Source organism: Pogona vitticeps, chromosome 3, assembly GCF_051106095.1.
Source record: "Pogona vitticeps strain Pit_001003342236 chromosome 3, PviZW2.1, whole genome shotgun sequence".
Taxonomy (NCBI): Eukaryota; Metazoa; Chordata; class Lepidosauria; order Squamata; family Agamidae; genus Pogona; species Pogona vitticeps.
Window position 1 is genome coordinate 6,066,725 of NC_135785.1, and position 72,089 is coordinate 6,138,813.

The 72,089-nt window shown below is 44.5% G+C and overlaps 1 protein-coding gene across 1 annotated transcript; it reads right to left on the reverse strand.

Moving 5' to 3' along the window:
• Window positions 1-4,689: 4,689 nt before the first annotated feature.
• Window positions 4,690-27,263, reverse strand: LOC110088873 (cytochrome P450 2J2-like). The gene is made up of 9 exons (XM_020811487.3): window positions 27,031-27,263; window positions 19,083-19,245; window positions 16,765-16,914; window positions 15,778-15,938; window positions 14,604-14,780; window positions 13,268-13,409; window positions 12,482-12,669; window positions 7,773-7,914; window positions 4,690-5,244 (listed from the first exon to the last, which is right to left on the reverse strand). Exons 1-9 carry the CDS (start codon window positions 27,199-27,201, stop codon window positions 5,054-5,056), a joined length of 1,485 nt encoding a protein of 494 aa, XP_020667146.3. The 5' UTR covers window positions 27,202-27,263; the 3' UTR covers window positions 4,690-5,053.
• Between the last annotated feature and the right edge of the window lie 44,826 nt (window positions 27,264-72,089).

A 72,089-nucleotide genomic window follows, 5' to 3' on the forward strand; every position in this document is an offset into this window, starting at 1 on the left:
ATCTATTTCATAGGTAGAACTAAAGATCCCGAAATGCCACGAAAACAGCTGTTCCAGTTTGATAACTGTCATTTGGGTACTGAATTGTTTACAGCTGTGATGGCAAAAATAAAGAGCATGCAGATCAGTGCCAACTGATCCTTTAAAAGAGTGGTCCCCAACCTTGGGCCTCCAGATGTTCTTGGACTTCAACTCCCAGAAATCCTGGCCAGCAGATGTGGTGAAGGCTTCTGGGAGTTGTAGTCCAAGAAACTCTGGAGGTCCAAGGTTGGGGACCACCGCTTTAAAAGACATTCCAAACCACTCATTTTGTGATCCAATCTTATTACCAGAACTGGAGACTAGAGGGTGCCAGAGACCATGCTACATATGTATTCTTCACCAAGAAGTACTCATAGTATGTTCTCTGGCTCCCTCTAGTGGCCGGTTCTGTTAATACATGTGAAATTAGTTTTTTCTGGATTTTTTCTTTTAATATTTTTAATGTTTTCAAACCATGGATAAACTGTGGGCACTAATTCCACAGATATGGGGATCCTACTGTACATAAAGATGATGCTGTTAAAAGATGATGCTGTTAAGGTGCTACATTCAATATGCCAGCAAGTTTGGAAAACTCAACAGTGGCCAGAGGACTGGAAAAGATCAGTCTACATACCAATCCCAAAGAAGGGCAGTGCCAAAGAATGCTTCAACTACCATACAATTGCACTCATTTCACATGCTAGCAAGGTTATGCTCAAAATCCTCGAAGGCAGGCTTCAGCAGTATGTGGACCGAGAACTCCCAGAAGTACAAGCTGGATTCCGAAGGGGCAGAGGAACTAGAGACCAAATTGCTAATATGCGCTGGATTATGGAGAAAGCCAGAGAGTTCCAGAAAAATATCTACTTCTGCTTCGTTGACTATGCAAAAGCCTTTGACTGTGTGGACCACAGCAAACTATGGCAAGTCCTGAAAGAAATGGGCGTGCCTGACCACCTTCTCCATCTCTCGAGAAACCTATATGTGGGACAGGAAGCAACAGTTAGAACTGGATATGGAACAATTGATTGGTTCAGAATTGGGAAAGGAGTACGACAAGGCTGTATATTGTCCCCCGGCTTATTTAACTTACGTGCAGAATACATCATGCGGAAGGCTGGACTGGAGGAATCCCGAGCCAGAATTAAGATTGCCAGAAGAAATATCAACAACCTCCGATATGCAGATGATACCACTCTGATGGCAGAAAGTGAGGAGGAATTAAAGAACCTTGTAATGAGGGTGAAAGAGGAGAGTGCAAAAAACTGTCTGAAATACAACATTAAAAAAAAAACTAAGATCTTGGCCACTGGTCCCATCACCTCCTGGGAAATAGAAGGGGAAGATATGGAGGCAGTGACAGATTTTACTTTCTTGGGCTCCATAATCACTGCAGATGGAGACAGCAGCCACGAAATTAAAAGATGCCTACTTCTTGGGAGGAAAGCAATGACAAACCTTGACAGCATCTTAAAAAGCAGAGACATCACCTTGCCAACAAAAGTCCGAATAGTCAAAGCTATGGTTTGTCCTGTAGTGATGTATGGAAGTGAGAGCATAAAGAAAGCCGACCGCCGAAGAATTGATGCCTTTGAATTGTGGTGACTCTTGAGAGTCTCCTGGACTGTAAGGAGAACAAACCTATCAATTCTAAAGGAAATCAAACCTGAGTGCTCACTGGAAGGACAGATCTTGAAGCTGAGGCTCCAATACTTTGGCCATCTCATGAGAAGAGAAGACTCCTTGGAAAAGACCTTGATGTTAGGAAAGTGTGACGGCAAGAGGAGAAGGGGACGACAGAGGATAAGATGGCTGGACAGGGTCATCAAAGCAACCAGCATGAATTTGACACAACTCTGGGAGGCAGTAGAAGATAGGAGGGCCTGGCGTGCTCTGGCCCATGGGGTCACGAAGAGTTGGACACGACTAAACAACTAAACAACGACTGTACATAGCATGGTATATGTCTCCCTGTAGTGGCCAGTTCTAGTAACTTCCTCTTTAGAAATACAGTGGGGTCTTGACTTGAGAACTTAATCCGTATTGGAAGGCGGTTCTCAAGTAAAAACGTTCTCAGGTCAAATCTGCATTTCCCATAGGAATACATTGAAAACCATTTGATCCGTATCTGCTCTTTTCCGTCCATAGAAACTAATGGGAAGCTGCTATTCCGCCTTCGACCACTAGAGGGGGATATTTTGTTTCTTTTTTTCTTAGGTCAAGAAAGGTTCAGGGAAGGCAGGGAAAATACAGTCCAGGCAGTCCAGGACCAGGCAGTCCGAAGACTGTCTCCCAATCCACTCTCTAAACGCTGGGAGGAGTGAGGAAGCAGACAGTCACCCTTTTCACTGGCCAACAGTTAACTGAAAGTTCAAATTTTGCACTTTCCCTGCCTCCCACGTGGTTTTTTTTAGTTCTTAACTCAAATCTAAGTACTTAAGTCAAGTCAATATTTTCCTATGAGAGCGGTTCTTAAGTCAAAATGTTCTTAACTCAAGCCGTTCTTAAGTCAAGACCCCACTGTATATATTTCTAGGATTTTTCTTTTAATGTTTTTAATACTTTCAGACTGTGGACAAGTAAATCAGCACATACTGATCTTGTGAATACAAGCGTCCTACTGTAAATCATAACCAAACCAAGGAGGAAAAACCTAAGGATGCTGGTACTTATCTTTTTTAAAATCTCTTGTATTGTTCTGTGGAACCTGATACGTACTGTAATAAAGATTACACTGGAAAAACATAATGACCCTTTAAGAAAAGGATCGGTGCAGCATTTTCAGGTGTTAAGTTTTGGGCTACCAACAGTAATGAGAAAGTTCTTTTGAAAGAAAGAGATTGAGCTGGGTTCTTTAGATTAAAAACCTCAAATCCTTTCAATTGTTGAAATCCAACGATTATATTTTGAAGCCACTCCTTGGTTGTTCCTTGGTTTCACATTTAATTTAATATGGGATTTTTCTTCAGAGGCAATCTGTGAAGCTCTTGATTAAAAGGGATACCGGGTAACATCTGTTCCTCTTCTACAGAAGAGAGCAGTTTTCCACTCTGCTTGATTCTTCAGTGCTTGATTTTGAATTTTACACATTCTGGGTTTTGATTTGTTCAGAGACATTTTAAATTTGTTTAAAGGAATGTATCATATAATTTAATTGCATTTCAATGAGGTTTGATTTTTAGCCTGGGATTTTGAACTTTACCTCCTTGGAGAGAGGTGAAGACCACCACCGGCTTGCATGTCCATCCTGCTTCATTAAAACAGCCACCGGAGATCTGGCTGAGTGGGCAAAGAGAGTGGACAAGGCCTTCTTTGAGAAAGCAAGATCCCAATCTGCCTGAAAGAGGTTGTTGGATGACCCTTGTTGAAAAAGTCCACCTCGAACCCCACCATGCTGGATAACTACCATCCAATCTTTGATATTCCAGTACTGTATTTTTTCGGTTTATAAGACACCCCCATGTATAAGCCTCCCCCCAATTTTGACCTTTTTGAGCCCAAGTGCCCAAATCTGCAGGCACCCTCCAGGCTGGGACGTCCTCTGGAGGGCACCCAGGGGACGCCTTTTTCCCCCTCCCCAAATATAGGCAGGGCCTTTGCCTGGGCTTCCTGTGCTGTACTGTGCTGTGCTCTAACCCGCTTGCTCGCTCACTCGCTCTCCTGCGGCACCAGAGTCAATGGGCAGCAGCGATTTTGTGCCGAGGGGCGGCCAGTTGCAGCTTCTCCTTTGCCTCCTCCTGCTGCTGCTGTTGCCGCTTGATCACCACCTCCAGCGCCACTCGTGAGCTCCCTTCGGGTGGGGGACAAGGTGGCGAGGTGATCTCGAGGTAAGTCCTGGCTGCGAGCGGCGCCATGTTCTGCACTGGGCTGGCATGGGCAGCAGTATCAGCATGGCTCACGTGCCCACAGAGAGGGCTGTACGTGCCAGCTGTGGCACATAGGTTTGGCTTACTTCTGTGTATAAGACAACCCTCAATTTTTACTGTAACTATTTTAGAAAAAAGTAGTGTCTTATACATGGAAAAATACAGTACATCAGACAAAAAACCCCACACACAAAATGAAAGAATAAGAAACAAAAGCTTTGTGCCACCTTAAAGACTAATTAATCACTATAGTTCAATGGGCGCTTTCATGGATCAAGTCCTCTTTCTCAGACATTACACTGAGACCGTATGACCATAATATTTATACATGGCTCCATGACCAGGTGAAGATACAGATCATGGACATAGTGACAATGGACAAAATGCTATTGCATAATTTTGTGCCTGGTGCAACTTGGATTGCACACCAGAAACATTTAATTTAGGGTGTGACTACACTGACATATGATGCAGGAAATGCTATGAGATTATGATGTTCTGATTTGCATTTTTTTCATATTGACCCCATGAAATAAAAACCAATTTTAATCAGACTAGACTTTCCCCACCAATCAGTAATTTTCCCTCCACTGCTGGGGCTTCTACTTTCTTTGACAGTGGATCCATTTGCATCATTTCAGGAAGTCTGATAACTTCAACCAATGCAGAAAACAGAACATCAGATGAACAGAGGAAGAAAGACTGAGGAAACATACAATACATTGACAAACACACGATTGCAAGTAATTTATATATGTATATATATTTATAGTGCTCTCACAAGACCAGATAGGTGGGATATAAATAAAATAAATAATAATAATAATAGGGACGTGGTGGCACTATGGGGTAAACTACAGAAGCTTCTGTGTTGCAAGGTCAAAGACCAGCCATCGTAAGATTGAATCCACGTGATGGAGTGAGCTCCTGCCAACCTAGCATTTCAAAAGCATGTAAAAATGTGAGTAGATAAATAGGTACCACCACGGTGGGAAGGTCATGGCGTTCTGTGTCTAGTCACGCTGGCCACGTGACCACGGAAACTGTCTACGGACAAACGCTGGCTCTACGGCTTGGAAACGGGGATGAGCACCACGCCCTAGAGTCGGACATGAATGGACTAAATGTCAAGGGGAACCTTTACCTTATATATATTTATATATTTATGATAATTGGTTGCGGGGAACAGCACAGAGTTTATAAGGGTGGGGATGCATGGCTACACCTACTACAGGTTCTTGATTGAGTTTTTTAACTCCTTCCGGCAGCTGAAATCTGAAAGCCCTCACCAAGTTGGTAAAGAATAGGAAGAGCTCCATCTTCGCCATCTGCTCTCCCAAACAGATCCGGGCCCCTGCAGAGGAAATGAAGATTGTGGTTGTTCTTGTCTTAGCATTGCTGGGTCAAGCCTATAAAATTAGGAGTCAAGTCCTAAAAATTTGCAGGTGAAATGACATATTTGCAGAATCTAGGTTTTTTTGTTTTTTGAATTTCAGGTAACCAATTAGCAAATGCTGGCAGCTGTTTTAAATTGGTAATCCAAGATTTTGGAAGGACTCCAGTTGCTGAAATTAGCCTGGGAGGAGGATGGCCTGATCCTGCTTCCATATTCTTTTCACTTCTTATCTTAATCTTTGCTACTTAGCAATGTATGTATTTTCTGCGCTTTTGAGTCTGCTTGTTGATGCAACTCCAACTTCTATAAGCTAAGTCTTTCTTTGTTGCTTATCCAGAAGTATAATATCCACTTTATTAAACATCAACTAATTTATCCATGATCATTTGTTTGCCCCAGTACAGTATTGTGGGTTCATCTTCCAGAACTGAAGACAAATGTGTAGCCTGCATAATTAACTTGTAAACCACCCAGAGTGCTTGAAGCGCTATGGGGCGGAATATAATCAACACGCTTTGTTTTTTGTTTTTTTTTTTTGCAACTGGAAATTATAATATGGGCGGGGGGAAGAGAAGTGATATTTTAAATATTTTTAAATGACCCTGTAACAGCTGAGTTACTCACACTGCAACCAAAAATATTCACACCTCCTAGGCAGAAAAATTTGCACTTCCCTGTGCATCATGTAGCCAGAATTTAAAAAATTGATTTCAAGTATGCTAAAGCCCATTCAAAAACAGGTTGTTGTTGTGTTTTATTTTACATGTAGCCACATCTTTGGTTACTACACATCTGAAAGGGACCCTGTGTATCATCAAGTCCAGCCCCTGTCAAGGAGGCGACGTGGGGGAATCGATCTCCCAGCCTCTGGATCTGCAGCCAAAGACCAAAACCCCCGAGCTATCCATCAGTTCTAATGATGAAGCCAGGCCATTATATTTATCCTTCCTAAAGGTAACATCCCATGCTCACCTCCAGAGTTCATCCCATCATCATCACTGACTGTCCCTCAGCGTCAGCCCTCAGAGTAGAACATTTACAGGCCTGAGAAGAACAAATGTTCTACTGTGCAGCCATGATGTTCAGGTGTGTCAAAATGCTGAGTCACTGTGACTCAGGAGGGCTGGCTCAAAGATGATGCAACATCTGTGCTGATTGGACACAGCCAGAGGCATAAGTGTATATATGTGGACAGCGCAGAGAAGATGTATTCCTGCTCTTCTGATGAATTCATGGTGTCATGCTGTCGCTCTATATATCTGTAAATATCCTGTAAATATACGTCTGGTGGTGGAAGAAGCTGATTGTGTCTGTGTGAGTCACAAGGACCTTGAAGTTATTCTGCTGAAACTTTTCTGCGTGTTCACGCACTAACAATTTTTTAAAAAAATGCTTTTATTTCTTTTTAATCAGGTTTCGGTATCTAGCCACAGAGCCAGAGATTGGGAGTTCAATTCCCCCATTCCTTAACAGGGGTTGGACTAGATGATCCCATAGGGTCCCTTCCAGCTCTGCCATTCTAAGATTCTAAGAACAAACCGTACACACTTAAAACACACTTATGTATGTAATGAAGAGATAACAACATAGGGCAAGGCAGCTGAAGTAATAAAATAAAGATTAAAAAAACTCAGTACTGAATGAATTATGCAGAGTTTGCCGGATGTTTACATGAGGGCTCGGTGAAGCTGGCACATCAGATGGCCATATATAAATTGATTGAATGAATGAATGAATGAATGTTAATATTTACATAGGTGATAAGCAGATTATCATATTTCATGAAAAGGAGCTGTGGAATTGTCTGCATAAGGGAATGCAAACTCTTTTAGTTTACTCATCAGCTGCTTGGCAAACGTCAGCGTACAAAGTTGGGCAAGAGAAAGGAGACAAAGCTTCCCACTAAGGGCTAATTCCCATTCTAGTGATTGATGGGAATAATTGCCAGAGAGGTAACAAATTTGACTTTGCATAAAGAAATCTTTATTACAAGCCCAGTGCGGAGCATAAAGTAATCTGGGTTCGCCCCACCTCCTCTGAGTGCTGCCTCTGAGTGGATGCCTGATGGAAGAGGCAGGGGTTCGAACACCGAACGCCCATTCGGCCCAGAAAGAAACCGACACAAACTGCTGAATCGCTAGTTCGGGCCCACCTCTATTTGTTCTTACACCAATTTTGCTGAAAATCATTTCCCAAAAGGTACGTATTTTGCTACATGACCACTGCATGTGAAAATAGGAACCATTTCCCCTGCTCCCCTCTTCACCTTTTAGAACCAATGGTATGATTTGATTTAAGCAGACCTGAATCAGGTACTGCTTAACTTTGGCAAACCCTGATTTAGACAGTGATTAAAGTAAGATTGAAGGGTGTTCTAGTTCTACAATATTAGTAGCATCATAAGTTGTTCTCCTCTCTTCCAATTGAGTCTTGTTTTTCCTTGAAACAAGCCACTGAATTTGATGACACATATATTCTACCTTTACCTGCTCCAAAGGGTAAAAATTCTTCTCTCGCTACAAAATTTCCCTCCATGTCCAAAAAGTGGCTTGGGTTGAATTCTCCAGGTTCTTCCCACCTCTTGGGATCAAGGAGCGCAGAGTTCAGGTCTGTAACAATAAGGGTTTTCTGAAAAGAGGAAAAACGTGACTCAGAATGTGTCTGGACCAGAATGTTTCTTTGTCTCAGCAATGGTAGCATTTCTGTCTTTTTCTTGAGGAGACCTGGCCACACCATCGGGTAGAGTGGTTAAGGAAGTGTATCAGACCATCGAACTGAAGTGCATCGGTTCTGCATAAGCCGCACATAGAAGTCAACAAAGACCGTGCTGTCTACACAGGAGGATGATACAATTAGCTTTGTGGAACACAGTACTGTGGTGCCTTGCTTAATGATTGCCCCGCATTGTGACAAATCTGCTTTACGATGATCTTTTTGCGATCGCAATTGCGATAGCAAAACGATGGTCTAAATGGGGGGAATTTTGCTTAGCGATGATCGGTTCCCTGCTTCGGGAACCGATTTTCACTTTACGACGATCAAAAACAGCTGATCGTCGAGTTTTCAAAATGGCCACTGGGTACTTAAAATGGCTCCCTGCTGTGCTTAGGGACGGATTCCTCGCTATACAGGCAGCGAAAATGGCCGCTGTATGGAGGATCTTCACTGGACGGTGAGTTTTTACTCCATTGGAACGCATTGAACAGATTTCAATGCGTTTCAATGGGGTTTTAATTTCTCTTTACAATGTTTTCGCTTAACGGCGATTTTCGTGGAATGGATTATCATCGTTAAGCGAAGCACCACTGTACATTTTAGAGCTGCATGATACAGAAATATGCATGGTAGAAAACGGGGAGAATCGTCTCTTCCTCTCTCCTCATATTCGAATGCAGGACCATCCAGTGGAGCCAAATGGCAGGAAGTTACAGATGTGAAAAAGGAAGCCTGGATCTATTCGTATCACTTGTTCTAGCCAAGAGGGGTGGCTGAGGAGCCTAACACCAAGGGAGGCCCGGAAGGAAAAAAAAACGGGCCTTCTCAGCAGTGGCTCCCCGTCTTTGGAATAATCTCCCCACCAAAATCTGCTTGGCCCCTTCACTAGATATTTTCAAAAAACAACTCAAAACCTCACTATTTAGGTAGGCCTTCCCTCCGGGCACCACTTGATTCATCTTTTATTTCCGTCTTGAATGATTGTTCACCGTTGTGAAATTGTTGTTATATGTTAACTGTTTTTATTCTATTTGATGTGAGCCACCCAGAGTAGACATTGTCTAGATGGGCGGGATGCAAGTTCAATAAATAAATAAATAAATAAAAATAAGAAGCACTTCCATCTTCACAAAATCCATCGACTGTGCAATTCACTAGCATGAGATGCTAAGGTGGGCATCAACTTGGCTGACAGAGCAAAGACACATTTATGGAGGGTGAAACACTCAATGTTTGTTAGTCATGATGGACAGTATGATAATGAAATTGGTGAACGCTCCGGTACTGGAGGCATTCAAGAGAAAATGATAAAATGATCAAGCCAGTGAATCGTAAAGAAAATATCCTTAAAATGGTTTATAGATGGCACTTTACCCCTGTAAGATTGGCAAAAATGTCAGAAGGGATCAGCAATGTTTGTTGGAAATGTAAAAAAAAATCCAGGTACTTATTACCATATGTGGTGGTCATGGGAAACAGCAAAAAAAATTTGGATACAGGTTTGGGAAATGGCAAAAGAGATTTTTCAAAAAAAAAAAAGTTTTAAACCTGAAATGTTATTATTGAATATAATGCCAGAAATTACTGACAAGAAAATAAAATATAGTCTACTGTATATATTCACAGCAGCTAGGTTACTCTGGGCTCTAAAATGGAAGAATGTAGAAACACCAATGATGGATGAGTTGTTAAAGAAGCTATTGGACATTGCAGAACTAGACACGCTTTCAGAGGCATTACAGGACCACCCAAGAGATTTTGTGAAGCAAAGCTGTAAGTTGATATATAATTGGGCCCAGAAAAAGACAGGAACTTAGGAGGGAAATTAGTCAATAATGAAGCAGTGCTCACTGGAATCCGTTGAAGATACACTGATGACCAGATTACAGTGAAATCTCTGATCCACAGAGGAAGTGGGGATGTTTAATTGTGTGGGCTTTTTTTGTAAGTTATTTGTTAGATTTTTAAATGTCTTTAAATTTTGTATGTTTAGATATGAATGAAATGTTAAAAAAGAGAGAGAAATTGGACAACTATTTGTCAGAGATTTGCTTTGATTTAGATTCCTGCATTGAGCATTATAGGGGGCTATTATAGCATTATAGGCCCCTTCCATTATTCTATGATCATATAATGGCTGGCTAGCAGCTTGATGCCTGGCCATTATCTTCCATTATGCTCTTCCATTAACATTCATGTTTTGGTGCCATTTTCATCTCTTGACGTGTAAAATGACTGATTCAACGCTTATACTGGAGTTAGTCACTGGTCAAAAGAAATCAACCGGTCAAAAACATTGAAGAAAGTCTGAGTAAGCAGAATACTGAAAGGTTGACTGCATTTGAACAAAGAAGCAGTTGAGACCATGAGGTCCTTCCTTCACTCCCATCACCCTCACAAAACTTTTAGTAGGAAGGTGAGAGAGGTTCTTGTCAGTTGCTGCTCCCGTATCTATCTATTTTTAACCGCTTAGCAGCCACTAAGAGGTTAGAAATAACATGCCACCTCCTGTTGTCTTTCTAGGACAAGGAAGGAACTCTGTACAAGCTTTCCTACAGCATCTGACTGGCCACTGAGGAAAGGACTTTTAATCATCATCATCTTAGAATTGCGGAGCTGGAAGGGACCCTAAGGATCATCAAGTTAGCATCTGGCAAGGAGGCCCAGGGGGGGGAATCGAACCTCCAACCTCTGGATCCACAGCCAAAGATCCAAACCACTGAGTTATCCAGCAATTCTTTTAGATAGATTGGTTCTGTGCTTTCTTTTTTTTATTAGTGCATTTTAAAATTGCCTTTTTAATTCAATGATTATCTAATGCTATAGTTTAATGTAGCTTTAAAAGGCTACATTAATGTAGCTTTTTCTTAGTTATTTGTTAGATTTTTTAAATGTCTTTACGTTTTAACTGTTTTGTACCTTTTAGAAAATCTATATTTTCCTGCATCTGTTTTAGTGGTGTTGTCAGCCAAATTGGGTCCCAGGTGAGGGACAAATATTTATTGGTTGGTTGGTTGGTTGGTTGGTTGGTTGGTTGGTTGGTTGGTTGGTTGGTTGGTTGGTTGGTTGGTTGGTTGGTTGGTTGGTTGGTTGGTTGGTTGGTTGGTTGGTTGGTTGGTTGGTTGGTTGGTTGGTTGGTTGGTTGGTTTCTATCCCGCTCCCATTAGTGCCAAGGCATTATTCTGGGTGATTACAACAAATGTAATACAAAACAAAAAATATAGATAGAAGTATTAAAAGCAACTTACAAATGACCCTTAAAAACAGATGGCACAGACCAATCGCATACAAAAGAGAGCAGATGAAGAAAGAAAGGGGGAAAAACAGGAGATCAACTAAGGTTGCTGTAGAAAGCCTCCATGAAAAGCTGCATCTTTAGTTCCCTCCTAAATATCAACAGGGAGGGGGCTAGGCAGAACTCCTCTGGAAGCTGGTTCCCTAAAGTTGGAGCCACCGCAAAGAAGGCCTCTTGTAGAGGATTTATGGGCCTCCCTTGGGGTGGCCACCCAGAGGAGCCTCAACGGAGATCATCTTGTGGGTCAGGCAGCTGGCATTAAGGAAAGACACTCCGAAAAGGAAGGAAGGAAGGAAGGAAGGAAGGAAGGAAGGAAGGAAGGAAGGAAGGAAGGAAGGAAGGAAGGAAGGAAGGAAGGAAGGAAGGAAGGAAGGAAGGAAGGAAGGAAGGAAGGAAGGAGCTGATGATGGATGAGAAGAAGGAAGGAAGGAAGGAAGGAAGGAAGGAAGGAAGGAAGGAAGGAAGGAAGGAAGGAAGGAAGGAAGGAAGGAAGGAAGGAAGGAAGGAAGGAAGGAAGGAAGGAAGGAAGGAAGGAAGGAGCTGATGATGGATGAGAAGAAGGAAGGAAGGAAGGAAGGAAGGAAGGAAGGAAGGAAGGAAGGAAGGAAGGAAGGAAGGAAGGAAGGAAGGAAGGAAGGAAGGAAGGAAGGAAGGAAGGAAGGAAGGAAGGAAGGAAGGAAGGAAGAGAGGGCATCCTGGATTAAGCTTCTATCTATCTATCTATCTATCTATCTATCTATCTATCTATCTATCTATCTATCTATCTATCTATCTATCTATCTATCTATCTATCTATCTATCTATCTATCTATCTATCTATCTATCTATCTATCTATCTATCTATCTATCTATCTATCTATCTATCTATCTATCTATCTATCTATCAACTATGCAAGAATAGATAAAATGTGTATAAATAGCTTCCCTTTAATGGACAGATAAAGGGTAGCTATTGATACACAAGTTATCTATTCTTTATAGTTTTTAAAACCTTATATGTTCAGCCTTTTATGCCATCCATCATTCCCATTTGTCCTGATAGGCTCCCCTGATTTGGGGAGCAGGGTTTGGGTTTTCGTGCCCTTCCACATTTTGCTCCTTGCAGGACGTTCTTGTGCAGAGGCATCTCCTAAAGTGCTATTTGCGCTTGGATCAACCCCCTGCAACGGCGCCCCTCTTCTGTACCTTTGGGATGTGAAAACCAAACAGGTTCATAGCCTTCGTGTTCCGCCTGGGAATCCCCACGGGTAAAATGTACTTCGCACGCTGGACCTCATGAATCACCGCATTGGTGTACGGCAGTTTCTTCCGATCGTGGTAGCAGATGGAGTGAGAAAGACCAAAAACGTCTTCTATCTCCCTGTAGACTTTCTCTAAACAAAAGAGGGAAAAATGTATATCTATTCTGTAAAGTGATTGCCTTGAATTTCTTTCCCACTTTTGAAACGTGAGTTAGGGTTTGAAATTAAATCCTGAGGCCTGCAGGCATTTTTAAATATTTATGGGTTTTTAAAATATAATCATAGAGGTTGCGATCAGGTTGTGTAGGTATCCTTCAGTCTTGAGAGACCCCAGCTGCGATCCAAGGATATCTGCAAGCGGGATCTGAAGGCCTTAGGAATGGACCTCCACAGATGGGAAACCTTGACCTCTGAGCATTCACCCTGGAGGCAGGCGGTGCATCACGGCCTCTCCCAATTTGAAGAGACCCTTGTCCAGCAGGCCGAGGCAAAGAGGCAGTCCCAAAACCAGCCCAATCAAGGAGCCAGACAAGGGACAGATTGTATTTGTCTTCAGTGTGGAAGGGATGGTCACTCTCGAATTGGCCTTCTCAGCCACACTAGACGCTGTTCCAAGTCCTCCATTCAGAGCACGTTACCATAGTCTCTTGAGACTGAAGGATGCCTACAGGTTTTCATCCCTGTGGGACACAATAGGAGATTGTGCTCCTGCTGCACAGGTATCTCTCACCTTGGATATCTGGATAAGCTACCATGAGGAGCAGCGCCCACTGCAGAGTGCTTGACGTGGTCTCTGTCCCTGCGACAAGGAGGTCAAGAATACATTGGGCCAAGTTCTCGTCACTGAAAGTAGAGGTAGGGTCACCTTTACTCTTAGGATGGAAGCACAAAAATGAAAGGCTTTCTTACAACCAATCCAAGTTGAAAACCAAACTTCTACGTCTAATGAGCTTTCTGGGAGGGGAGCAGGAGAACCACGGAAACTAGAAAACGGGCACCAAAGGGAGACGTGTGAAATGATGTGCCCGTCACTCTCAAAAAAGCGCTGCACAAAAAGACCTCATAAGAATGATCTTCTAAGTCAATTTCTTCCTGAATCAATACGGGACGACAAGGGCTATAACGAACCATTTTGTAGCCTGAAGCTTTGTTACCCTGTCGGTTAATCTCAGGTCACATGAGGTCAGGGTATATGGGGATGGAAAAAGAGGGAGGCAAAGCTTAATTCTGAGTGTACAACTACCATCTTGGTCCCATATTGAGGCTACCTGTTCTGTATTTCCATCTGAAGAGGGCAGGAGCTAGAGGTGGCCGGAGCAGAGGTGTGCCCTTCTATTAGCAAATGTTGGTCTCCTCTAAATTTCAGTCCCGTTGGTCAGATGGTTCTGGGTGAGAATAATGGTCAATTAAATGGGACTTAGACCTACATGAGTCTGGACAACAGCTTAAAACAGCCACAGGCACCAATCCAGTTGTTCCTTATTTCCCCTTTGACTCCTAATGCAGTTGCATTAAATGCAGTTTCTGGGAATCAGTCTACAAATAAGTGCTAAAAGGGTGCTGAGATACCCAGTGGGTAAGACTCAGGGGTTTGAATCTCAGCCATGGAAACTGACTGGGGGAAAAGAACTGGTAAAACCACCCCTCAGATATCTACTTACCTTGAAAGCTCTGTTAGGGTTGCTATATGTCTGTTCCAACTTGAGAGTCCATAATAATTACAATCCGTCTATTCTAACAACCCTGTGTAATGGTTTCAGGAAAGAGCAAGATAGTCCAAATACAGGAAGAGAGAAGCAGTACTCTTTACTGCCCCTGGGCTTCTGGGATAGAAATTGATAGAAGCTGGGTATACCATGAAGGCTGGCCGTCCTCAGCCTGATGCCAAATTTGCACTTGCCGGATGTGAAGTGCAAATGTAGCATCACACTTTGCACAGCAAAGTGAACCCTATGCATTTTACATATTTCCCTCCTTCTGGGTGAATCCTGCACAGGAAAGGCGAAGTTCTATGCAGGAATTGTGATCCTCCCGCACAGAGTCACATCCCTCCGCAGCACACTTACTTTCTCGATCTGAATTAAATAGAAATCAATGAAATCTTGTGGTTCGTGTAAGTTCTGGTTCTCTTTGTGCTTCTGTATTTCTTCAACGACATAGAGCACTCCCTTGTTCATGCATGAAAACGCCTTCTTGTGCGGCCCTGGCAGGTGTTTCATGAGCCATGGGAACAAGTTATAGATCTACGGGTAGGACAAAAGAAAATCCCGTCAGGGTTGTGATAACGCATTCTGTCAGCTGATGTCTTTGAATTAGCCAACCTGGTGGTCTGAATTATTTTGGGGCTCCGACTAAAGAAGTGGTGGGTGTTTTGATTTTCAAAATTCTTCCTGGATGCCAAGCAAAAAGAGAAGACAGGAATGTATTTCACCCACTTCAAACAGTTTCACCAGGTGTAGCCTTTTGTAGAGAAGCCAGACCTGGACTTCATTATTTAAAAGCTAGAGGATAGATATGTGTTAGAGAGCGACTGTATTGACAATTCCAGTAAGAGATGCTCTGGGACAGGAATGGTCAGATTCACATTGTTTTCTATTGACTCCATGCTGTAAACAGGTGAACCAGCCTAGATTTTCCCCTCCGCCACTGGAGCATCTACTTCTTTGAAATGAAATGCAGTTGCATTGGTTCAGATGTGTTGGCCACTTGAATCAATGTAAAGGCTTTTGTAACTGTACTCTTTGAAGCCTCTCCAGCCAAGCTACAGCAGTAGTGAAAGAGGCCGGGCGGTAGGGAACTGACTGCTATTTAAATCTTCTCCTCCCCAAACCTGGTGATTAAGTGTGCTTGTTTTCTTCTTCCCTTCCCAGCCCATTTCTTTCTCTCTTTCTTTTTCTTTTAAAGACTTGGAAGCCTAGCACTAGGACACCAAGATGACCAAAGAGGAAATAAAGAGAGAAAGGAATTGGCAGAGAGAAAGGAAGAAGTTTTCAATCAGCCTTGTTTCTATCTGTTAAGGTAGCTCTGCTCTGGTCGTCCCCATTTACAGAAGGCACGATTCAAGCACAGCCACCTTAACAAGTTTGGAACACCCTTGACTAATAGGATTCCTCTTAGCTTCCAAAACGAGATGAAATCATTGTGCTCAGAATAGCATGCTAGGATGGATGATTCTATGACTGCTCATTGCCGTTTCGTCCTCTGAACTATGGGATAAGGAAGAAGAAGAAGACAACTCACTGCATGAAACAAGGAGACGGCAAATTTTTCAAAGTAATCGCTGGCTGCTATCAGTTCCTGGAACATTTTGTCTTCTGGAGGAAGTCGGTATCCAAAAGACGCCACGCTGATCACACTTGCCACTGCATTAGTGATCAAGAGGGGAGGTTCAAATTGCTGCCCTGGAAATGAAATAATGCCCAGGAAGTGTTAATGCTCTTTGGTCTTACCAGTTAATGCCAAGGATTCAGGTTCACGAGGCATTTCAGGAGGTGTTTGGAACTGGTGATCATAGATTAGAATATAGAGGAAAGTAGAAATGCATGTGGACCATAAAGAAAGCTGACCGCCGAAGAATTGATGCCTTTGAATTGTGGTGCTGGAGGAGGCTCTTGAGAGTCCCCTGGACTGCAAGGAGAACAAACCTATCCATTCTGAAGGAAATCAACCCTGAGTGCTCACTGGAAGGACAGATCATGAAGCTGAGGCTCCAGTACTCGATGACGAGAAATCATGAGTTTCTATTCCAATGGGGATGAGGATAAGAGGTACAGATTTCAGCAGAAGGCGATTCATGCAAAAAAATAATAATCTCCCACTGTCATAGAATCATAGAATCGTCATAGGGTTGGAAGGGACCTTGGAGGTCTTCTAGTCCAACCCCCTGCCCAAGGCAGGAGATCTCCGACCATCCCAGACCTCACACCATCCTGGACTGGTGGCTGTCCCATCTTTTCTTGAAAACCTCCAGCGATGGGGTGCCCACCACCTCGGGAGGCAAGCTGTTCCACTGCTTCATGGTTCTCACCCATCAGGAAATTCCTCCTTATTTCCCGGTTGGATCTCCCTCTGACAGGTGTCCACCTATGGATTCTTGTCCTACCCTTGGGCACAATGGAGGATCAATCGATGCCCTCTTCCCTGGAGCAGCCCTTCAGATCTTGGGAGATGGCTATCATGTCTCCCTCAGTCTTCTCTTCCTTAAGTCCAACCTACCTAGTTACTTACCCTTGGTCTGTGCAAAGAGCTCCACTAGTCGGCGAGCTTCCTCTTGTATTTGGTGCTCCATGCCTTTCTTTCCCATCCCCAGATTCCTCATAGTAGCCATACCAAACCGTCGGTGTTGCTTCCAGGAGAGACCGTTTGCAAATGCAAGACCTGAGGACATCAGGAATCAACAACAAATCAGGATTTCATCACCTCACTCACCTACCCATACAAAGCTACTAGAATATGGGGAGATTTTTCCCACCCCCATCAACTCCCTCGATGCCTTCTCTTCTCTTCACTTTGATCCAGCAAGCTGGGTCTAGATAGCAGCAAAAATAATCAAATAAACCATTCCCAACACTACCGGGGATAGGAGGGAGGAAAAAAGAGGGTTGGAAAATCCTCAAATAAATTGGGTGAGGGGAAAGGATCGACAAAATTATCCCAAAGAGGAAAGAGGCACACTGGGTAAAGACAAAGACAAAGAAATTAGGGGGGGGGGGAATCCCTCAAAACTCAAGGGAAAACAAGACAAGAATCTAAGATGGATGGGGGGGGGGGGGAGAGTCCATGAATTCCATCCAGCACAAGTGAATCTGTATTTCCTCATCTGCCAGGAGCACCTCTGTCTTGTCTAAATTATTTTTTTCAATATGTTTGCCCTCATCCAGTCCATCACTGACAACAGGAACTGGATAGAGCAGGAATCACTTTCTTAAAGTTGGATAGAAAGGAGAGACTGAGTTATGTGTCATTTGGCACCCAAGCTCCAAAATTCTGGACAAGGTATCAAAAACAGAAGAAGTTTGACCAGAGGTAGATGAGATAAAGCACCCCACTCCAGTGACTAGAAGTCCCCCAATGGACAATCTCTCCTGGCTGCTTCATGGGTAACAAAACAAAACTCTGAAAGGGACACCACAGGCTAACAATCAAGGTATGAAACACGAATTCCCAAATTTCTTTTGGATGCTCTCTCATACTGAATCAGAGCGTCAATATACCTAACCTCACATTGCCTATTGTGATGGGCAGCTGCTCCTCAGGGTTTTAGACAGGATTCTTTTCCTCCCCTAGCCCTGACTGTCCATCCCTCGGACCATCCGGTGGCCTTCCATTGATGTACTAAGCCGCTCTGACTCCAATAAGCTTCCAAAATTAAACAAGGACAATTGTGTTTAGGGTAGCAGACAATTAACACTTCTTCTCCACTACAACAGCTGAGGAGCAGTTGACTTGTTCCTGCTAGCACATCCCCATCTGTCTCTGGAGGGGAAAAAACAACAACAAGGAAACTTTGCTGAGACTTGTTATGACTCCAGCTAGCTACACCCTGTGTGGCTTCAGGGCTGGGAATTAGATGGAAGCCAAACCGGCTCCCGTCTAGACATGTTGGATGGGTAGGACGTGATTTCAGGTGCTGAATTCACAGCTCTGAAATGTTGATTTTTCCAAGCTTTTTCCAAATTCCCAGAATTCTTTCGTTGTTGTACTTATGGGCCATCAAGTCATCCCCGACTTATGCCGACCCTATGAATGAGCCAACTCCAGAATGTCTTGTCCTCAACTGCCCTGCTCAGCTCTTGTAGGCTCAAGCTTGTGGCTTCCGTTAGGGAGTCCGTCCATCTCGTATTTGGCCTTCCTCTTTTCCTGCTGAGTACCTCCTCAGGGCACATGCCTTCCATAAAGACCTTTATCAGACTAAAACTGATTCCCATTACTCTTTTATTGTTCTGGGTTTGTGTAGGAACCAAAGTTACCAATCTTGTGGCTACCTCTGCAGTGCAATGGCTCCTTTCCTTCTGCAGGAGAAGTCTCCAGATCACTGATCTATCCACAGAATTCCTATACACTGGTGCCTCGCTTTACGATTGCCCCGCATTATGACGGATCTGCGTTATGATGATCTTTCTGTGATCGCAATTGCGATCGCAAAACGATAGTGTAAATGGGAGATTTTCGCTTTGCGATGATCGGTTCCCTCCTTCGGGAACCGATTCTTCACAAAACGATGTTTTTCTAACAGCTGATCGGCGGTTTCAAAATGGCTGCCGGGTAATTAAAATGGCTCCCCTCTGTGTTTAGGGACGGATTCCTCGTTATACAGGTAGAGAAAATGGCTGCCTTATGGAGGATCTTCACTGGACGGTGAGTTTTAAGCCCATTGGAATGCATTGAAAGGTTTTCAATGCGTTTCAATGGGCTTTTTATTTCCGATTTACGATGTTTTCGCTTAACAGCGATTTTCCTGGAATGGATTATCACCGTTAAGCGAGGCACCACTGTATTCTTTCTTTCTTACCAGGAAACAACTCATCAACTTCTCGATAACTTACCTTTTCTATTAAGTGCATCGATGAGGAATCGGGTTAATGCGCGGTCCGCTAATTCTTCGGAATGGTTGATGAGGGCATCTCTCACCGCTTGGAATCCAGACAGGATGACGACTGGATGGTGCGTCACCCATATAGTGAAAATCTTCCCGTATTGCTTAGCACACTGCCATTGGATCAAAACAGGGGGGAAAAACCACGTTCAAACCAAGCAGATCATTTCATGTGAATAATTTCAACACACTTCTGTTTTCCTCAACTCTTCAAGTTCAATCCTGGGTCCTGTGATCTTCAACATACTTCTATATGACCTGGATCAGGGGATGCTAATCAGATTTGCAGATGACACAAAACTGGGCAGAATTGCTAATACCCTGGGAGACAGAAACACAGTTCAAAATGGTCTGGTTGGCTGGAGCACTGGGTTGAAAACAAGAGAATGAAATTAAAGAGGGATAAGTGCAAAGTCCTGCACCTCAGAAAAGAAACTCATTGCACAGTTACAAGATGGGGGATACCTGGCTCAGCAATAATACGAGCGAGAAGGATCTTGGAATCATCTTGGATCACTAGCTGAATATGAGCTCGCACTGTGATGTGGCTACAAAAAAGGCCAATGCTTTTTTAGGATTCAGTAATAGAATTATAGTCTCCAAATCCTGTGAGCTACTACTTCTCCTCTATTTGACACTAGTTAACTAGCAGATACCTCACCTTGCCAACAAAGGTCCGCATAGTCAAAGCTATGGTTTTTCCAGTAGTGATGTATGGAAGTGAGAGCTGGACCATAAAGAAGGCTGACCGCCAAAGAATTGATGCTTTTGAATTATGGTGCCGGAGGAGACTCTTGAGAGACCCCTGGACTGCAGGGAGAACAAACCTATCCATTCGGAAGGAAATCAACCCTGAATGCTCACTGGAAGGACAGATCCTGAAGCTGAGGCTCCCATACTTTGGCCATCTCATGAGAAGAGAAGACTCCCTGGAAAAGACCCTGATGTTGGGAAAGTGTGAGGGCAAGAGGAGAAGGGGATGACAGAGGACGAGATGGTTGGACAGGGTCATCGAAGCGACCGACATGAATTTGACCCAACTCCGGGAGGCAGTGGAAGACAGGAGGGCCTGGCGTGCTCTGGTCCATGGGGTCACGAAGAGTCGGACACGACTAAACTACTAAACAAACAGGCCACATCTTGAGTACTGTGTCCAGTTCTGGACACTGAACCACCTCAGTTCATGGTTTTTTTTTTTCACAGTTTGTCATTCGGTTCATACCCATCTCTACCAGCCAGATCCAAAGGGATTGCCTCTTGTCATTCTTGGGGTTCCTGACAATCAGGGTAGGGGGCATGAGGATCTTTACTTTGTGTGTTATTCCTTTCCTGTCTCATTAAGGGATTTAATCCTTTTCCTTTCCTTCTTCTCTTGAGTCTTCATTGCCTCCAAACCAAAAAAGGAGATCTCTTCTCCTGTGCCAAGACAACAGAGCATGCGATGGGAAACAGAGGGCATCTATCAACACAGACAGATCCTTATTCTGGTTATCTGATGGACCAAGAGGCAAGGCTGAGCTTACCTATAAAAATGGAAGTCATACAGCAATTCAAGAGAAATGAATTGTCTCCCTCTGCATAACAGGTGTTGCGATTCCGACACAAGGAGTCAGCAGATGTGAATCGCGCACTCCCCCAGATGTCCTGGGAGAGTTCACAAGGCAGGGCTTTGTGTCTGCATATTCTGGCACAAGGAAATGAACGTGGAACCGGAGGGCCTTGAGGTTCTGGAGGAGTGGAGATGGGACCTGATAGGAAGAATCAAACTAGGAGTTGAGAGCAGAAAGTAAAGCTTGGGAATGGAGAGCACACTCAGGAAGGGGCAGAACAACGGGCTAATGAGAAAGGATGGGGTTTATTTGCAATCCAAGATGGGATTTGTGGAATTCCTCATAGGTGGCTTCCATGCATCAGGAGATGAGCCAGGATGACTTGGGGCACAAGCTAGCAGGGCCAGCGAAGAACGAAGCCAAGCATAATGGGAGAATCTGGCCCTGCAGATGAGCATCACTGGCACAAAATTGAAATCAGAAGACAAGAGAAAATTGTCTGTACAATCATCAGAAAGCATGCAACAGCTGGGTGGTAATACCTACAAGCTTTCAGGCATCAGCAGATTTGACCAGATCTCTCATCAGTTGAGACTGTCTTGACATGAAGAGACATCTCAAACAAAATACTCCAAAGTAGTCCCACCTCTAGTTGAGGCAGCGGCCAAGAGGTCTTCCCCGCCTACAAACAAGATCCTTATATTGCATAGAATGTCTCTAGTTCTCTTTCCCTTCGAGAAATAAAGTGTATGGTCACACAGCAAGCACAGCAGGATGGGCTGATTGCTAAGGAAGAGGCCTGTAACCCATCCAGGGCTTCAGGCTCTTAACTAAAGCAACAGTCCTTCAAGGTTTAGGCCCTTGACAGAATTCATGTGCTTGCAGAGATTCACACAGTGTGACGTAAAGACAGACAACTTTGTGTTGAAGCCTAAATGGTTTTTTTGAAGATCTTAAAATTGCAGAGCTAGAAGGGATCCTATAGATCATTGAGTCTAAGCCTTCTGCTAAGGAGGCCCAGTGGAGATTCGAACTCCGGGCTGAACAGCTTTGTCTTTTGGATTGAGTCTGTATAAAAATGTGAACCAATAAGGTTCTCCTCCACTACTCAGATGTAACCTAGCCGTGAAAATCTCAGGCACTTAAGAAAAGCATCTCAGCAATGGGCTGTCATAAAACCCTCAGCATCCCCCATGAAGCATCTGGAGCACCATGTCCACCAACGGTGTGGCAAGCAGATAAACGAGGTGCCTGCAGAGCAAAGTGTAGTTTTTCCATCCTCTTCGTTGTAGCCACCTGTGCTTATGCAAAAAGTGCTTCAGCCACATGTGAGATGGGTGTGACTGATAATAGCACCATGGGTGAGCAGAAACCACATGCCTTTTGACTCAGCCTTTGAGTAACTGCTTGGGAGTAACTAGGGCAATAACATTTGGAGTGGGTAAGTGGAGTCTCAGGTCAAAGAAACTGGGAGGGCCAGGCATCAGTTTCTGTGATCTTAAAGAATGGGGGGGGGGGAATACATTTTACAATGTTTTGTTGAAGATCTTGTCATCCTTTGAAATCCTGCTGTCCTGCTAAAGAAGATATGATGTATTCTCGAAGGCCCAGCCACAAGGACCAGGGATCATTGCACAAAAGAGACCAGCTAAAGTCACCCATCAACCACAGTGACAGATAATCTCTCCCACTTATCACAACAATACATCCACAACAAAAACACGCTGGTCACCCTATCTCCTGAAAAGGACAAGAGCTGTTCCCACAGCTATAAATACTCAGCTATCCAACAGACAGCAAGATGCCGGCCACAGAGACTGGCGCAATGTCAGGAAGAACAACATTCAAAGGGCCAAAGAGCCCGAAAAACCCACAACAACCACAAGCTATGATGTCTTTTTTTATTATTTTAAAAAAGTTTTAATTGTTTATTTATTTATCAAATCCACGCGACGGAGGGAGCTCCCGTCGCTTGTCCCAGCTCCTGCCAACCTAGCAGTTCGAAAACATGTAAAAATGTGATTTGATAGATAGATACCACCTCAGTGGGAAGGTCACGGTGTTCCATGTCTAGTCGCCCTGGCCACATGACCATGGATACTGTCATCGGACAAACGCTGGCTCTGCAGCTTGGAAATGGGGATGAGCACCATGTCCTAGAGTTGGACACGACTGAACTAAATGTCAAGGGGAACCTTTACCTTTTTATAACAGTGCTTCACAATATTCTTTGAGGAATCACATTTACACGATGGGGGATACTTGGCTCAGTAATACTACGGGCGATTGTAGGTCAAACACTGAATATGAACCAACAGTGCCATGGGGCTGCAAAAAAAGCAAATGCATTAAGAGAAGTATCATTTCCAAATCCCATGAAAGATGATTTCCTCGCTATCCAGCACTTGTTAGGCCTTATCTTGAGTACTATATCCAGTTCTGGAGGCTACACTTGAAGAAGGATGTTAACAAACTGGGGGAAAGGAACAAGGATGATCAGGGGACTGGAAACCAATGAGTAAAGACTGAAAGAGCAGGGCCTGTTTAGTAGACTGAGCGAAAATATGACATCACTCTTCAAATATTTGAAAGGCTGTCATACAGAGGAGGGTCAGGATCTGTTCTTGGTCACCCCAGAGTGCAGGATGTGTAATAATGGGCTCAAGTTACAGGAAGCCAGATTTAGGTTGAATATCAGGAAAAACTTCTTAACTGTTAGAGCAGTACGACCATGGAACCCATGACCTCGGGAGGTGGTGAGCGCTGCAGCGCTAGAGGCATTCAACAGAAAACTGGGCAACCATCTATCAGATCTGCTTGGAGTTAGATTCCTGCATTGATCAGGGGGTTGGACTAGATGGCCTTCGAGGCCCCTTCCAACTCAATTATTCTATGATTCTATGATCCACTTGCTTTTAAGGCAGATGGAAAACTAAAGCAGGAAAGTTGCTAAAGAAGAAGCTGGAGAATAAGAGCTAAATAAATATTAAGGGAAGATGAGATGATTACAGAAAATGTGATGGATTGATTATCTGTTGATTGATGGTTGCTCCTGCTGTATCACAGAAATGTAGGGCAGAGAGAAGTTGGAGAAGTTGTGGCAAACAGTGGTGATGAATCTGCAGCTGTCAATACAATCTGAAAACAAATCAGATCAGTCCCAGGCTGGGTCCATCCAAGAGTTTATAAAGGTTACAGTGGGGTCTTGACTTGAGAACTTAATCCGTATTGGAAGGCGGTTCTCAAGTCAAAAAGTTCTCAGGTCAAATCTGCATTTCCCATAGGAATGCACTGAAAACCATTTGATCCGTATCTGCTCTTTTCCGTCCATAGAAACTAATGGGAAGCTGCTATTCCGTCTTCGACCACTAGAGGGGGATATTTTGTTTCTTTTTTTCTTAGGTCAAGAAAGGTTCAGGGAAGGCAGGGAAAAGACAGTCCAGGCAGTCCAGGACCAGGCAGTCCGAAGACTGTCTCCCAATCCACTCTCTAAACGCTGGGAGGAGTGAGGAAGCAGACAGGCACCCTTTTCACTGGCCAACAGTTAACTGAAAGTTCAAATTTTGAACTTTCCCTGCCTCCCACGTGGGGTTTTTTCAGTTCTTAACTCAAATCTAAGTATGTAAGTCAAGTCAATATTTTCCTATGAGAGTGGTTCTTAAGTCAAAATGTTCTTAACTCAAGCCGTTCTTAAGTCAAGACCCCACTGTATTAACATGTGATTGCTCATTTTTCCAACCAACAATATAGGTCATACCCCTATGATCAGAAGTAACAGGAAGGTGAACAATGTCAAATTTCTACAAACAGGCACAGAAAACTATAGTCCAATTGGCATAATGCCTATTCCAAATAAATCAGGAAACTTTCCTAAAATGAATCTGTCCCAGGGCTCAAAAAACTTGATTGTACATATATTCCGATGAGATTGAGCTGGTACTGCATTGATGGACAAGGATGGGGCTCTTGAGTAGAGATGGGCATGAAGCACTGGTTCAGCAGTTCGTGATGGTTCGTTTATTGGCCAAACAATGACAACTTGGTCATCCAAGTCTAGCTAAAAGAATTTTCACCTGAAATTAAAAATTCTACAACAGTTGCTAGACAACACAGTGCAAGGAGTTAATAAACAAACTGCTTATGTTGTCCCACAAAGTTTGGAAATCTTTCTTTGTTTTGGACTATCACTTCCCAAATCCCCTGCTTAATTTTGGGGGAGGGGAGTGAGGAATGTTGGGAATTGTATTCTCGAGGCACAAAAAAGACCGGCTAATGACACCCATCAATCACAGTAACAGATAATCTCTCCCCCCCCATCAAACAAAAAACACCCTATCTCCTGAAAAAAGTCAAAAGCTGTTCCCACAGCTATAAATACTCAACTATCCAACAAACAGCAACAGAGCACGGACAGAGTTCCTACTCCTGTCCTCTGAAGATGCCGGCCCCAGAGACTGGCGAAACATCAGGAAGAACAACCTTCAGAACACAGCCAAAGAACCTGAAAAACCCACAACAACCATCAATGTTGGGAATTGTTGTCCTGAAAATTGAGGCTGACAAGCACTGCATTAGACATGCCACAGTAATGACAAAAACGAACAGCAGGGAAGAGCAGTCATCTAGTAGACCGAGGAAGGCATGCTTTGGTCATAGTATAAATATGTGCCAGTTCTTGCGTTTTTTTCCCTCCCAATGTTAGTTTCTTCCCACCATCTCATTCTGCAATAACCATGTTTACACAATATCCCTGTGAACGGGGGTGACCGCTGCCCCATCATGAAAAAGAAGGACGTGAAGGGCAAAAAAGGAGGGCCTTCCTATTTGAACTAATGTATGCAAATACCATTGCCATTAGACATTATCATTTTAATTGAAGTGGAAATACACAACCGCTTGCCGTGTTCCGCAAGATTACAATGAGGTAACTGCCTTGGGACACAGCAGTGAGGTGAAGATGGCACATAAACAAGGCGCCGTGTTTAGTAACTTTCTGAAAGGCCCAGTACCTACTGTTTTCTGCCGCTTGCTCAAAAATAAATAAATAGAGAAGTCATTGTAGTTTCCTTGAGAGATCTAGCCAGGCATCAATTTGTGTCTGGCCTTGAGACCTTCCAAAGTTCTTGTTGATGTGCGCTGTCAAGCCATTGCCAACTTAAGGTGGCCTTATTGTTGATTGACCCCCCAAATGGCCCTGACATTAACTACCCTGTTCAGGTCTTGCAAACTAACAGCCATGGCATCTTTATGGAGTCAATTCAGTTCATGTTCAATCCTCCTCTCTTCCTGGCGCCAACAACTTTTCCTAAGTAGCGCCAAGGAACTGCCCTAGGGAATTTAATTTGCTTTGTAATGGAATGCCTCATACATCCACACATGCTTCTTTTTGTTTTAGAGTACATGGCTAAATTGGAGGAGTCTGGATTGGAATAAATAGGGTTGCTTAAGTTCATGTAGAGGTGCAGTATGCCATTTGCTGCGATCCTTGCATTTGCATGCCATGCACACCTTAAGAAAGGCTATTTGGTCCTCCTGCCTTTAAAGGAAAAGAACAAAAAGAACAAAACAAAATAGGGAGGAAGCTTTCTATTTTTTTAAAAAAAATGTTTTTAATTTCCCATTATCATTAAGTAGCTAAGCTTTCTGCTTAAACCACTTAATGATATTGGGAAATTGAAAGTGAATAGGAAATTGAAAGCAGCAAGCCATCCACTTTGGTTCGATCCTAGCAATTGCACATGTTGGAGCCAAACCAAAACAGAGCAATCCTACCCACATCTACACGATAGTATTCCCTGCCAGGGAGCTAAAAAGTACTATCCTCTAATAGTCACACCTTACATTAGCAGATTACTCAGTGAAGATATAATAATGGACAACTATTTAAAAAACCATCATAGTTGCTCCTAGAATGGGTTATTTTTAGTTCCATGTTAAGGAAATTCCCAGTAGAAGCCTCTCTATCTCTGTCTATGTCAAACATCAGGAGTGTCACACACACACACACACACACACACACACACACACACAGTTTCTGATAGACTAATACCTTTTATATAGAATAAAATCACCATATGCTGTATCCAATCTAATTTTATCACAGGCATGTCAAAGATTCAGGGAAATTGGGTAGCATTAGACCAATTGTATCACTAAACGTTTCTCCTAAGCGAAATTCCAAAACCCTGTATATCTGCTAAGCAACATCCATGCGCCTGTATTCCACACATCCGTGTTACGAACGGTTTTACCGAAACCGTTTTATCAACCATTAAAAAGGAAGAAGATCCAATCCAAAAATTTTATTCCTTAAGTTTCCAATACAGCTGGTTATTGACCGCAAGGTACCTTCAAAAGACTATCTGGAGAAAGTGCAACGCCAGTCTGCCACAGGCTTCCAACAAGAGGAAGTGGGAATGGTCCAGGTGGATACTGCTTGTACTTCCAGAGCAACATCACGTAGTGAAGGGTCAGAAGCCCCATCGGCAGAATAGTCAACAATCCCCAGACCCCAAGCATTTCTCTCGCTTTTTGTTCTTCTGCCTTGGTATTTAACTAGTACTCCTTGGGTTGGTTCAAAAGCTTTCTCCTTTCTCTGAGACAAAGCCGCTTATCTCTTGTCCTTCCTCTCACTGCTTTTTATGTGCTGCATATTAAACATGAAAACCAGGGGGGTCCTCTTTCATCATACTTAATTATGCATGGACATCTGGCTGAGTAATGACTCAAACTGCCATTATCAAGATGGTTGGATCGGATCTATATCTGATCTATAGATCTCTCTCTTGATGGAAGGTAGTTTGGGCCCATCAGTACCTCAACTAATTACACTTGGGGGGGAGGAGGGAGGTTTTTTTGGGGGGGAGAGATGTCATGGTAAGGCCGTGTCATCGAAGACCTCCAAGTCCATGCCAGAACAATGGCGGTGGGGACGCAAGGCTCCAAAAAGCACATGATCGAATGAGCGGCATCTCCTATCTGTAAAAAGTCACGGTGAGAACGATGCCAACATGCCACCCAGATGCTGAGGGAGCCTCCCCACTAATGCCTCTGTTGACCTCCACGCTACCCTGGATGTGCTGATTTCTGATTCTGGAAGCTAAGCAGGGTTGGGCCGTGCTAGGACATGAATGGGAGACCACCAGGGAATAGCCAACATCTCTAGGCAGGGTTTTGAAATGATGCGGAACCAGACAGAGATGGGTGGTCCTTAAAGGTATAGAAACGCTGGTTTTCCTCAGGTCACCTGTGAGAACGTCTACCACAGAGAAAGTGCCTTCTTGCTGGTAGGGTTTAATTCAGTGGTTGGTAACTGCGTACCCACCCAAACTTCAATGAATACGGCCTACAACCCTCAGCAGCTCTTTTGTAATTATGTGCTGCCAAGTGCCCTTGACTTATGGAGACCCAACGAATCAGAAATCTCCAAAATGTCCTGTCCTCAGTCTCCCTGCTCAACTCTTGTAGACTCAAGCCTGTGGTTTCTGTTAGGGAGTCAGTTCATCTCATATTGGTCTTCTTCATTTCCTGTTGCCTTCCACCTTTCCCAGCATTATTGTCTTCTCCAGGGAATCTTGACTTCTCATGATGTGCCCCAGTTTCAACATTCTTGCCTCCCGAGATAGTTCAGACTTGATTTGATTTAGGACCTGGAGTATTGTGTACTGTTCTGGGGGCCACACCTCAAAAAGGACATGGTGGAACTGGAAAAGGTGCAGAAGAGAGTGACTCAAATGATGACTGGGCTGGGGCACATTCCCTGATGAGGAAAGGCGACAGCGTTTGGGGCTCTTGAGTCTAGAGAAAAGACGCCAGAGGGGGGACCTGACAGAGACATATAAAATGATGCAGGGAATGGATCATGTGGAGAGAGGGAAGCTCTTTTCCCTCTCACACAAGACCGTAACCAGGGGACATCCACTCCCATGGAGGGTTGGGAGAGTGAGAACAGAAAAAAGAAAATATTTCTCAACCCAGCGTGTTGTTAGTCTGTGGAACTCCTTGCCCCTGGGGATGGCCTCTGAAAAGGGGATTGGAGAGATTCCGGGAGGAAAAGTCCATTGCAGGTGACAAGCCATGATGGGGATGTACAATCTCCAGGCTTAAAAGGAAGGGACCTCCAAAGGCCAGATGCAGGGGAGGGGGATCAGGAGACAGGGGTCTTTTGGGCTCTCAGAGGCATCTGGTGAAGCCACAGTGAGATCCAGGAAGCTGGACGAGATGGGCCCTCGGCCTGATCCAGCACAGGGCTCTTCTGAGGTTCTTATGAGCTTTTCGCCCTGTCCTTCAAACTTGTATAAAATAAAATAAAGAGCCAAATCTCAACGTTCAAAGAGGATGTCTGAAGTGAGCAGTGGGAGAACAGGGAGAGCAAACACAGAGAAGGGAAACCAGCCGAATAAATCCTCATTAAACCCAACTCAAATCCCCTGCTGCTCTGGCCAAATGCTCTTTCAAAATGGTTCAGTGACATTAGCCGGTGAAATCACCGTCAGAGCTCACGGTCCATTTACGTATGTCAAAATGTCAAACAGTTGTGTTCCATGTTGTCCCTTAATTTGCAGCAGACATTCTACCAGATCCTGTGAGCCTCTCCGAGTAAAAGAGTCCAGTGGTGGCGGTGGTGGAATTCAGCTCGCAAAGCATTAGTGATCCGGTGCTCAAGAGGGCAACCAAAGACCTTACCATCTAAAACTAAATTGTGTTTTGGAGTTTATGGACAACCGACAGGCTACCCCTTCTCTCTCTAGCTAGGCCTCTCAGTCAGCTTCCTGCTTATGACTAACCATCGTTTGCTGTGACATCCTTATTTGTACACAATAGGCAGTTGGTTGTTGTGGGTTTTTCGAGCTCTTTGGCCGTGTTGTGAAGGTTGTTCTTCCTAACGTTTCCCCAGTCTCTGTGGCCGGCATCTTCAGAGGACAGGAGTAGAACAGAGCATGGACAGAGTTCTGACTCCAGTCCTCTGAAGATGCCGGCCACAGAGACTGGCAAAATGTTAGGAAGAACAACCTTCAGAACACGACCAAAGAGCCCGAAAAACCCGCAACAACCATTAGATCCCGGCCATGAAAGCCTTCACAAATACAAAATAGGCAGTGTTTGCTTTCCAGATGTGAGAATCAGGCACTGGTGTTTAATTCGGGTTTGGAACCTGCTCGTACACTCTGTTTTCTCTGCTGGAGGCCAACTATGAAGTACTACAGTGGGGTCTTGACTTGAGAACTTAATCCGTATTGGAAGGCGGTTCTCAAGTCAAAACGTTCTCAAGTCAAATCTGCATTTCCCATAGGAATGCATTGAAAACCATTTGATCCGTATCTGCTCTTTTCCGTCCATAGAAACTAATGGGAAGCTGCTATTCCGCCTTCGACCACTAGAGGGGGATATTTTGTTTCTTTTTTTTTCTTAGGTCAAGAAAGGTTCAGGGAAGGCAGAGAAAATACAGTCCAGGCAGTACCAGGCAGTCCGAAGACTGTCTCCCAATCCACTCTCTAAACGCTGGGAGGAGTGAGGAAGCAGACAGGCACCCTTTTCACTGGCCAACAGTTAACTGAAAGTTCACATTGTGCACTTTCCCTGCCTCCCACGTGGTGTTTTTTTTCAGTTCTTAACTCAAATCTAAGTACGTAAGTCAAGTCAATATTTTCCTATGAGAGCGGTTCTTAAGTCAAAATGTTCTTAACTCAAGCCGTTCTTAAGTCAAGACCCCACTGTATTAACATGTGATTGCTCATTTTTCCAACCAACAATATAGGTCATACCCCTATGATCAGAAGTAACAGGAAGGTGAACAATGTCAAATTTCTACAAACAGGCACAGAAAACTATAGTCCAATTGGTATAATGCCTATTCCAAATAAATCAGGAAACTTTCCTAAAATGAATCTGTCCCAGGGCTCAAAAAACTTGATTGTACATATATTCCGATGAGATTGAGCTGGTACTGCATTGATGATGGACAAGGATGGGGCTCTTGAGTAGAGATGGGCATGAAGCACTGGTTCAGCAGTTCGTGATGGTTCGTTTATTGGCCAAACAATGACAACTTGGTCATCCAAGTCTAGCTAAAAGAATTTTCACCAGAAATTAAAAATTCTACAACAGTTGCTAGACAACACAGTGCAAGGAGTTAATAAACAAACTGCTTATGTTGTCCCACAAAGCTTGGAAATCTTTCTTTATTTAGGACCATCACTTCCCAAATCCCCTGCTTAATTTTGGGGGAGGGGAGTGAGGAATGTTGGGAATTGTATTCTCGAGGCACAAAAAAGACCGGCTATTGACACCCATCAATCACACTAACAGATAATCTCTCCCCCCTGATCAAACAAAAAACACCCTATCTCCTGAAAAAAGTCAAAAGCTGTTCCCACAGCTAAAAATACTCAACTATCCAACAAACAGCAACAGAGCAGGGACAGTGTTCCTACTCCTGTCCTCTGAAGATGCTGGCCACAGAGACTGGCGAAACGTCAGGAAGAACAACCTTCAGAACACGGCCAAAAAAACTGAAAAACCCACAACAACCATCAATGTTGGGAATTGTTGTCCTGAAAACTGAGGCTGACAAGCCCTGCATTAGACATGCCACTAACTAATGGGAAGCTGCTATTCCGCCTTCGACCACTAGAGGGGGATATTTTGTTTCTTTTTTTCTTAGGTCAAGAAAGGTTCAGGGAAGGCAGGGAAAATACAGTCCAGGCAGTACCAGGCAGTCTGAAGACTCCCAATCCACTCTCTAAACGCTGGGAGGAGTGAGGAAGCAGACAGGCACCCTTTTCACTGGCCAACAGTTAACTGAAAGTTCACATTTTGCACTTTCCCTGCCTCCCACGTGGTGTTTTTTTTCAGTTCTTAACTCAAATCTAAGTAGGTAAGTCAAGTCAATATTTTCCTATGAGAGTGGTTCTTAAGTCAAAATGTTCTTAACTCAAGCCGTTCTTAAGTCAAGACCCCACTGTATTCGTAGAGCAAGGAACAGATGGACAAGTCATCTGGAGAAGCGTATGGATGGTCAACTCTGGGCTTGCGTTAAACAAAGCCCTATCAGGAGAGGTCAAGATGAGAATTTAAAAAATCTCAGATCTGTGCACTGTTGAGCAACATGTGGGGAGGGGGAGCTGGTGAGGGCTGCAAAGAAGGCTCCTTCGCAGTGGCCGGGTGACAGCTGTTTCCAAATCAGGCCTGGCTTTTTCCCAGGGTGTAATGCATGTCTCAGCATTTACCTGCCAGGCTTCTCTATGTCTTTGCTTCATATTCTGCCCCTCTGCCAGTGTGGGTTTTGACTAAATGTTCCCACAGGGCTTGGCACCAGGGACGCTCATCTCCTGCATCCACACTCTATGACGCCGACGCCGACGTTTTCTATCACACGATTTGCCCGGCAGGACAGCTTGCGAATGCGGTGGTTCCAAACTTTGGTTGACCCCGGCGTTCTTGGACTGCAATTCCCAGATGCCTTCTGGGCAGCACAGCGAGCGGCGAAAGCTTCTGGGAATTGCAGTCCAAGAACATCTGGGTCACCCAAGGCTGGAAACCACTGTGCTAGATTATTTCTCCATGTTATTTAGGGGGACAGTCTGCCTATGTGGATTTCTTGTTTATGGCATGGAAAAATGCCTGGCAGCCGTAATTACAGAACTAGAACGTCTCCTTGTTCGTCTGTCCAGGAGAGAGGCACTTGTCCCCTGGGCCCAATGAAAGATGCATAAGGTGGTGGATGATTCTCGGCTGTGAATCATCAAGCTGAGGTGGTGGATGATTTTCAGAACGTGCAAGCTTGTATTTTTGGATTACAAAAAATTTCCAGAATTCCCCCGGCAGCCCATCACAACTAATTACCGCTAAGGAACTAGAACTTTCTCGGGCAACAGGCATTTCTTCCCCCAAGGAGATCCTCTCCTCTCAACACAGGGAGGGTTGAAGTAGATGGAGAAAGGAGACATTTCAAATCAGTTTTAGGAATAAACTCCCTTTGGTCCTTCCTTGGCTTCCTCAAAAAGATTGCTCTCTTTCTACGCTTGCATTGTGCAATGAACATGATGCAATATCAGCCCAATCTTCTGATTTCTTGGCTGCAGTCTCCGTGTGGATTGATGATTGAACCAAGGGATGCAAACACTCGAACTATTTCCCTCTCTTCATGGTCTGTGCTAAAGTTGGGTATTTCTTCTGTAGTCATGATTTTAAACTTTTAAATGTTCAACTGCATTCCTGCTTCGGAACCTCCTTCTTTCACTTTCACTAAAAGCCATTTCAAGTCATGGCTGCTTTCTGCCAGCTAGAGGGTGTCCTCTGCAGGTCTTAAATTATTGATTCCACCAATTTTCACCTCCTCCTTCATCTGAATCTAATCTTGATAGATGTTCTGTGTACAGATTGAACACATAAGGGGATAAAATGAACCCTAGTCTGACAAGTTTGCCTATAGGAAGCCCTTCTGTCTCTCCATGGTCTGTCCTAACAGTAGCTTCTGGTCCAAAATACAGGCTACACATCAGGGACCACTAAGTACTCAGGCACACCTATTTCTTTCAGAACAAACCATAGTTTCTCATGTTCTATGAGGTCAAAGCCTGCATAGCCTATATAGCATGGACTCTAGTGTAATAGTATGGTTGTCGTTGTGTGCCATCAAGTCAGAACTGACCTACAGCGACCCTAGTAGGCCTCTCAAGGTAGGTGAGATATTTAAGAAGTTGTTCCACCAGCTCCATGCCCCCAGTGATTTTCCATGGCTAGAGATTCGAACCCAGACCTCCTCGGTCCTAGTCCATCAGTCAGTACACCGTACCATGCTAGCTATCTTACATAATAGAATAGCCCCCAGAAAAGGAGGGACAAGGCAACAGCATGGATACCTTCTGTACAGGAATGTGCGCCTTTGTGGACTCCACCAGACTTTCCATCCTGTGTCCCTGCATGGCCTTGACAGGCTGGAATGAATACTTGGATTGTAATTCAGTTTGAAGGGACGTGGTGGTGCTATGGGCTAAACCGCAGAAGCCTCTGTGCTGCAGGGTCAGAAGACCAAGCAGTCGTAAGATCGAATCCACGCGACGGAGTGAGCTCCCGTCGCTTGTCCCAGCTCCCGCCAACCTAGCGGTTCGAAAGCATGCAAATACAAGTAAATAAACGGGGATGAGCACTGCCCCCTAGAGTCGAACATGACTGGACAAAAATTGTCAAGGGGAACCTTTACCTTTACCTAATTCAGTTTGACAGTTAAGCTGTTTTAGGGCAAAAGGGAGGCACCAACTCAGCTAAACGTTTACTTATTCTTAGATCACTGGATCTAAAAGGTGTTGGCTCTGAAAGGTATTAGAACTGACATGCAGTGATATAATAGAGCGAGGGTTCACAGGGTTGAAGTCCCAGGAGCAGCAATGATTATGACATCATCCGCCACCCCACTCCACCCCCTTAGGCATCCCTGTTTCTTGTCAACTTACCTGCAACCCCAACAAGAGTTTGAGAAATAATGTTTCCCCCCACCAGGAACTGTATACAGTAGGACCCAATCATCCACAGGATCAGTATCCGCTGATTCACTTATCTGCTGCCTGTAACTGCTAAATCTCACACACACACACACACACACACACACACACACACACACACACACACACACACACACACACACACACACATTTATGTGTATTTCCAAAATGTGTTTGCCAGAACTGGCCGCTGGAGATGTAGTCATGCAATGTTTAGCATTCGACACTTGGTAATGGTGTGGCTAAAAAAATCTTGTAAATAAATAAATAAATATTTGAAGGAGCATCTCTCAATACATATAAACCTGCCTGATCTACTGGGAAAGTCCTCCTCCGTGTCCCACCACTGGGAACAGCTCTTTTTATGGAGATATGGGGGCAGGCTCTCTTTGCAGTAGCACCCCCCCACCCACTGTGGAATAATAATAATATCAGTAATAATCTTAAAATATCACTGCCCTCTGTTGGATACACAATTGATATCATTTTGGCACCAGGTCAAAACATATTTATGAAAGCATTCCGGGGTTGAGGATCATGGTCTGTGTAGGCTTTAATGCATTGGTTTTAATTAATGTTTTAATTTAGTGTTTTAAACTACTGTATCTGATTTTAAACTGTGATTTGCAAAGTACAGGACTCAGAATGAAACCGGATACTGTAGTATTAGAAACCTTGTGAGGTTATTGCCACCTAGTGGCCTAACTAGGAAGTGCCACAAAGCATTTTAGTCTTATTTTGCTATTGAAAAGACATCATTGTGTGTGAAGCAATAAAAAAAAAAAGATCCAGTCTTCTTTATCCTTCATGCACCTGAAAAAAAATTTTTTTATTGATTGATTTCCTTTTTTTTCTCTCCACAGGGAGGCCCAAGGTGGCTTACAAAACACTTAAAAACCAGACAGAAGGCAATATGCTGTGATATTAAATATACAATAATATTAAAGAACCACTAACTTTAAAACATTTTAAGAAAACAGCAGCAAAAAAAAAATCCCACACCCACATTCATGAACACCTTCTTTCTACACAGCCGGTTCAGTTTTAAAAAGCCAACCTAAAGAGAAGCTTCTTTGCTTTCCAACAGAGGAACAGCAGGGAAGAGACTAAGGACCTAATCACATGCAGCATTTCAATCCTTTCTCCCCCTTTCTTTTTTGTATTGATCTCTTTGTATTTGTTGTCGTGTGCGATACATACGGCTGGGCCCATTTAACATGGCTGTTAAGTTCAGTCGGTAGATCTCTTCCTATTTGTACTGGTTCTGTAGGCTACACATTCCATCTCATATAAATTGATTCATTTCCCATCCTGTTCCAGGGTCCTTGCTGCCTTGAAAAATAAAATTTTTAAAAAACTTAATAATTAAAAAAAACCTTTGTAAGTGATATATTTCTACTTTCCTGTCACTTCCAACTCTTTGTTGATGTGCTGCTGCTGATATATGTCATCTGCAGCCCTTCCTTCCTTCATCAGCTTCCTTGCTTCATTCCTTCCTTCCTTAGCTTCCTTCCTTCCATCCATCATCAGCCTGCTTGCTTGCTTGCTTGCTTGCTTGCTTGCTTGCTTGCTTGCCTGCTTGCTTGCTTGCTTGCTTGCTTGCTTCCTTCCTTCCTTCCTTCCTTCCTTCCTTCCTTCCTTCCTTCCTTCCTTCCTTCCTTCCTTCCTTCCTTCCTTCCTTCCTTCCTTCCTTCCATCATCAGCTTGCTTGCTTGCTTCCATCATCACCTTCCTTCCTTCCTCCCTCCCTCCCTCCCTCCCTTCCTTCCTTCCTTCCTTCCTTCCTTCCTTCCTTCCTTCCTTCCTTCCTTCCTTCCTTCCTTCCTTCCTTCCTTCCTTCCTTCCTTCCTTCCTTCCTTCCTTCCTTCCTTCCTTCCTTCCATCATCAGCTTGCTTGCTTGCTTGCTTGCTTGCTTCCATCATCAGCTTGCTTGCTTCCTTCCTTCCTTCCTTCCATCATCAGCTTGCTTGCTTGCTTGCTTGCTTGCTTCCTTCCTTCCTTCCTTCCTTCCTTCCATCATCAGCTCACTTCCTTCCTTCCTTCCTTCCTTCCTTCCTTCCTTCCTTCCTTCCTTCCTTCCTTCCTTCCTTCCTTCCTTCCTTCCTTCCTTCCTTCCTTCCTTCCATTATCAGCTTGCTTTCTTCCTTCCTTCCTTCCTTCCATCATCAGCTTGCTTGCTTACTTGCTTGCTTGCTTGCTTCCTTCCCTCCTTCCTTCCATTATCAGCTTGCTTGCTTGCTTGCTTGCTTGCTTGCTTGCTTGCTTGCTTGCTTGCTTGCTTGCTTGCTTGCTTGCTTGCTTGCTTGCTTGCTTCCTTCCTTGCTTCCTTCCTTCCTTCCTTCCTTCCTTCCTTCCTTCCATCATCAGCTTGCTTGCTTGCTTGCTTGCTTGCTTGCTTCCATCATCAGCTTGCTTGCTTGCTTCCTTCCTTCCTTCCATCATCAGCTTGCTTGCTTGCTTGCTTCCTTCCTTCCTTCCTTCCTTCCTTCCTTCCATCATCAGCTCACTTCCTTCCTTCCTTCCTTCCTTCCTTCCTTCCTTCCTTCCTTCCTTCCTTCCTTCCTTCCTTCCTTCCTTCCTTCCTTCCTTCCTTCCTTCCTTCCTTCCTTCCTTCCTTCCTTCCTTCCTTCCTTCCTTCCTTCCTTCCTTCCTTCCTTCCTTCCATCATCGGCTTGCTTGCTTGCTTCCTTCCTTCCTTCTTTCCATTATCAGCTTGCTTGCTTACTTACTTGCTTGCTTGCTTGCTTGCTTGCTTCCATCATCAGCTTACTTGCTTACTTGCTTGCTTGCTTGCTTACTTGCTTCCTTCATTCCTTCCTTCCTTTCTTCCTTCCATCATCAGCTTGCTTCCTGCCTTCCTTCCTTCCATTATCAGCTTGCTTTCTTCCTTCCTTCCTTCCTTCCTTCCTTCCTTCCTTCCATCATCAGCTTGCTTGCTTACTTGCTTGCTTGCTTGCTTCCTTCCCTCCTTCCTTCCATTATCAGCTTGCTTGCTTGCTTGCTTGCTTGCTTGCTTGCTTGCTTGCTTGCTTGCTTGCTTGCTTGCTTGCTTGCTTGCTTCATTCCTTCCTTCCTTTCTTCCTTCCATCATCAGCTTCCTTCCTTCCTTCCTTCCTTCCTTCCTTCCTTCCTTCCTTCCTTCCTTCCTTCCTTCCTTCCTTCCTTCCTTCCTTCCTTCCTTCCTTCCTTCCATTATCAGCTTGCTTTCTTCCTTCCTTCCTTCCTTCCATCATCAGCTTGCTTGCTTACTTGCTTGCTTGCTTGCTTCCTTCCCTCCTTCCTTCCATTATCAGCTTGCTTGCTTGCTTGCTTGCTTGCTTGCTTGCTTGCTTGCTTGCTTGCTTGCTTGCTTGCTTCCTTCCGTCCTTCCTTCCTTCCTTCCTTCCTTCCTTCCTTCCTTCCTTCCTTCCTTCCTTCCTTTATTTATTTATTTATTTATTTATTTATTTATTTATTTATTTATTTATTTATTTATTTATTTCATTTCATTTCATTTCATTTCATTTCATTTCTATCCCACCTATCTGGTCATGTTCGACCACTCTAGGCGGCTTACAATTTGACAACAATAAATTTTATAAAAACATTACGAATAAACAAAAATAAAGATCAAAAAATATAAGAAGAAAAAAGATCGTCAGGGATTAGCTGTTGGGAAAGCCTGCCTATACATAAGTGTTTTTAGTTGTTTCTTAAAAATGCCCAGCAAGGGAGCCGCGCGAACCTCAGGAGATAAGTTGTTCCATAGGCGAGGAGCCACTGCCGAGAAGGCCCATTTTCTGGTCTTCTCATTCCGGGCCTCTCTCGGCGTCAGGCTCCTCAGCCTCACCTCCTGGCTCGCACGGGTGACACGGGTAGATCTTGGTGGGAGAAGGCGTTCCGCCAGGTATCGAGGTCCTAAACCGTTTAGGGCTTTATAAGTAAGCGTCAATACTTTGAAGTCGATGCGGAATCGGATGGGCAGCCAATGCAATGCGGCCAGAGTGGGGGAGATGTGTTGGTATCTTCTCACTTCACTAAGTAGTCTGGCCACAGCATTCTGCACCACCTGTAGTTTCCGCAGCAGCCTCAAAGGTAACCCTTCCTTCCTTCCTTCCTTCATCAGCTTGCTTGCTTGCTTGCTTGCTTGCTTGCTTGCTTGCTTGCTTGCTTGCTTGCTTGCTTGCTTCCTTCCTTCCTTCCTTCCTTCCTTCCTTCCTTCCTTCCTTCCTTCCTTCCATCCATCATCAGCTTGCTTGCTTGCTTCCTTCCATCATCAGCTTCATCCTTCCTTCCTTCCTTTTTTATACTGGGTGTCTGGAGAGGAAAGGGAAGGCTGTCTCTTTCTGAGCAATGCAATTCGTGTTGTTGCTGCTGCTGCTGTTGATGCAAGAACTTTCTGCAGATAGTAATCTATTTATTGCTAAGCATTTTATTTTTTAAAAAGTTTTTTTTTACAAAGGGCGTAAGCCTGGGTATCATACAGCGGCCATGGTGCCCAAGGATCCGACCCATCGGCACAATAAATAAATCAACAGCTGCATTCACACAGGATGAGGCAACAAGGATTGAACTGATACAAGGATCAGATCATTTTTTTAAAAACCATGTCAGCGAGGTGGGGAAAAAAACAATTGGATCGCCAAATAAATCTATGTTACATATGCATGTGAATAGAAATTCATAAAATGATTTAAATAATGGCAAAATCGATATAATTTGGGTTCTTTTGGCACATGTGATTACCTAGAAGGCTGTGGAGTTGCACAGCCTAGGAGAAGCCATCCGAATGGCCCTTTCTCAGACCTTCAATAGATTGGTTGGTTGGTTGGTTGGTTGGTTGGTTGGTTGGTTGGCTGGCTGGCTGGCTGGCTGGCTGGCTGGCTGGCTGGCTGGCTGGAAATATTTTTACCCCACCTTTCTCCTTTAAAAAAGACCCAAATATGTCTGTGGGGGTGGTAGGGCAGAGAGAAAGACCTATTCCAAAGATCTAACAACATGTGGAGGCCCATTCTAAAGATAAGTAATATATTTTGAACCTATGGTACTTTCAGAACCCTTTATTCCATTCTGTACAATATCACCGGCCAAAAGGACAAGTTGATAACTCATGAAGACACAAACAACCCAGCACTAGCTGGTTGGGCTAAGGGTGGTCCTTCAGGGTCCACTTGGATTACAGCTCCCATCGCTCCCTACCACTGACTATGCTGGGCAAGGTAAATGGGAACTGTAGTTGAACAAGGTATGGGGAGTTGCATCTTGCCCACATAATGTCAACATAATAAATGTGTTAACAGTTTCTGTGTTTATTCATTCCAGAGGAGTAACCATACCAGCTGAGTAACATAGGGAAAAGGTAAATAAATAATAATTGCGTGCTGCCAAGTCAGTTCTGAGTTATGAACTTTCTGGGGTTTCCTGACTAAAAGTACTCAGAAATGGTTTACCATTCCCTTCTTCTGGAGGGTGACCTAGGACTGTGGATCTTGCCCACGACTACTCAAGCTGGCTCTTCTCCCCAGAGGGGCTGTCAAGACTTGACCTCCTGACTCCACAGCCAAGGGTGACAGCTGATCGCTCTAGGGAAACGCACTGAAGACTAAAGACAGTTTGCAGTTCACGTTTTTGTAGGTTCCCTTGAAGAGCTATGGGAAGTGTTAATCTCAACAAAGACATTTATTAGTAAAGTGAGTAAGTAAATGAAGAGGAAGTGGGAGGAGAGAGATAGCAAGTTTGAAAAATGCATTCCCATGCAACACACAAAAGGAAAATGCAATCCAATCAGAATTGGTGCGGATGATGAACCTGCTGATGATGTGGTCTAGTTCCATGAACTGGATTTTCTCAGCCCTTCCTTCTTTAGGAGTCTGTGGGTGAAATCCTCCTGCATGGTGCAAAGTTTTAATCTGTTCTGTTGTTGTGGGTTTTTCGGGCTCTTTGGCCGTGTTCTGAGGATTGTTCTTCCTAACATTTCACCAGTCTCTGTGGCTGGCATCTTCAGAGTAGCATTCTGTGCTCTGGTGCAGTTTGTTTGGGAGTTGAGTATCTATGGCTGTGGGATCAGCTTTTGTCCTTTTCGGGCGAGAGGGTGATTATGGTGATCAGAATGTTTTTGTTGTGGGTGTATTGTGATAAGGAGAGAGATTATCTGTCATTGTGATTGATAGGTGTCATTAGATGGTCTTTTGTGTGTAGTGATCACTGGTCCTTGTGGCTGGGTAGAGTTCATTCCTCATAAGGAAGCCCCTACATGCACCATCGAGAACTGCAGTGGGGCTCTTTATTTACCCACGAGGAACAGATCCAAACTTACAACGCTCCTGGTGTTATGTAATAGGATTTCAGCCTATATTTGGTGCAATAATTAAAGATGCAAATATGAAAATAATCTTAGCTCTTTATCAACAACACGTCCTCTTGCCTCAACCCCACCCTTCAGAATCAAGGAGACACAAATAGGCTCTGGGCATCTTCAAGATACAGAATTAAGGTGAATCTCTGGTAAAACATCTTAATTGTTAGAGCAGTACAACAATGGAACCAACTGTTAGAACTATACAGCAATGGAACCTACAATGCAAGATCTTGACTTTGGAAGGTGGTGAGCCCTCCAAAGCTGGAGGTCTTCAAGACAGAATTGGACAACCACCTATCAGATCTGCTTTGATTTGGATTCCCACATTGTGCAAGGGGTTGGACTCGATGGATCCTTCCAACTCTGTGATTCTGTTGATTCTATAATTCTATGATTCAGATATCTGGACAGATGTCGTAAGCAATGAGAACTGGCAGCAGTTTGTTGTGCCTGAGACAGGAAGCAAAGCAACACTACTGATGGCCCAGGGCTGGCACAAACACAGGAGTAAAGAGTAAAGAAGGGCAAGGCTCATGGCAGAAGGCGGATGGGGAAGGCTTTGCCACGACCAAGGAGGATGCAGCCGTGCTGATGTTGGCACGCCAGCTTTAAGAGGGCAACAATGATGACATCATTGGGATGTCCTCCTCAAGAGGACAGTAGTAACAGCAGTAACAGCAGTAAAAAAAGTAACTTGGGCAGGGCAATGTGGCTTTGCCCCATGGCATCAAATGCAGAGACACCAGATGGATGGGCTTATTGGCCCAGTCTATTGCCATAGGAAAAGATATCTTAGAGCAAGGATCCAGACGAAGAATTTTTCAACAGGCCAACAGAGAGTGATGACCGATGATCAATAGACTCAGTCTCAATGAGGCAGCAGTCTACCTGAATCATAGAAACATAGAAAAGTGAGGTTGGAAGGGGCCTACAAGGATATCAAGTCCAACCAACCCCCTGCTCAGTGCAGGAATACAATCAAAGCATGTCTACCAGGTGATTATCCAAGTTTTTCTTGAATGCCTCCAGTGTTGGAGCACTCACCAACTCCCGAGGTCACTGGTTCCACTGTCGTACTGCTCTAACAGTTAGGAAATTTATCCGGATATTCAACCAAAATCTGGCTTCCTGTTAACCTGAACCCATTGTTGCGTGTCCTGCAGTCTGGGATGACTGAGGACAGATCTTGCCCCTCCTCTGTAGGACAGCCTTTCAAATATTTGAAAAGGGCTGTCCTATGTCCCCTCAGCCTTCTTTTCTCAAGGCTAAACATGCCCAGTTCTTTCAGCCTTTCCTCATAAGACTTCGTTTCCAACCCCCCTGATCCTCCTTGTTGCCCTCCTCTGAACTTGTTCCCATTTATTAGCATCGTTCTTGAAGTGTGGTGTCCAGAATAGGGCACAAGACTCAAGGTGAGGCCTAACCATTGCAGAATAGACAGGGACTAGCACCTTGCGGGATTTGGAAGCTATACTTCTCTTAAAGCAGCCTAAAATAGTATTTGCCTCTTTTTTTGTAGCCACATCACACTGGTAAAGGGCTGGAAACTGGGTCTCTGGCCTAGATCTGATAAATGGATGGATGACCTAACTTGTTCATAGATAGACAGGACCTGCCCTTTCGGAAGGAAGTCTACTCAGAGCTTGGTAGACAGAGAGCAGACATCCAGATGGAGGGCTGGTGAACCCAAATTGTCGGTAGAAGACACTTCCCCTTCGACCTGCTTGGTAAACCAACCCTCTAGCCCAGATATGAAGGAGCACGGGATGGCGTTCAGACGGAAAGCTGGTCTACCCAGATCATGGGTCGCTCAAGGCTCCCTGGTTGGGAAAGAACTCAGCTTACTAAACCATGTGTGGGCATGCAGATTGTTACACAGCTCTGATTGCGCTGTTAATCCTCTGTGGCAAAGGGCATATGCTCTGTGCTATAATTACTTGTATTAGAGGCCTATCCCAGCGACAATAAAATCTGTGTTTTGCTGCCCCCCCCCCAAAAAAGAGAAGGACATAAGTGTACACACAAGGCACATGCATGTGTGGATTACTCTGCAGGGGAGCGGGTTTCTCTGCTGCCTTGCTAGAGGTCCATGTTTTTTGGGGAAGATTCCAATGAATCGATTCTGCTGATATGAACTTTGTGGTTCTTTGCTTTTTGACTAACCCCCCCCCAATCAGCCAAGCCCAGCCTTCCTTCCCTCCCTTTTCAGCCCCCACCATCTTCCTCCCCTTCTCCCCCTCCCTTAGCCAACGTCTTCTCCTCACCCACCTCCCAATCCTTCCTGTTTCCTGTTCCCCTTGATCACCTGCCGCTCCCCTCACCCCTTTGCCCCTCTTCCCCTCTCCACCCCTCCCTTTCCATTTCCACCCCTTTCAGGATTTCATAGGATGTTATATATCATCCTTCCCAAACCACAGTCAAATCACAGCCCCTATCCATGATTTTGGGCCATTGCATATATAAAATTCATGGAAACCCCTGCTTGGAACCCATGTTTTGTGATTTGGGGGCTACCTTCATATTTATTTATTTATTTATTTATTTATTTATTTGTTTATTTGTTTGTTTGTTTGTTTGTTTGTTTGTTTGTTTGTTTGTTTGTTTGTTTGTTTGTTTGTTTATTTATTTATTTATTTATTTATTTATTTATTTATTTATTTATTTATTTATTTATTTATTTATTTATTTATTGGATTTCTATCACGCCCATCTAGACCAAAGGTCTACTCTATAACAACTATGGGGATTCATACCTGAGGTGGCATGTTTCTTTGGTTTGGGGCGATGCTACATATAAGCATCATAGGGATCTTTTGAGTGAGTTCCTCCAGGAATTGAAGCCGAAAAGGAAGAGTGGTTCTCCTCCTCCTCCTCCTCCTCCTCCTCCTCCTCCTCCTCCTCCTCCTCCTCCTCCTCCTTTACTGATTCACTCTCTAGGTCGGCGTTTGGGGTTTCCTGCATCCACGGGGGAGAACCCACCCTGGCATATCTCTTGTTGTAACTCTAAATATCTCTCTCTCCTCTCTGTGTGTGTATGTGTGCATGTGTATGTACCGGGTTGGCCAGTGGAGGAGACCCATTCCCCACTCCTCCCCACTCCTTTTCCATTTCCCATTTTCCCCCACCCCACCCCCTTAGACCCACTTGACAGGAGATTAGGGCAGCGGCCACAGTACCGTTGGCAGCATGAGGACGCCAGACTGCCACAAAAGTTTTGAATTTGGGCTAAAGTCCAGGTGACCTAAGGCCAATTTTTTTAAAAAAGGAGCTTGCTCTGCCAGTTTATTTTGGCAGTGGGAACAGGCTCTTTCATGTTATGAATTACAAAGTCGGTTTGGGGGTGCCTTTCATGTTGCCCTCCCTGAGAGCTGAAATTGCTAGCCACAGCCCTACCAGATGCCACCGGAGGCCAGATCTGTTTGGGTGACTCTAAAGCAGAGGTCCCCAACCCCCGGTCTGTGGCCCGGTACCGGTCCGTAGTCTGAGCTGGACTGGGCCGCGGTGAGAGACCTCCCACCCCACGCACGTATTCACCCCCACACAGTTGATTTGTGCATGTGTGCATGCTCCAGCCCGCACATGCAAGCTCCACACTGCCATTTGCACATGCACACAAGCACACGAGCACCTGCACAAGTGCCATGCTGCCGTCTGTGCATGCACACGGGCATGTGCTCATTCGCACATGCACACGAGCCTTCCCCAGCTGGTCTGCGGGTGAAAAAGGTTGGGGACCCCTGCTCTAAAGAGTTGTCATAAGTTGGAATGGACTTGATGGCACCCTGTTATTGCTGTTGTTGATTGATTGATTGATTGATTGATTGATTGATTGATTGATTGATTGATTGATTGATTGATTGATTGATTTGTATCCCGCCCATCTGGTCTATACGACCACTCTAGGCGGCTTCCAATATAACATAGACAAGTCATAAAATAACACAAAATTACATACATCTTCAAATGACAATTTACAAACCAAAAAGAAGAATAAAATAAAGAAAAATGAGGAAAAGAATCAAGTATCAAGTACGTCCTGAAAGCTGACATACTACAAAGGCGCCATCATTTCTCTGACCAAGCACCCCTGCAGGGAAGGCCAGTCTCCATGCTCATGGCCATGGGCCACTGCAAGGGGGGATCTGGGAAGCGGCAGTGGCTTGGAAGGATGATATGAGAGATGGTGTTTCTTGAAGTATTAACACCAGCATGTCAACCCTATCTCAGCCTCCGACTGGCAGCCACTATGTAGCCTGTCGCGGCCAGTCAACCTGGCCTCTGCCTCACACCTCGGCTGGCCCCTGCCAACCTGCCCACAAATAGGACATTTCGGGGCGTCTCCTCCCATGGGTGATCCCTGGTGATCTCTGGCACTGAAGGGAACATACATTCCGAGAAGCCACGGGTCCTCCGTCAGGGTGCCTGACCTCCCTCAAAGCTCTCTAATTTGTCTGGGAATGGCCAGCCAAGGTTTGCCGGGCGGGAAGGGAAGCCTGCCAGCTGCCACCGTTGATGCTGCGGTCTGAGCAATCCCACCCCACCCCAACAGCCCAGCTAAGGGAGCAGCTGCTCTCGAGAGCAGCACCAAGCACCTTGACCTTTTTCAAGCAGCAGCGGTCTTTCCAGAGCATGGGATGAGGGAGGCAAGAGGCGAGAGCTTTTACCTCGGAAAAGTAACCTTGGCAGCAGGAGGTATAGGAAAGGCGGCTTATTACCTTAGAGAAGAAAACACACCCAAATACAAGCGTTGAAGTATGGAATGCAAAGGGATAACTTCTGGTAGGATTTTTTTAAAATAAAAGAACAAATAAAGACCAATAACAAAAAGTATAAAGATATGATTCCTTCAGGCAGGGATGGGGACTCGAGGTGCGGGACAGGCTGTCAAGACGGACCTAAGTCGTACAGGCGAGTCAACTTGGGTTGGTTTGTTTGTTTCATTGACTCAGACACGACTCAGAACCCACCCACCCCTCCCATGTGTTTTTGGGGGGCGGAGCTTGTTTTTAATCGGGACTCTGACTTTGGACTTGGTCCCCAAGAGTCAGACTTGGGACTTGGGACTCAGACCCAAAGCTTTGCCAGGTAAGTGTCGCTCAAGGTGTCTGAAAGACAACAATAAAGTTCGGCACTTTGGAGAGCCCATTTGATTGAGTGCTTCCTTGTTTCACTTTGCATCAGTTCAGAAATAGAAAAACAACAGAGGATGAGGTGGCTGGACAGAGTCATCGAAGTGACCAACATGAATTTGACCCAACTCCGGGAGGCAGTGAAAGACAGGAGGGCCTGGCATGCTCTGGTCCATGGGGTCACGAAGAGTCGGACATGACTTAACGACTAAACAACAACAAGCTTACATCAATTCCTGAGTACAACAGATTATTCTCTTGGCAAGTTCTGGCCTGCAGTACAACATATATGAAACTGGAGCCAGCTCTGGAAGGCAGTGGGGGAAATGGGAACAAGGACCAATGAGAGGGCAAGGAACCCAAGGAGTGTTGCTGGAAGAGGCTCTGCTTGCAGAAAAAAAAGCAAAGATGGAGCCAGTTTGGATATACAGTGGTGCCTCGCAATACGATGTTAATTCGTTCCAGCGAAATCGCTGTAGAACGAAAACATCGTAAAGCGAAATTAAAAAGCCCATAGAAACACATTAAAACCCGATTAATCCGTTCCTATGGGCTTGAAACTCACCGTCCAACGAAGATCCTCCATACCGCCGCTATTTTTGCTGCCCGTGCAGCGAGGAATCCATCCCAGATGGATTCATATTTTTTTACCCGGCGGCCATTTTGAAACCGCCGATCAGCTGCCTGAAAATTGTCATTTTGTGAGAATCGGTTCCTGAAGCAGGGAAGTGATCATCGCAAAGCGAAATTCCCCCATAGGAAACATTGTTTTGCGATCGCTTCGTCGTAATGCGATTTCATCGTAAAACGGAGTGCTCGTCTTGCAAGGCACCACTCTCTCTGTGTGTGTGTGCGTGCGCTCGTGTGTGTATTTATTTATTTATTTATTTATTTATTTATTTATTTATTTATTTATTTATTTGATTTTTACCCCGCCTGGAACTGATAGCCATGTGAATGGGCCCAGCTGTATATTTATCGTATTACTGTACATACAAATATATCTTATATATAAAAAGGAAGAAAAATAAATGAAAAAATAAATGATTCAGGTGCTCCATATGATTCGGTCCTCAGACACACACACACCCTCTTCCATTGGGGTTTTCAACTAGGATTAAGCCTTGAGAATTGCAGCCTGTGCCTCCCCACACCTTTCTTTTTTCTGAAGCTTCAGCAGGTATTTTAGATCCAGTTTTAGATCCAGTCCTGCAAACTGTGCACTGCAGCTCCCTGGGGTGCCTGGGATCCGAGCCAGGGGTGCCATAGGAAAAGGGACAGAACATAGAGCTATGAAGGCTGTAGAGGAGCCTTTCTTAGCTCTATGTCAAACTGGAACCGGAAGTGAAGGCTTTGTGCCTGCCTTTCCTTGTCCCATATCTATAGCCCCAATGGAGGTGTTTGCTGGGCGTCGTGAGTTTCTTGCGTCAGGACCTGGAAGGAGGTGGGCCCTCAAGGATCTTCAGGAAGAGGAGAAGATGGGATGGCTGTAGCGGGGCATCAAGATCCTGCCCTTGGTGGAAGCGATACCCCTGGTGGCTCCTCCAAGCAATGGCGGCCACGGCCAGTGGCCAAAAAATCAAAGGAGCTGCAAGTCCAAAATATTTGGGAAGCTCAGCAGTACTGGTATCATTGGAAGGATTTTTGCCTTACCTCAGATGACCAACAAATCTCTCCAAAGTGACTGGACCCATTTCTGGATTCGAGACTCCACGTGCCCCACACATGCCCAGCACCTTCAACCTGCTCAATGAGGTTTCTTCAACAATGGTGCTTGGAAGGAGGGGTAGCGAACCCTCAACTTTGTGGGGTTTTGAGCTCTTGGCTCATGCTTCCAGTCTAACCTGAGCAGAAATGTTTCAATTACTTAGGTGAAGTGCAAGAGTTTAGCTGATTGTGTGCTTAATCCTAATCCCTTGTTCTTCTCATCCATGGCTGTTCTGATTTCCTAATCCTTCTCATAAAGCCCTTTCTTGTCTTTTCTCTTGTAATATATTCACACCCAGATCCTTGCTCTAGACCTTCCTGCTCCTACCACCATGCCACTGCTGCGTGGCCACTTTATCCTCCCTGGGTGCCGATCAGCTGGGAGGCGGGGGCATGGGGAGGAGGCAGCGTAACAGGATTCAGTAGGATTCGGACAAACGCTGGCTCTAGGGCTTGGAAACGGGGATGGGCACCACGCCCTAGAGTCGGACATGACTGGACTAAATGTCAAGGAGGGTCATGCTTTTACTCCTTCCTCTCATCCTTTCTTCACAGCCTTGCTTTCCAGGGCCTTTACTGTCCTTCATATATGTTTGCATGTCCATATGTGAATTGTGGGGATGTGAATAGTCTGTGAGAGTTGAGTAGGAAGGACTTTGGCCATATTAATGGCTGTCACATAGCCTCCAGGTGCTTCCCTGGGTGGAAATCTGGCTCTCAAGACGAAACTGGTCCCTGTCTCTCTGGCACAGTGGTTAAACCGCTGTACTGCAGCCAAAACTGTGCTCACGACCTGGGGTTCAATCCCAGGTAGCGGCTCAAGGTTGACTCAACCTTCCATCCTTCCGAGGTCGGTAAAATGAGTACCTAGCTTGCTGGGGGGGAGGGGAATGTGTAGCCTGCATAATCTACTTATAAACCGCCCAGAGAGTGTTTGAAGCACTATGGGGCGGTATATAAGCAACATACTTTGCTTTATAGATGATCTTTTCTATCTAGACCAGCCCCAGAGAAGCTGAAGAGCCTCATTCTGCATTGGAAGAGGCTACTGGTAGCAAAGAGAACTTTCCTGCCATGAAGACTCAGGTGTGGAGAGTTACATCTCTTCAGGAAATGTGGTTTTGTATCTCCTGTTCAACTGAGAACAGAAACAGATGCTAGAGATAGCCTATAATTGCAGCTGAACACTGAAAGCTTAATTTCATGTTACAGAGAGGTAATGTGTTCTTTCCACACCCAGGCATAGCAGAATGCACACCCAGCTCTGTTTAAATGGATTTCTTATATAGGAATAGAAAGTGTCCTGTTTTGAAACACATCGCCTTGTTAAGCATGTGATGGGAGGAGGCGATAGACGAGGTTGGAATTCTAGGAACACCAAATAATGAAGTTTGAAGGGGCTCCTAAGGCCATGGGGGGCCAACCCCTTGCTCAATGTAGGAATCCAAATCCAAGTAAATCATTTTCTCTTTCATCGCCTCCCAAAGTCCTCAGTTCCATTGTTGTACTCTTCTTACAGTTAGGAAAGTTTTCTTGATAGTCCACTGAAATCTGGCTTCCTGTAACTTGAGCCCCTTATTATACATCCTGCACTTTAGGATAATCCACTGAATTCATGCAATTTTCCAGCACTGACTAAGGCCCATTCATGTGGCTTTTCTCAATTGCGCCCAGTCTTGGGTTGTAAACGGCCCATTGCCATTTACATTTTAACCTGTGTGCATTCTTTGGGTTATTTCTTATTTCTCCAAAGTCCTCTGTAAGCTTTAAGATGTGCTAATTCTTGAAGTGGTGTATATTCTTATTAGAATAAAGAGTTCAATCCCATTGCCAAAACAAAACAGATTTTGAATCAGGTTCATCATGTTTGAAATCAGTTTTTTAAAAACCTGACTATATAATAACATAGAACAAAGCTCAGATTATTTCCCCCCCCCCCCCCAGGAAGTGGGGAGGTGGTGCAAAAAAATGGATCTGAGATACAGATCCTCATGAATCTACATGATTTTATGTAGGTTTATCCCCAAACGTCTCTTAATCATGGACACCATCTATGGCGTGGGAGTGATCCTACATAAAAATCAGGTGGATCCATGAGGATCCATGCCTGGGATCCATGTTTTTGCACTCATGATTTCTGTGGTGGAGTATGTGGTGATCTGACAGTGGTTGACGGAGAACTGCATTTAAAAATTATATGAAATCATGAGCATACGTGCATTGGATTCATATTTTTGTGTCACTGCAAAACCATGTGCCAAGGGATAAATATCACTTATCTCCCCCCCTCCCCGCCCATATTATAATTTCCAGTTGCTTTCAGTTTTGGAAGATGAACCCACAATACTGTACTGGAGCAAGCAAATGATCATGGATAAATTGTTGTTGTTGTTTAGTTGTTTAGTCGTGTCCAACTCTTCGTGACCCCATGGACCAGAGCACGCCAGGCCCTCCTGCCTTCCACTGCCTCCCAGAGTTGGGTCAAAGTCATGTTGGTCACTTGGATGATGCTGTCCAACCATCTCATCCTCTGTCGTCCCCTTCTCCTCTTGCCTCCACACTTTCCCAACATCAGGGTCTTTTCCAGGAAGTCTTCTCTTCTCATGAGATGGCCAAAGTATTGGAGCCTCAACTTCAGGATCTGTCCTTCCCTTGAGCACTCAGGGTTGATTTCCTTCAGAACAGATAGGTTTGCTCTCCTTGCAGTCCAGGGGACTCTCAAGAGCCTCCTCCAGCACCACAATTCAAAAGCATACTGTAGATGACCTCTATTATTTGATGGTGGCTGGTGAGTTTCTGCCCCTCCACTTTCTGTGGTGAACAGTGGGTTCAGGCGCAGGGACTTGGACGGTAGCAGTGACCCAGATGACAGCAGCATCATAAAGGTGGAATTGGCTGAAAGCCATATTTCTTTCCCCTCTGCAGAGGGGCAGGCAAGGTTAGGTGGGTGAAAGGAAGGTTGTCAGGGGCTGCAATGGTGGGCAGATCAGCAGGCAGGATAGACATGTACGGCCATGGAGGAGGAGGAGGAGGGGAGGGGGAAAGGACAAGAAAGAATGGGAGAAGTTTCACCTGGTGTGTAGCTTTCAATCCTTATTTCCTCCTTCCCTGCCTCTCTTCTTTCTCCTTCCCTTTTCTGCTTCCTCCAGTCAGTGATGTTACAAGCCAGTAAGCTGTTCGTTTAAAAAGATCTAATTAAAATTGTTCTATCACTATGCCACTTAGAAATATTAAACAACAAACAAAGATTATCATATAGGAAATCTAAGATCCTTAGGTAAACATTGCGGTCCACGATTGTCATGCAAAAATTTAAATAAACAAAATTTAAATTGCAAGTGTAGTGTCTGACATCAGTTCTGCATGTATACAAAAACATTCACTCAAGGGATCAGAAACAGCGATTCAAATGCCACATGACTGTCACGTGACTTTAGATCGATTTCAATAACATCACCACATATTCCGAGGTATTTCAGTAGTATAGTGGTGCCTCGACTTACAAACATCCCGACTTACGACTAGTGTATTTTGAGTTACAACCAGCTCTGGACGCAAAATTTTGCTTCGACTTGCAACTGGAGCTTCGAGTTACGACTGGAAAAAAGGTGGGGGGAAGCGGGCAATTCAAATGTACTAACCGTTGGTTGGACAGTGTCACCGAAGCAACCAACATGAATCTGACCCAACTCCGGGAGGTAGTGGAAGATAGGAGGGCCTGCCGTGCTCTGGTCCATGGGGTCACGAAGAGTCGGACACGACTAAATGACTAAACGAACGAACCGTTGGTCGGCGAAGAGGCTGCTTCTTTGTAGCTCTTTTGCCCCAACAGTTAGAGAGAGTACATCGGAGGAGGCTTCGGACTGCCTGGTGCTGCTTTCTGCTTCTGAGTGAGTATATACAGGGTTTTGAAGGGTAGATTTGGGCTGGGGGGTTGTGTTTCTGTGCTGTGGTTTTTTTGTGTGTGTGTTGGTGTGTGTTTTTTTTCCAACCCCAGCACCTTCCGATGGGGCTTGCTATGTTTGTGGGGGTTTTTTTCCGGGTGTTTTTTTTTCCAGCCCCAGCGCATTCCGATGGGGCTTGCATTTTTTTTGGTGATTTTTCTTTCCCCCACCCCCTCGGCTGGAATGGATTAATGGGGTTTCAATGCATTCCTACGGGAAACGGGGCTACGACTTATGATCATTTAGAGTTACGACCATCATTCCAAGTCGAGGCACCACTGTATAATTGATCCCACAATCACAGAAGGCATGAAAACTCTCCTTCCAGTGGGATGGTGGAGTTCACTGAAATTCTTTTCCCATCCCAAAGTAATATTGAGACAGCCGGCAGAAACCTTCTGCTATCATCAGCTACTAGCCGCAACTACAGATGGGCAAGAATGGCTGGTTTGGCAGTTCAGTGCTTCCCAGCCCTGCCTCCTCTGACAGGCTCCCACTTAGAGACCGTGCCCTGACTCCCCTGCTATGCGTCCTCTGGGTGCTGCCTCTCAGTGGGTGCCCAAGGGAAGAGACAAAACTGGGGAGTGCCAAACATCTGTTCGTCCAAAGGACAAACCAGCCCAAACTGGTGGTTCGTGCCCATCTCTAGCCACAACCCAACAGTAACTCTCTCTATTTTTTCTCTATACAGTCATTCCCCGTGTTACGATTGCCTCGCATTACAACAAATCCACATTACGACGATCATTTTGCAATTGCAATTGCGATCGCAAAACGATGGTCTGAATAGGGTTTTTTCGCTTTGTGATGATTGGTTCCCTGCTTCGGGAACCAAATCTTCGCAAAACGACAATGAGTTTCCAGCCCATTGGAACACATTGAAGGGGTTTCGATGCGTTTCAATTGGCTTTTTATTTTCACATTATGACATTTTCATTCTACAGCGATTTCGCTGGAACGAATTAACATTGTAATGTGAGGCACCACTGTAGTTTCTTTTTACACACCTTTCACTAGCCTGAACTTTTCTTCTAACCCGAGTCCCTTGCCTCCCTCCCTCTTTTCCCAATTCCTTTTCTTTCCATGCTGGGCAGAGAAAAGCCTTGGTCTCCAGTTGGCTGCTGATCAGAAAACAGCTGCCTTTCCCACCATGTCCAGTTCACAGACTTACTCTGCTGCATGATATTTCATGAGTCCACAGAAAGGCAACGAATGAAATCTGCTGATGGGAAAGAAAGACATCTCCCTCCACAGGCAGCGCACGGCCTTTCTGCATGAAGTGTGGCTAGGCGGGTGTGAAGGAAGTCAATACAATGTGTTTCTGCATGCGGGTGTGCAAATGAATAGAGCGAATGCATAATGCATGAATTGAATAGACAAAGACTGTGTATATCACGAGCAGCCACTTTGAGTTGCATATCTCACCTTGCGTCCATGTAGTTCCCTGGAATTTATTTAGCATTTGAGGTTATCATTTATATGCCTGAGACACTCCTTTAAGCTTCTCTAATTAACTCTGCATACGATGACCTTATTTTAGTAGGAGAAAGCTGTGGGATCAGCCCCAGGTCTCAATAGTTTCAAGAGCATCTCCACTAGTCTGGAGGTGTCTCCATTCGAGGGAGAGCATGGGGTTCAGACTGATTCGGAAACGCTGGCTCTGCTTTCTGATGTCACTTCACCTACACTCATCTCCCTAATCAGGGGTCACATGAACAATGTGACATCTATATGCCATCAATATTGTGCATTAAAGGAAAAACTCCCCTGAACTTTCATTTCCCTTCTTGTTCTAAGAGTTAGCTGAGCATCAAGCTGAATGTCTTAAAGTGAGAACAACAGACACAAAGCACCTGTATTTCAGTATTCATCGTATATGCCAGTGGTCACCAACCTTTTTAACACCGCGGACCGGTTGGGGTAGGCAGGGTATTCCCCTTGAGCTCACACACATGGGCAAAGGAGCGAGGGCACTCACATGGGCATGCGCACACTCGTGTGCATGCGCTAAGGGCAGGGGGCACTCGGGGGCGCTTGTGCCCATGCGTGAAGGGGCTGTGCAGGGGGGAGTGCCTGCAGGGGAGGTGGGAGATCTGTCTCCTTGGCCCGGTCTGGCAAGGGCCACGGACCAGCACCAGGCAATGGACAGGGCGCTGGGGACACCTGCTATATACCACAGATTTGGAGAGACCCTAACTTTGGGGGAAGTCTCCAAACACCATGTTTCTTCTGAGTCAATGTGTCTAGGACTGCATTATGGCCGCTCCTCTTACCTAGAGAAGTCCGAAAGTTCGGGTTTTTACCCAAATCAGGTGTCCTTTGGTGCTCTGTTGAGTTTTCTTTACAACAGTATCAGTTGCATATAGATGGAGCGGCACTTTGGTCTTCTAATAGCCCAAAGTATGATAGCCTCTGTTCAGTCATATTTGCTTCTAGGGAGAGTTCAAGCTTGATTTGTTCTGTTGTTATTACGTACTATCAATTCGCCTCCGACTTAGGGTGGCTGAATGAGTGATCTCCCACATGTCCTGTCCTCCACTGCCCCGTTCAGCTCTTGTAAACTCAAGCCAATAGCTTCTTGTATGCAGTCAATTCCAAAAGTCAATGCCGTCAACTTGTAATGGAGTCAATCCCTAAAAGACTGGAAATCCTCTTTTCTTGCTGCTTTCAACTTTTCCTAGCATTATTGTCTATGCCTAATAAGTCTCATCTTCTCATGATGTTCCCAAAGTATGACAGGCTGCGTTTAATCATTTTTGCCTCTCGAGAGAGAGCCCAAGCTTGATCTACGGCCCACTTTGTTTGTCTTTCCAGTGGTTCTCTCCTCCAGCTTCTTATTGCAAACAAATCAGTTTCTTTCCTACAACTTGGTTCAGAGTCCAGCTTCTATATCTCTACACTGTAACCAAGAATACGAGAGTGTAGACCATCTTCCCTTTGGTGTCCAGTGCCCCTTCCTTACATTAGATTATCTTTTCTAGTTCTTTCTTCACCACCCTTTTGTGTCTCAGTCTTCTGATTGCTCCTAGATCCTCTCCTAAGAGAAACTTCATGCCCATAACATAAATTACTCATCAGGAGAACAAAGTGTTCCTGCACACCTTAGAAAAATCCATAGCTTTCCATGTGGCTCACTTTGTTGCAATCTATAAAGCACACAGTGATTGTTTTCTGAAATTATTTGCTACATTCCAGTAGCTAACATATATTTGCAATATTATCTCTAATGCCTCTTTCTGTTTTGGAGTCCAGCCTGAGTATCATGCATTTCTCTCTCCAGATATGGAGGAAGTTTGGTTGCAACACCTTGAACATCATGCTCCAACCATGACGAACACTGATAGCATCAAAAGCAAATTGATTATGATCTTCGTGCCACTTTTGAAATGTGGCAGGATCAGAAAAGCTTATCATCCCTACTGACTTCAATGCCCAAATTTCCTCATATTATCAAATGTAGAACGGAGTCACTGAAAGCATGGCAAAGGAAAAAGTAATAACAATACTTTGTTTCTCTTGAGGATTTGCAACTAATACCACCTGGATTTCTCCATGGTCCCGATATTGGCATCAGTTAGATTACATTGTTAGATGTAAAAAGAGAGACGAGACATACACACCACATGGAACAGAATGATGGACAGATTAATGGCTACTCATCTCCAAAACGAACATATGGAGAAAGCTGCCACGGGGCCCCCAAGGAAAACAAGCATCGAAGAAGCTAAACGCCTCTAAGTTTACTCGTGAGGGATCCAGCCAGATGCAAATATAGATGAAATTTGATCCGGATCCAGAAGCACTGATGATTAATGGAAAACGCTCTGTGGTACTGTATCTACGGTATCTATCTATGAAAGCAACTGGACCAAAGAAATGTCTCGATCAAGATTGGCTTGATGAGAATTAGAGATGGGCACAAACTGCCAGGTCAGTAAGTTTGTGTTGGTTCGTTTATCAGTCGAGAGCAGGTGGCTGGCGCTTCAGTGGCAGTTCCTGGAGGAGGTGGGGCAAGGAACCCAGGTTGCTGCCTCCAAATGGGCACCCACCAGGGGAGGCAGAGTTTTGAAGCACCAAACACCTGTTCGGCTGATAAACAAACCAGCACGAACCTCGAAAAAGTGGTCTGTGCCCACCTCCAAGGAGAATGATGTAGAAACTGCAAAATATATTGACCAGAAACATCAGTTAGATAAAGGATATGTACATCCTTGATAGATAGATAGATAGATAGATAGATAGATAGATAGATAGATAGATAGATAGATAGATAGATAGATAGATAGATAGATAGATAGATAGACAGACAGACAGACAGACAGACAGACAGACAGACAGACAGACAGACAGATAGATAGATAGATAGATAGATAGATAGATAGATAGATAGATAGATAGATAGATAGATAGATAGATAGATAGATAGATGATGGATGGATGGATGGATGGATGGATGGATGGATAGATAGATAGATAGATAGATAGATAGATAGATAGATAGATAGATAGATAGATAGACAGATAGACAGATAGACAGATAGACAGACAGATAGATAGATAGATAGATAGATAGATAGATAGATAGATAGATAGATAGATAGATAGATAGATAGATAGATAGATAGATAGATAGATAGATAGATAGATAGATAGATAGATAGATGGATGGATGGATGGATGGATGGATGGATGGATGGATGGATGGATGGATGGATGGATGGATAGATAGATAGATAGATAGATAGATAGATAGATAGATAGATAGATAGATAGATAGATAGATAGATAGATAGATAGATAGATAGATAGATAGATGGATGGATGGATGGATGGATGGATGGATGGATGGATGGATGGATGGATGGATGGATGGATGGATGGATGGATGGATGGATGGATAGATAGATAGATAGATAGATAGATAGATAGATAGATAGATAGATAGATAGATAGATAGACAGACAGACAGACAGACAGACAGACAGACAGACAGACAGACAGACAGACAGACAGACAGACAGATAGATAGATAGATAGATAGATAGATAGATAGATAGATAGATAGATAGATAGATAGATAGATAGATAGATAGATAGATAGATAGATAGATAGATAGATAGATAGATAGATAGATAGATAGATATAGAGTAACAGTTCTCTTTGTCAGGACATGTTAATTGTGGAAATTTTGCATTCAGATTCTGTTTCTGTCACCTTTTCCTCTTCCTTTTTATCTGGCCTTAGCAAATTTAGGGGCTTCTTCCACCGCCTGTCTAGCCTTTTCTTTTCTTTAGGCTACTAGTTCCCCCCCCCCCACTCCTCTGATAATATCTGGTGCTTCTGCTTCACAGTCAATTTCGTTCCGTAATGCAAAGCGACAATTTACGTGGACTTTAAATTCATCAGAAACCTTGTTCGAATTATATTTTGGAAGCAGGATTCTTGTAATGTTCTTTTGCAGCTTTCCTATGATTTTTGACATGAAGAGTTCTGGTCCGTACCTCAGTTTGCTTCTGGTCTTGCTCTGGAAGAAAGAATACATTTTTTCCCGTCTCCTGCTTCCAACTGTGGAGTTTATTTAATTTTTATATTGTCCACTGATGATGTCCGTGTGCACAAACCTCACATGGGTATCAATAGGATTCTGGCCATGGTTTCATGTTTTGTTCTACATCCATGTGCATATTTGGTGAGACATTTTCAGCTGTGCTTTGTAAGTACTGAATGTGCATATTTTCCCAAAAACTTTTTTTTAAGCCTACCCATTTTACGTCCTTTTCTAATGCTTTCGTGTGTGTATTAGTAAAGTTCTATATCCTATACACCCACACTTTTTAAATAACAAGTTCAGGACAATTATCCCTAGCATGATCCCCAGAATGCTGCTTACACAACTGGAAGACATATCGCCATCATGAACAAAAGTCACTGAGGTCTTTCTATTTGACTAATCTTCTTGTTAAGCCTTCCAGTGGCAGTGAAAATCCTACTATTTAACTATGTGTGGAATGAAGCAACACTTGTTTCCTTGACCTAAACCTCATACAGCTCAGTGTTATTAGATGGGAACTTATTATTGTGTGATGAAAGAGAGAAAGAAATTCCACTGTCTCATTTTGCCGCACCAGGTGTAATTTCAGATACCTCCAAAACATATGGCATTGCACAGGGCTTGATGTGTCACCTCCCATTTATTCTAGATCACCTGAATTGATTAGGGATGGGGCCTTCATGTTTCAGCAAAAGGCCGAACACACAAAAGCAGCTCTCTTTTTGTGAGATTTGTGGATTGCTGAAAAATAGTCTCAAAACATGAATGATTTTATGTGTATGAAAAAAAAGGAATACAGTCATGCCCTGCTTAACGATTACCCCGCATTACAACAAATCCGCTTCATGACGATGTTTTTGCAATCGCAATTGCGATCGCAAAATGATGTTTTAAATGGGGTTTTTTGGCTTTGCGAAGATCGGTTCCCTGCTTCAGGAACCGATTCTTCGCATTACGATGATCAAAACAGCTAATTGTCGGGTTTTCAAAATGGCCACTGGGTGCTCAAAATGGCTCCCTGCTGTGCTTAGGGACGGATTCCTCGCTATACAGGCACCGAAAATGGCCACCATATGGAGGATCTTCACTGGACGGTGAGTTTTTAGCTCATTGGAACGCATTAACCGGGTTTTAATGCGTTTCAATGGCTTTTTTATTTTCGCTTTACGACTTTTTCGCTCTACTTCGATTTTGCTGGAATGAATTAACATCGTTAAGCGAGGCACCACTGTATGTAGATTCAAGTTTCATTTTTCTATCACATTCCCTTGTTCATCTAACATTTCGGTAACCATTCTCCCTTTGTTGTCTGTCAAAACACCGGAGAAATTTTTCATCTGATAGTGTCTCGAGGGTCATCAGCAGGCAATCAAAATGTCATGGGAAACTGGAATTTTGAATGTGTAACCACTGAGGAGTGTTTTTCGCTTCAGTCATTCCTTGTGGGACTACTGTGCGGTGAGTGCCTGATGTCCTCTATTTTGGACGGCTGCCTATCTGTCTGTCTGTTGTACCTCCATCTCATGCCCTTCCACCGTTTCTTCTGCCTTGATTGGAAAAAAAAACCACCTTCCATTTCTTTGGATTTATTTTTGCTCTTCCCACCACCAGTGTGCCTTTTGGGAATTATTTTTTTATATATATTCCCTCTGAATTTCATTGGGATTTTTTTTCCCTATCTTTTTAAAATCTTTTTTCCCCTTCTTTGCCTTGCCTCAACTTTTTTCTGCTGCTGCACCGCCAGCCTGCTGTTGCCTGCTGGATTCAAAGAAGATAAGAGACATCATCAAGTGGTAGGGGGAGAGAATTCTCTCCATGTCCTAGACATTTCGAGTCTGAAATGGGGAGGGGGGGTGTTTGTATTTTCCCCCTTTGCTTGCTTACTTTTCTTGGGTTTCGGAAGTGGTTTAATATCCTCCACCAAATGTGTGAAAACGTGCTTTTCCTGTTTGACTGATTTTTTTTAAAAAAATTATTTGGTTAATTTCTTTTTATTTATTTTGCTAACAGTATATATCTTGGTGGGTTTTCCGGGGCCAGTTTATTTCCTTCTGTGGGGTTGTGCTGGCTGAGGCAATGGACTTTGTGATTTTGCCCATGTGCTGCTGGGCTGTGGAAGTGGTAGTAGTTTTTGGTTGAGCATAGTTTGAGGCATTTCTCTCTTGCTCGGTTTATGATTTTCCTTTCTTGTGCATTGTGGATTGCTTTTGGAGTAGCTTGATTCACTGTTGCCCCGCCTCTCTTTTTTTCAGAGTAGTTTTTAAGAGCTCTTTAGGAGACTCGTCCTTAAGTGGCAGTGATCAGCCATCACTCCCATTCAACAATTTATTTACATGATTCACTTATGAGTGTTGCTTATTCTTTCAATTCTGTGCAAACCTTTATTTCAGTGTTACAACCCGGGGCAGCAGCTACGTGATTGAAAACCTAAGAAACCGGCAGCTGAAATCCTTTCAGTAGTGATGTCTGCAGAACTCAAAAGGTTGTGCAAGCAGTAGCAAATCTCTGCCAAGGTAGACGTACTATCCAATAGGCAGTTCCACAGGCACATTACACAACCAGTTCCACAATAAATTGCACAAACACTGCAATTTCAGCCAGCACCTTGTAACACTGTAGGCCATCTAATGAAGTCAGAAGATGGCTCATTTCAAAAGTTTTCAAACCATTGAAAAAAAACATATACAGTGGTGCCTCGCAAGACGAGCGCTCCATTTTATGACGAAATCGCATTACGACAAAGTTTTTGCAGTCACAAAAGCGATCGCAAAACAATGTTTCCTATGGGGGAATTTCACTTTGCAATGATCGGTTCCCCGCTTTCGGAACCGATTCTCGCAAAACAACAATTTTCCTACAACTGATTGGTGGTTTCAAAATGGCCGCCGGGTAAAAAAAAAATGGCTCCCCACGCTTTTCTGGGACAGATTCCTCGCTGCACGGGCAGCGAAAATGGCCGCCCTATGGAGGATCTTCGCTGGACGGTGAGTTTCAAGCCCATAGGAACACATTAATCGGGTTTTAATGCGTTTCTATGGGCTTTTTAATTTCGCTTTACAATGTTTTCGTTCTACAGCGATTTCGCTGGAACGAATTAACATTGTAATGTGAGGCACCACTGTACACGAAAAGCAATAAAGCTTTACAGCATCCCGTAGGGCAATTCCGTTGTCTGATTAAGCTGCTAAGCAGACTGACTCTTGAGTGTTGGGCGTAACCCCTTGCTAGCATGCAGCCCCCAAATTCTGGCTCTCAACTGAGAAATGGTACCTCTCCCATCCCCCAGACTGCTTTTGCCTTCAAGATCAGCCTGCCCAACCACTGAAATCACATTCCAGCTCTGCATCTGCATGGCGAAATGTCACCAGTAGCAAAGAACGGCCTTTCTTGGAGGGGCACCTAAGTGCGACAAAGGGCTTTCAGTGTGTCAGGGGCTGAGAGCAACTCTGTCAGGAAGCCAGCCTGCTCCTGAGGAATCCTCGTGCCAAAAATACAATTTAAACAACATTGATGATGAACTTAGAAGTCCACATTGGAAAAAAAAAACAGATTTAAACTCAATTGACCATCAACATGAAAGCTGTGAATTCAAGCCAGAGATATTTTAAGGGAAGAATGTAAAAAGACAATTTCAGTAATTTTTTTTAAAAGTGGGGGGAGGACTAAATGGATGATAGAAGAAATACTTTAAATTGTTAAGGAAAGGCAAGAAGGAAACGTAAAAGGTGACAGAAGTAGGGTCGATATGCTGAATTCAGCTTTCCGAGGACTATCACATAGAGGCAAAAAGAATTGTTACAATGGCTAGTTCAAAGAAAGAGAAAAACAGAGGAGGAAAACCAAGCAATCTCTTCCAAAAGATTCAAGAATTCAAGGGGAAATTTAAGCCTAGACTAGGAATACTGAAATACCAATAGGGAAGCACACTATCTGGCCATGAGAAAATAAAGAGAAGGTGGAAACGGTATACTGAAGACCCGTACCGATGAGATAAAAGGATGAAAGACTCTTTCGAAGAGGAAGCCTATGATGAAGAATCTGCAGTTCTAGAAAGTGAAGTGAAAGCTGCTGTGAAGGCACTAGAAATAAATAAATCGCCAAGGGGAGATGGAAAACTGATAGAACAATTCCAAGCCAGAGAAACGGAACAATTCCAAGCCACAGAAATGGAATCTTACATGTCAGAATGCCTCCAGCTAATAACTTCTGCTCGCTCCACCCAGTATTCTTAGGCCTTTTGTTCAGGTGTGAAAGTAGGCCAAGAAAATTGATTCCTTTGAAATGTGGTGCTGGAGGAGAACTTTGCAGATACCCTGGGCTACCAGAAAGATGAATGACTAGATCCTAGAGCAAATCAACCTTGAACTACTGACACAAATTACACAACTGAGGCTCCCTCACACAGGAGGCCAGACTGATGCCAGCTTTCCTGTCCTTTCGCAAGCAGGCAAAGACCTTTCTCTTCAGGCAAGCTTTCCCTGAGTGACCGGCTGCCTGAGTGCATTTACTGCTTTGAGTATGTTTTGGTGGTGCTAATGCTTTTTTAGTTTGCTATTTGATCCTTTTTTAACCTGTGCATGCACTCCGTTGTTAGCTTTAATGTTGGCTTTTAATTATGTAAGCTGCCTAGGGTCCTTTTAAGAGAAAGGCAAAATAAAAATATTTTAAATAAAAAGAAATAGATTACTCTGGGCATATTTTACTTTAGGAAAATTTAATGGCCGCAGGAAAAGAGGAAGACTAAAGACCCATAAAAGCCACTGCCTTGTGTGTTTCAAGAGCTCAATAGGGCTGTTAAGGACAGGGCAGAGATCTCTCATTGGGTCAGAGGCTGAGAGCAACACTGTCAGCTCCGTTAGGGTTGCCGTAAGTCAGAGGTGTGGCTTGATAACCCTTAACAGCCAAGAAGTGCACTTTTTAAAAAATTCTTTTACAGGAGCCCTACATGTGATTGCTTGTTTCACCCAGTGAGTCCTTCTGGGGAGAAAAGTGGGATAGAAATCTTTTCAATAAATGAAATAAATAAATAGTTTCTTTAAAGCAGCAAACATTTGGACCTTCTGAATTTCAGTGCCCTGTACCAAAACCCTAGTCACCCCATTCTGGTTACATCTCAGGTCTCACCCACTTCAGTTAATTATCTACTTTTGGAAGAATGGTGGCTTTTCGGAACATTTAGCTGCTGTTTTACTGCCTTGTATATTTGATTTCTGTGGTGATTTAAAGAGACCTCTACCTAAAGAGCAATTGATGCCTTTGAATTGTGGTGCTGGAGGAGACTCTTGAGAGTCCCCTGGACTGCAAGGAGAACAAACCTATCCGTTCTGGAGGAAATCAACCCTGAGTGCTGACTGGAAGGACAGATCCTGAAGCTGAGGCTCCCATACTTTGGCCATCTCATGAGAAGAGAAGACTCCCTGGAAAAGACCTTGATGTTGGGAAAGTGTGAGGGCAAGAAGAGAAGGGGAGGACAGAGGACGAGATGGCTGGACAGGGTCACCGAAGCGACCAACATGACTTTGACCAAACTCTGGGAGACAGTGGAAGGCAGGAGGGCCTGGCATGCTCCGGTCCATGGGGTCACGAAGAGTCAGACATGACTTAACGACTAAACAACAACAAAGGGTGGGTTGTGAGTTGAGTCTGAGTTATTAGCTGACTTGACTGCATGTCCTGTGACTCAAATCCCCATTCTTGCCCCCCCACAACCTTGTCTTCAGTGCCAACCCTTGTGTTTACCCATCCACCTCTTTCACTCATGTGTCTACCTATCCCCTTCTTTCACGGTGTGAGTTCACCAGTGTTTATCTTCAGCTTTAGGGCTTTCGGTTTTTACACGACATGATTGATTCAGTGCCTCCTTTTGGAGTGAAACAAGCTCCCTGGCTGGTAAAATGTGGGTGGCGAGTTGGTAAAGGGGGTGGGAGGAAATGTGGAAGGCGGCTGCGTGTGAAGAAAACGAACCCATGAAGAGAAAAATAGAATATGTTTTCTGTGCTGTGTTGTGGTATTTTGCATTTTAAAAAATAAAACAGATATGAACCTTAGCGTAAAGCATACCACCACCCGCCCCCATAGTGCTTAAAGCACTCTCTGGGCAGTTTAGCACTTAATTATGCAGGCTACATATTGTCCCCCACCCTCCGGCAAGCTGGGTCCACAATTTACTGACCTCTGAAAGATTTTTAAATAAGTAGCGCTAAATCTACACTAAGCAAAGAAAATGCAAGATAGACTGGACTAGAGGGCAGGAACAGGTGATATCCCAAGAAAACAAAGCAAAACAGATAGATAGTTGGATTGTTAATGGGTGGCTGGCTAGAAACTATCTAGTGGAAATACACCCACATGGAAATGTAATCTAACGATAGACACCCACATATTACGGAGATCAGCCTGGAAAAATGCCCTAGGGCAGCGGTCCCCAACCTTTTTAGCCCCGTGGACTGGCTGGCGAAGGCGGGGGCACCCCCCTGCGCTCATGTGCATGCATGAAGGAGCGAGGGGTTTGCTCATGTGGGCACGCAGATGCTCATGCGCATGCTCAAAGGGCAGGGCAGTGCTTGTGTGGGTGTACGGGTGCTCATGCGCATGCCCAAAGGGGTGGGGGAGCGCTCCTGTGCACGCACAGGGGCAAATGAGCTGTGCGGGGGGGGTGTGCGGGGGGAGGCCTGTCTCCGTGGCCCAGTCTGGCTCAGGCCACTGACCAGCACCGGGCCACGGACCGGGGATTGGGGACTTCTGCCCTAGGATCTCTCTAAACAGACTGTGCACTGGAGCAAATCTGAGTTTATTTCTTTAAAATATTTAGATCCCATCTTTCTTTCTAAAAGGACCCAAGCTAAAATCAGAATGCACCCCCACCTGTTGATGGTGCACACCTCCTGCCCCTGTTCCAGAGTGAAAACATATGTGCAGCTTGGGAGTGCTTCTGGATTGGTCTCTGAGCCTGGATGGCCAGGTTTTGGTGATGGCCAGGAGGGCCTTTGCACCATTAAAACTAGTGTGCCAGCTGCACCAGTTCCTGGAGAGGTCTGATCATGGTAACACATGCCTTAGTTACATCCTGGTTGGGTTATTGTAACACACTCTATGTTGGGGCTTCCTATGGAAAGTGTCAAGAAACTTCAGTGGGTCCAAAACACAGCAGCCAGGTTGCTGACTGGGGCTGGATACAGGGATCACGTAGCCCCCTTGATACAGTAGGTCCACAGCCTGCCAATCTGTTTCCATATAGAATTCAAAAGTGTTGGTTCTAACCTATAAAGCCCTAAATGGCTTAGGTTCAAATATCTCAAGGACCGCATCTCCCTTGATGAGGCTGCTCGAGGGTTAAGATCAGCAGGAGAGGCCCTTCTCTCAGTCCCACCACCTTCACAGGTCCATCTGGTGGGGACATAGGAAAGAACCTTCTCTGTTGCTGCTCCCAGACTTTGGAACTCCCTCCCACTGGAGGCAACTGAAGGCATCCCAGTACAGGTAGACACAAATCCATTCCCCATGTGTGATATTTGTAACACAAACTACAAAGCTTGGGGTATGTGTGTTTTTCTTTTGTTTGTTGTTTGTTTCGGGGGACAAAAACATTTCAGCATTTTTTTAAAAATCTGAAATAGCAGAAAATGAAAAGGGCAAGCCATTCTCCGAATCTTGCTCAGCAGAGGGAAAACATTTGAATTTTTTTTCCCTGCTCACTCATGAGAATGAAATAAGTGAAGGTTTACCTCTCTATCTTCCACATTCCCTTCTTTTCTTCCTCACTTTTTTCCTTCTGTAACTTGGTTTTTTAGCCAAGGAGCCTTCGAGCCAGGATGGTGTTGTCCTGATGAAATATCAGACACCCGTGGAGCCTAATTCTAATGAATAAAATTTTAAAAATACAAAAAGAGAAGTCAGGAGACTTGTGATGACTCTGAAGTTTGCAGAATATATATATTCTGCAAACTTCAGAGTCATCACAAGTCTCCTGACTTGTCTTTTTGTCTCCATCTGTCTCTAGACCTCCCCTGTATAGGCAGTGGCTACAGAACTAGGATAGAAAGGAGGACCGTGCGTAGCTTAGCATACAATTATGCAACTAGGAAGCAACACGTCCTTACAACAGCCTTTGCTGTTGACATCCTGAAGGCTGAGTATTTAAAGCCACTTGTGGGGAAACCGAGTCAACATTGGCATCTTGGCTCAAGAGGACAAAAGAGTCCAACTCATCCAGACTCGTTAGAAGGATACAAAGAAACGGCAGAGGAATGGCTGGAATCTGGGGATTTGCTATTATTCTGCTGATGGGTTTCCTGGTTTTGCATTACCTGAAGTTTCTTTGGTCAAGCAGGCATTACCCACCTGGACCTTTTCCAATGCCGCTCATTGGCGGGTTCTGGAAAATTAAGACACCCATGTCTCAGCATACTTTCAGGAAGGTAAGGCACGCGAGGCGCTCGGTGGCTTTTCTCCCTTTGCCTGTGAGTGACGCTGTTGTTGCTCTGGTGAAACCTCCTGGCTTTGATTTGAGATGGAAATGAACGTGTGAGCACTAGAGCGATTGCCCATGTGTTCAGCCCAAGCAGTTAGTGGGCATCAATGGGACTGTTTCTTGCAATGGCATGGTATGCGATCTTACTGTCTTATTATTGCACTCGGAACCATTTCTCCCGAACAACAGGGAAGTGAGAATGGGGTCCAGCAATGCTTTTTTTTTCCTGTTGCTTTCAAGAGAGCAAGTGTCCTGGCAAAGCCATCTGTGTCGTTCTGACCTGGGCATCCTTCGATGCTACATGCATTTCCCCCCTCAAACGTGACTCAAATGTGCTACAGCCCACATTTGCAGAGTTCTAGATGGGAGAGCTGCAGATCCAGGGGTCGGATTCCACCCATGCACCAGAAGAAGAAGCCCACCTTGTAGCCTTGGCCAAGTGGCAAACTCCCAGGACGTTCCCCCAAAGAACGGTCAAGCACTTCTGAGTATTCTCTACCTAGAAAACCCTGGGAAGGGTCTCCATGAGTCAGAATTGACTTGATGACACAAATGATTATGAACGTTGTACACTCCCCACTTCGATGTCAGGTCCCTGTGCAACAAACATACTTGTATATTTTGAATCTTGAAATGTCTGTGCTAAGAGGAACTGAGATATCTTAAAGAAGAATTAGGAAACTGGGAACTGTGGGCCAGGTTAGATGAACAAGGTCTCCTTGCTGAGCCTACATAGGTCTGAGAAAATTCCCTTCCTGTCAAGGTGCTCTATCTGCCCCTCGGCTTTTCTCAGCAGGAAGGCAGGTGTGCTTTGTATGGGCCCCAGAGTTTCCAAAGTAATAGCAATCCAGTTCGCGCAATGAACAAGATGATTGTCCTCAATCTGTGCTGTCGCTCTTTATTCAAACAGTATGCTTTTTCATTCTCCCAGGCTCTCCGTTTGTTCAGAATATATCGTCCTTAAATTGCTTTGTTTAATTACAGAGGGAATAAGCTCATTCTGAAACAGCGTTCCGGATTTTTTCGTTATAACCGTCTTCTTGTTTTCTAAAAAGTCAATTTTCTGCCGGGCTTTTCAGAATATAATCAACATTTCTCTATTGCTTGATATTGATTTCCTCCTATTCATCTCTCTTTCACACAGGCACAAACTTTGAGAGAGTTCTAGTGCTTTAATCTTGGTTCTGCTTAACATGCAACCTGTATATTGTCTTAACTGCAAAAAACCATTGCTCATTACAGTCTGCAGACCAAACCCAAAAACTATTTTAATCACTTAGAAGAACTCTAAAGCACAGGGATAGCATTAATAGCATTAATTCAGGTCCTCCCATGGCCAGCATAGGGGGACGTGGCGGCGCTGTGAGTTAAACCGCAGAAGCCTCTGTGCTGCAAGGTCAGAAGACCAGCCGTCGTAAGATCAAATCCATGCGACGGAGGGAGCTCCTGTCTCTTATCCCAGCTCCTACCAACCTAGCCGTTTGAAAGCCTGTAAAAATGCAAGTAGATAAATAGGTACCACCTCAGTGGGAAGGTAACGACATTCCATGTCTAGTCGCATTGGCCATGTGACCATGGAAACTGTCTATGGACAAACGCTGGCTCTAGGGCTTGGAGACGGGGATGAGCACCACGCCCTAGAGTCGGACACGAATTGACTAAATGTCAAGGGAAGCTTTACCTTTACATATGGCCAGCATAATGTTTTTTTTAATGTTGTAACCCTAACACCAGTTTTGTACTTCTTCTGTTGACACTCCAGCCTCCCAGCTCTTTGGGTTGTCTCCAGCCATTGTGCTGGAACTCCACGCCTGTCCCACGTCCTCTTCTTCCACTGCCTTTTTATTATGCTACAGAGAGGCAGAACCCTTTTGTCTCCGCAGAGCTGGAAAAAGATGCTCCCTGCACAGGCAGTTCACATCCTTTCCGAGTATTGTTTATATAGATGCCCATGGATGGGGTGAATTCAATCAATTTGCATAGGAGAGTGAAGTGATGGGTGTGGGAGTGAATGGAATGTATGCGTGTGGGTCTGAAACTAGAGCCGCATGCCTGCACTACACACCAAGCTGGTACGTCCACCACCCTCCCCCAGTGCTTACCTGAAGCCTGTTTTACTCTCAGGTTACAAAAGGTTCCTTTTCTGTGTTCCAGTTGATCACTTAATGCCTGACAACGAGGCACTCCCTTGGCCTAATTATACGTGGTGTTGCATATGATTGATGGATGGATTCGAAATCGTGGGCCTTGCAGGCAAAGAGGTTGATCCATCAGTTTCAAGATTTCCTATCTAGGGGAGAGGTGTTCTCAGATTTAGCCCAGTTCAGGTTGTCCACCCCAACTGTATGTTGCAACTCAAAGTACATGCACCATGCTTCAAGCATGAATAACATGGCTACAAGAATCACATTATATCATGGGTTAAGGCTTCTCAGAAAATTCAGAAATCAGACTGTTTTAATTTTTGAAAAATCTCCACTGCCGGTGATGTCATCGGCCTTACTTAACTTGCACAACAGAATTCGAGCTATACAGCAGCTTCTTGTCTAGAGAATGGATTACACATCAGAACAGTCAAATGTTAAGAGACACAATAATTCCTTTTCAAACAAATTATAGCTTTTGCTGTAATGTATAAAGCATGGATTGATTTTCTTTTGAAATTCTTTCGCATACTTTAGAAGCCAAAGTATATTTGCAATATGATCTCTAGTGCTTCTTCCTTTTTTGGAATTCAGCTTGAACATTGGGTATTTCCTTGTATGCAAAATGTTTTTTTATTGCTAAACTTTGAGCATTGTTTTGCTTGCATAGGAAATCAATGCAGTGATTCCATAGGTAGTACTGCACTCTTTGAAACTGGAATGTATATTGATTCAATTGAACATTTCACGTTTGTGGGCCATTTCTTTGCTTGACATATTACTTGGTATAATCTTGTCTGACTCCCTTGCATCTGTTCTCTATAGTTCTTCAGCTTATTGTTTCTATCTTCTCTTCATTTTTTCCTGATCAGAGAGCACGGTCTCCTCTTTCAGCATCCATAACCTTGACTTCATTTTTTTCTTGGATGTATTGTCTCTTATGAAAGAGATCTTTTGTTTTTCCTCTTGTGCCCTTCTCTTCTGCTCCTTCATACTGATCGTTGCAATCGTTCTCTTGGTTCCTATCTGCCAGTCACTGAAAAGTTGCACTTCAGATTCTGGTCTGTATTTCTGTTACCTTTTAACTTTTCCTTCTTATCTGTCCTTAGCCATTTCAAGAGTTTCATCATTACCGCATTGAGGCTTTTCCTTTCTTTTGACTACAAGAATATTCTTTTGGCGCTCTTTCCTAACAATATCTGTGGTTAAGGCAAGAAAGTAAGCCAGGGCTACAGGGCCAAGAGAGGTACAAGGCAATAGGAAGAGCCCAAAGACTGAACAAGAACCCCAGAAGCAATCCCATGACAGAACAGCTGGAAAGGTTGAGAGCAGTGGTTCCCGACCTTGGGTCCCCAGATGTTCTTGGACTACAATTCCCAGAAGCCTTCACCACTAGCTATGCTGGTCAAGATTTCTGGGAGTTGTAGTCCAAGAACATCTGAGGACTCAAGGTTGGGAACCACTGGTTTAGAGTAATCTGGAAGGTCCAGAGTGGGGTGGGGAGGTAGAAGAAAGAGATAAGAGCAGAGAAAACGTCTCGTCTTCATGGGCCCAGAGAAGGGATTAAGAACGTGTGAGAAAGAAAAGAAAGTTGAGCAAAGAGGTCAACACCCATTGTCCATTGTCTGCAATAACTAGTGGAGACGGAGCTTGATCCTTGGGGAAGCCGTGCTACATGCTGCTGATCATGTGGGCTGGTGTGACTCATGAGAAATAATATCAGGCAGATGTTATGGGGTGTACAAAAGTGCAATTATTAAGTGCCATTTCGAAACGGACACCTTGTGCTCTCTTTCGGTGCCTTGTTCTGCCTGTGCAGATTAGAACAAGCGCTACAGAGAACCTGTTCCCATAACTACTACCCTGTTTCCCCGAAAATAAGCCCTAACCTGAAAATAAGGCCTAGTAGGATTTTTCAGAATGCTCATCATATAAGCCTTACCCCGAAAATAGGCCCCAGTTAAGTGAAACCCTGCTCTCCACCCTTGTGCAGCAACTAGAGGAAGATGACAGGACTGTAAAATAAAACATCCCCTGAAAATAAGCCCTACTGCGTTTTTTGGAGCAAAAATTAATATAAGACCCTGGCTTATTTTCGGGGAAACACAGTACTTGTCACAATGAGAACTTAGCATCCACATCTAAGCACACTCCATTTCACGAAACATTCACATAGAAAGGTGCCGAACGGTCTAAAAAGTGCCAGGATTCAGAAAGATAAACAGTTGTGAGGGAAATTCGATAAAGCGAATTTCCCTCACAACTTACATTGAGGAAAAGGGAACAAGAGGACCCGAAGTTCATCTTTCAACACCACATTCCATCATAATTAAACTGAACAGCACAGCATAGAATCATTGCATAATTCAAACTACCTCAGAGAGAAAGAACATAAGTTGACAACAACAGGGTGGAGAGGTGCGACAGATGTATTAATTTCTCTGAAGTCATGGACAAAACAATACACTGGAATAAGATCAGGATTAACCCATCTGGTCACTGGTCTCAGAATCCCTTATTCAAGCGAAGCACGGGTAAGGGGCCAAAGCCCTCTACATCTTTCCTGGGAAGGCGGTATGAGTTGTAGCATCTTCGGAGGAAGGCAAAAAGGATGATCAGGGGGCTGGAAACCAAACCTTATAAGAAAAGGCTGAAAGAACTGGGCATGCTTAACCTTGAGAAAAGAAGGCTGAGGGGTGATAGGATAACAGTTTTCAAATACTGTATTTGAAAAGCTGTCGTACAGAGGATGGGCAAGATCTGTTCTCGATCATCCCAGAGTGCAGGACACACAACAGTGGGCTCAAGTTAAAGGAAGCCAGAGTTGGGTCGGATATCAGGAAAAACTTCCTAACTGTTAGAGCAGTAGGATGATGGAACCCATGATCTTGAGAGGTGGCGAGCACTCCAACACTGGAGGCTTTCAAGAGAAACTGATATAATCACCTGGCAGATATGCTTTGACTGTATCCCTGCATTGAGTAGCGGGTTGGACTTGATGATCTTGTAGACCCCTTCCGTGATACTGTGATCTGTGACCCAGAGACAGTCAGGCACTCTCATCAGATCAGGGTTCCCACCACCACCATCTGTAGGAATACCTGCTGCTCTCTAAACAGAACCATAAAATCGCATGGCTTATAGTGTCAGGGAGTTCCAGAATAAACCATCTGCAGTGGAGCCAATAGTTGTGTTAAGACTACCAAGTAAGTCCACTTCTGAAAGTTTAAGGTTCCCGACATTTGGATTTAGAACAAAGGAGTGTAGGGCGGTGGCATAGTGCGTGGGGGCCCACAGAGCGGCCACCCTGGGGGCTAAAATTTTAGTATATGCAAGGACTGTCCCCACCTGAAAAATGGACTCTACATCTGCATCACCTCTCCCACTCAATTTCTAAGAAGGTGGGCTAGCTTGCCTCCTTACCAGAGCAAGGGGAGGACTACAGTCAGTGAGTGTATCTCCCTTACAGCAGCGGTTCCCAACCTTTTTGGGGCCGTAGACCAGCAGGGGGGAGGGAGCTCCATGCCTGGGGGTGGGGACAATCCCACATGCTCGTGATGGGTATGTCATGCTTGCGATGGGTGTGTTACACTTGTGTGCATGTGCATGAGCAGGACACAACTCCATGTGAGTGCAACACACCCGCTGTAAGTGCAACACGCCCCCACGCGAGTGTGACACGCCCACCACAGGCGCGACATGCCCACTACACGAGTGTGACATGCCCACCACATGTGCGGGGGGGCTGAGATCTGTATCCGTGGCCCAGTTCCAACAAACCCACGGGCCATCTCCGAGCCGTGGACCGGGGGTTGACAACCTCTGCCTTACAGGGAGGGGATGGTGGGGAAAAGACTTGGAAAGCTTCATCTCCCCCTTTATTGCTCTCCTTCCTTCCTGAGGGAACCAGCCAGGCTAGTTATTGTTGGTTGTTGTAAGTCCTTTTCAAGAAGAAATGCAGGGAATGAATGAATGAATGAATGAATGAATGAATGAATGAATGAATGAATGAACGAACTGCTGAAAAGGCTCTCAAACTTCGCCCACATGTCACCAGTTCCTCCTGAGAAGCACCTGGGTGACTTTCTGGGCAGTGAGAAAGGTCAGGATGCAGCTGGCCCCCACTTGGTGCCTCTAGTGGATGCCTGGAAGATGGTGCCCATTGCCATTATCACTGCACACCCAGGACTTGCTTGTTCTCAACCAGCACGACGTGAACGGCTCTGGTTCGCCCTATCTGTACATGAGTGGCCCGTTGGCTTAGCCATCCCGGGCACCTCCGCAGTGGACTGCCACAACCACGGCATGCTGTCGTGGCTGAAGGGCCACAAATGCTACTGCCTCTTCGAGGACTGCACCTGCGAGACGTTGGTCACTCATCCTTGAGAGACAGTGGCTCATGGCTGCCCAGGTTTGCAGTGCACCTCCAGCAGGCCAACGAGAGCCTTGACAGCCTCATCCTAAATTCCATGGGTGCCCTGCTGGCTGGAACCCTCGACGCCCACCCTGGCCATATATTGCATCACGGAGCGCGCCATCACGTGACCTGCACCCTGCAATACAGGACTTGCTTTGCTCCAGAAGCTGGAAACACATGTGACACCAATGATGTAGGGAGGAA

Coding starts and splice junctions, on each gene's coding strand:
- LOC110088873 (XM_020811487.3), bottom strand. CDS start 27,201: ATGCTTGGGGTCTGGGGATTGTTGACTATTCTGCCGATGGGGCTTCTG. Junction 16,915..19,082: donor CGATGCACTTAATAGAAAAG/GTAAGTTATCGA, acceptor TGATGTCCTCAG/GTCTTGCATTTGCAAACGGT. Junction 13,410..14,603: donor ATTTAATTCAGATCGAGAAA/GTAAGTGTGCTG, acceptor TTCCATCCTAAG/AGTAAAGGTGACCCTACCTC.